Genomic DNA, 72,089 nt, shown 5'->3' with positions numbered 1-72,089 from the left:
TTTGAGTTAAGTTTAGTACAAAGAACTCTCACAAAGTAGTTACCTTAACAGATGATAGACAAGAGGTTTTGACAACCTTTTTTTAGTACCTTCTGTGCTGCTTAATCAGAAACATGTAAAAAAAATAAATAAATAAAAAAAATAATAAGCCTGCATTTACAGTACATTAACCTTAACTCATCAGGGCACCAGACGGAACCTTTGCTATGTTTCCACACGGACGGTTAATAAGGTGATACCGGAGAAACTGTACGACTTCTAACTTTCTACGGATTACATAATCAGGGAATATTTGTACACTTAAAATTAGACGTTTTGAGCTTTCTATAAATACATTTATAAATACACTTAACTCACTTTGATAATTAGGTAATGAGCCTGTATTGTAAGAAGTAGAAAGTACAGATATTTGTGAAAAAAATTTAATGAGTAAAAGTAAAAAGTTGTCTGAAAAGTAAAATACTGATACCAGAAAAATCTATTTAAATACCGATACTTTGTTACTTCCCACCTCTGTCTCTGGCACACTGTGGTTTTAGATCATGCAGTAGAGGTAGTAGGAAGAGAAACTGCTTGAGTTTCTGTAGATACAGGAACAAATTCACAGGGATGCAGGATGAAAGAAAACCTCTCAGTTTTTTGAACATCTGAACAATTCTAACATGAGCTGCGTTTCCATATTTATTCTGTTCACTTCAAGTAAGTACATTTTTCATGCACTTTCCTATATTACATTCATATGCAGAATAAACCAATGAGGACTCAAAAGCCAAAAATACTGAACTAATGTTTTAAAAATCAGTAATTTATTGTATTATTAAATAGTTTATTGTCACTGAGTAACAGTAGTGTTTTTCTGTTCTGATTGCAGATGTTGTCATTTCTCAGTCAGCATCCAGAAAGTTAAGTCTTCAAACTGGAGCATCTGTTACCATCCCATGTCCTTATGATAGGAAATATATACATAATAAAAAATACTGGTGCTATGATGCTGCTTCAGCATACAATTTCTGCAAAATTCAGGCGTATGCCAACGAGACACAGGGAAAAGTGACATTAATTGATAATCCATCTGAGAGTCTCTTTACTGTGACTATGAAAGATCTCCAGACAGGAAACACTGGAGCATACTGGTGTGTTGTAGAGATCGCAGGAATAACACATGATGTTACAGAACAACTTTCTATTAAAGTAAAAGCAGGTATTAAGTTACAATCTACAAATAATTAGTGATTTTAGCAGTAATCTTATATTGTTAAAAATAATTATTATAATTGACTATATATTTGTGTTCAGATCCTGATCTGTCTGTGAGGGAGAGCAGAGTGAGTGGTGATGAAGGAGGCAGCGTCACAGTTCAGTGTCTCTACAGCGCTGCGTATCAGAACACACAGAAGAAGTGGTGCAGATTCAGAGACAGAAGCTGCAACTCAGTGACGAGGACTGACACATCCCAGAATTCAGCAGTGAACATCAGTGATGATGGGAAAAGTTCATTCAGTGTGCAGATGAGTGGACTGAAGAAGAGTGATGGTGGCTGGTACTGGTGCAGTGCAGGAGATCTGGAGGTTCCTGTTTACATCAGTGTCCGTGATCCACCTCCAGGTATCCTCACAAACACTGATTCCTACTTTAATATGAAAAACACACTAATTATTTGTATTTATTTATGTTTTTTTTTCACCACACCTACAGTGATAACAACCACTCATCATCTCACTGTGTACATGTAAGTAGGAAAGTTCCATTTTATTTATACATGTTTGCCTCTCCCAGGCTGAGACAAGCTAGCTAACTTCGGGGTTGGACGATCTCTTCTCATGATGTCTAGCTTTTCTTGAAAATGAATTTTTTTGTATGTCCAAGATCAAATCAAATTCTCTTCCTCCATAGGCATACTTTTTTTTTTATCTTAGATGTATTAATATGTGCAGAGCCACACATGGGATTTGCCAGTCGAACTTGGCTGTAACAGTTTCCCTCTGACTCACAAACTGCATCTGTATCAAACTGCACAAGCTCAAATATATACGTTTCACAATGATAATATACCATAATGATATATATAATTTCACAATGGCTGATAGAGGAGAAGAAATTGATTTGGTCACAGATACACTTACAAGGACATTTACAACACTGACTTGCGAAACAGCTGGACATCTTGAGAAAAGGAGACTTGTTGAATTGTGTTAATTTGGTTTTTTGCTTTGATAATACCATTTATTATGCAGTAAACTTTTTAAAAAACTGTCTATAATTTAATTGAATAAATGAATTAAAATACATGGCCCACCACTGGTGCTAACATATGTGTGTCTATAGTGAGAAGGTTGAGACCCTGATCCACTGGTACCTGGCAGCCTTTCTTTTGCTACTGGTGATACTGGTCATCATCAGCTGCCTGCTAAGAAAGAAATGCAGTAAGTGTCCCTGGTGTGTCATTTGTTTAGCCTTTTTTGCGTGTGCAGCAGCAGGATTGTGTTAGTTGGTGTTCGACTGTATTATGTAAAATGGACAGGACACAGGGTCAAACACAATACAGCACAGTGTTTCTAAAATCAGAGAACAGATCCAAAAAGTAATCAGATAAATTAGAAAAAAGCCATACAGATAATCAGATAAGCAACACCAATATCTAATATCAAAAAGAAAAAGAAGAAAACAGACAAAAATGTAAAGGGTCAGATATGATGAGCAATTACACTATAACAGAATATCACTTTGGGTGATTTTGCCCCTGTGGCAAAAAGGTTTTGTTATTATTATTATTAGTAGTAGTAGTAGTAGTAGTAGTAGTAGTAGCTTTAGTAGTAGTTTTTTAATTTGAAATATAATTGATTTTATTTGACTTAGAGTCAATTTATTAATTTGTTCTTTTGAACTTTCAGAAGCAGAAAATCAAATCAAGACCAGAGAGGGGAGCAGTGACACCACTATTCGCACAGTTAGTACAGCATTCAATGTGTGGTGTAATGCAAAATACCAAATAATTTCACCATTTAATAACTTTTAGTATTTTTAAATGACCTCCCATTATCATCATCATCATCATCTTCATCATCATCATCATCATCGTCATCATCATCATCATCATCATACTCAGTTACATATCAGTGCAGTAGCTTAACTGGAAATGAAAATCTTTTCAGGCAGAGACAGAGGGTACAGCTCAGTTGTTACAGTAAGCACAGTAGTATATTAGCAATTTTCCTTTTAAACAGAATATTGTATTAAATGAAGAGCATAAAATATGTACTTAACTTACGGCATAAATAGTCATATCATATAGAAGTGTGTGTGTGTGTGTGTGTGTGTGTGTGTGTGTGTGTGTGTGTGTGTGTGTAACACAACAATTGATTTTTTTAATTCAACATCAATTTCTCATCATTATCATTTTGTTATTATTATATAAATTATTATGAATAAAAAGTATTAAAGATCACTGTAGATTTAATTAAGCATTTTCTTACATCCACAGTCTTCAGCAGTGAAAGATAATGAGGACGTGACCTACAGCTCTGTAAAAATGACTTCCCAGGATAAAACTGTGAGTAAATTCCTTTAAATGAAGTTGATTCCGGTAGAATGCCAGCTATAAATCTACATTTATAAATCCATAACAAACACTTTTCTCACTAATCTGCCAGGGACTGGTTTAATATTGAGACTCTTATCAGTGTTTATTCATATCCTGTTCTAGGGGTCTCCAATAGTCGTTGAAGGTGAGACCATCTACAGCAGTGTAGTTTGCCAGTAACAGGTGTGTGATAAATAAATAATATATGTATATAATCTTAACCCACTCAAATACAGTATGTTGAGTAAAAATTACAAAACGTTCACTCTGCAACTTTTTTTATCTTCTGTAGTGACTGATGTACTGTTTGGCTGAAAGGAAACTGTGGGTGATGCCTCAGGGATCTCTACTGGGTTTATGTTCATTATGCATCAAAGTCACATGACCCTCAGTCTATCTGAAAAGTCAAAACAGTTCCATCTACACCATCTGTCATCATGTTGAGCTACACAGTATTACAACAAGCCCTTAAATACAACCAGGAACCTACACAACACGACGAATATAAATATAAGGAAAAATCTGTTGATGTTTGTATAAATGCAAGGACCAACATTTACATTATAATGAATATTTGAAGTTTCTGTCATTAATGTTTTACTTATAACAATAATTTATCACTTTTTATTGTGGCAGTGTTTTAGCGGTGTGTATTTGCCACTTATTTACTAATCAGCAGAACTATTCCATTTATTATTTATTCTGGTATAATTTGAAGTTATTTTTTCATAATTTCTAAACGTAATAGATGTGAACTGTTGCATAAATAAAGATCACACCACACCAGCGTTAATTTATTTAATCTGATGAAGTCATCTCAGGGCTGATCCACAACATCGGAAGGAAGTAATGTGGAATAAATAAGTAATTATTTTGTTGTTGATGCATTTTCTGTTTGTGTCATTGTATCACTTAAAAATGTTTCCTTGATTATTACCTCAATTAAAACTAATTTATTAAAATCCTGCACTAAAGACCCACTTAGATTAAGATGGTTATTTCTTTTTTTTTTTTGTTTATTAATTTTTCTTTTTTTTTACATTTTTTTGGTAATGTGTGCAATTAAAACTATAGTCTCTTAGTCAATCGAGAGTCTCAGTCAAACAGCACAAGTGCAATATCATATATGAACATAGGACAAAGGAATATGACATTGTATTGCTGATTACAATATAATCGATGTTGTGTTTCTACTTTTCTCTGACCTGCTGAATGACTGTATGACTCACAGGCAGGCAGATGCACGTGCAGCTAAACAGTAAAATCCACCAACAGAGGAAACTGATAAATGTGGTTAGCAGAAAGACAGACTAGACAGGATATGCTCAATTGTATGGGTGACAAACAGAAAGAGAGAAAGATAAATACAATTTTCATAATACTTTATTAGCGTAATTGTTTGCATACAATATTGCCAGAGCATCAATATAATAATGGAGGCAAAAAATATAATTAGACAAAATGTAAATAAATAAAATAAAATAGATCACTAAAAATATAAATAAAGATTAAAAAAACAAGATTACAAGAAAAAACAAGATTAAGAAACATCACTGACTGGCACGCTTGTGGTTTTAGATCATACAGTAGGTGCAGGAAGAGGAACTGCTAAAGCTTTTACAGAACATGTTCGGAAACAGAACGCAAGAAAACCTTTTTTTTCAACATCAAAATAATTCTCACATGAGCTACATTTTTATTTGTATATTTTTCATTTCAAGTAAGTACATTTCTCATGCACTCTTCTATTATATTTTATATTCATAGACTGTAAAAAGTAATAATTTGAGTTTACGTAGAAAACCAGTGGAAACCGATTGCCTCAAATATTTGAGTTGCTATAGAATATTTGACTTGCTATAGAAACTTGTGTATTTGTACAGGTTACCAGAAAACTTGAGTACTTTCAACTCACTTTAACAAGTTCAGCCAACTTACAAATTTGAGTTAAGCTTAGTACAAAGAACTCTCAAAAAGTAGTTACCTTAACAGAACTTCTTGTTCATATTACTAGAAAAAATGTGTGGAAACTGATTGACTTCTATTTCTCAAGTTGCACACAAAACTTGAACGTATTAATTCAAAGACAGATAACAGATTCTTAAATCTTATTGTTGTTTATTTATTTTACAATGTGAAGGAAAATAGTTTAATAACCTACATTTTTTAAAAAGATGTAACGATTTTAAAACCACAGCAGCAGTATAAACTGTTAGTCCAATACACTAGATGGTCTTAAGTACTGTTTAATTAAAATGTTTGTTTAACTACTGCATTTACCTAAAGATTAACACAACACATCTTAATTAAGTAAAATGAACAAATTTGCCATATTATTCATATTTACAATCTTTTTGTAAGTAGATTCAGTGATTACGTTTTACAGTCTACACAGAATAAATTATTGGTACTCAAAAGACTAAAGTACTGAAGAAATGTATCAGTAATATCTTGTATTATTAAATAGTTTATTGTCACTGAGTAACAGTAGTGTTTTTCTGTTCTGATTGCAGATGTTGTCATTTCTCAGTCAGCATACAGACAGTTAAGTCTTCAAACTGGAGCATCTGTTACCATCCCATGTTCTTATGATAGGAAATATTTACATCATAAGAAATACTGGTGCTATCATGCTGTTTCCGCATACAATTACTGCACAATTCAGGCGTATGCCAATAAGACACAGGGGAAAGTGACAGTAACTGATAATCCAGCTGAGAGTCTCTTTACTGTGACTATGAAAAATCTCCAGACAGGAAACACTGGAGGCTACTGGTGTGTTGTAGAGATAGAAGGACCTGCATATGATGTTACAGAATACCTTTATATCACAGTAAAAGCAGGTATTAAGTTACAATCTGCAAATAATTAGTTAATTTAGAAGTATCATATTGTTAAGATTATTAAGACTAATAGAATATTTAATTTATGGTCAGCTCCTGATCTGTCTGTGAGGGAGAGCAGAGTGAGTGGTGATGAAGGAGGCAGCGTCACAGTTCAGTGTCTCTACAGCGCTGTGTATCAGAACACACAGAAGAAGTGGTGCAGATTCAGAGACAGACGCTGCAACTCAGTGAGGAGGACTGACACATCCCAGAATTCAGCAATAATCATCAGTGATGATGGGAAAAGTTCATTCAGTGTACAGATGAGTGGACTGAAGAAGAGTGATGGTGGCTGGTACTGGTGCAGTGCAGGAGATCTGGAGGTTCCTGTTCACATCAGTGTCCGTGATCCACCTCCAGGTATCATCACAAACACTGATCTCTACTTTAACTAATGATGAGATCAAAATTACAGTGATAATTTTTTGTTTCTTAGTTGTGACTACAGTGGTGACTACAATCACTCACCATGTCACTACACACACGTAAGTAGGAAAGATCTATTTTATTTGTATAAATAATATAACTTATTCAAAGAAGAATTTGTGCTTGATTTGCAATAAATCTACAGGTATTTAATCTCCTGATCAGTTTTTGAAATATTATCTTTCAAATTGTAATTTATTAAGAGCTTACTGACCACTTTATTAGGAATACATGGACACCTGCTTATTGCCAAAAAAAAGCAGGAAAAAATATTACAATCTCGATTATCTCATGTTTAATAAAGAAGTAAAACTTTGTATTATTAAAGCATTCAAATATTTAAGCTTCAATTTCTGCCTTTATCTTTTATGTTTTTAACAGATCTGTCACGAATCACACTTCAGGTAGAATCAGATGTACATACTTTAAAAAAATTTGTGCAACTGTTCCTCTTAACACGTTTCTAAATGTAATTATTTCTCACTTGCAGTAGCTTCTGAGACTACAATTTCTAGCAGTAATAAAACCAAGTGAGTTTCTGAAGATCATGATATATTTAATTAGTGATTAAGTGAATGAATGAATAATTTGCACTGTAATTAATTCAGCCAGTTTGTGTTAACAAATGTTTGTCTATAGTGAGAAGGTTGAGTCCCTGGTTCACTGGTACCTGGTGGCCTTTCTTTTGCAAATATTGATCCTGGTCATCATCATCTTCCTGCTAAGAAAAAAATGCAGTAAGTGTCACTGGTGTGTCATTTGTTTTGCATTATATTTGCATTTGCAGCAGCAAGATCATGTTAGTAGATGTTCTACTATATTATTTAAAATGGACAGGATACAGGATCAAACACACTACAGTGTTTCCAAAATTAAAATTAGAAGTCAAACATGATAATCAACACTATATCCAAAGAGAAAAAATGGAAACATGAAACAACAAAACAGAAAAGAATATCAAGGCTTAGATGATGATCAGCAAATACATATAACATATATATATGTGATATGTAGAGAGAACATGAAAGAAACAACTAAAAAGTCTCTAAACATAGATTGTTTCTCTTTTATTTCAGAAAATCAAAGCAGGATCAGAGAGGGGTGCAATGGCACCACTGTTCACACAGTTAGTGCTGCATCCAATGTGTGGCCCAACGCAATTCAAAATCAGGTAAATATTGTGTTCCAGTTTCATGTAACATTTTAACCCCCCGCCATCATCATGATCATGATCATCATCATCATCATCATCATCATCATCATCATCATCATCACAGCTTAACAGGAAATTTAATTCTTTTCAGGCAGAGAGTGAGGAAACATACAACTCAATTGTTAAGTCAAGAAAGATGAAACCAGGAGAAAGGAGCCTGGAGCAGGTCCAGCTTCACTGTAAAGAGCATGTACGTAGCACAATTGATTGTGTAGTATAATCTTCTAAGGTGTGCATGAGGAATATATTTTCACATGCCTGTGTGAAGGCATATGGTATGTGTGAGGATATATATATATATAAACCTCACAAACTTGACTGAAGCTGAAGACCACTTTCTATACAGCACTGTGACTGATCCGAAGATCACATCAATCCACTTGTCCAATTTAACCCATTTTCTCACTTCCACAGTCTTCAACATTGAAAGATAATGATGACGTGACCTACAGTTCTGTAAAAATCGCTTCCAAAAATAAAACAGTGAGTAAATTACTTTAAATAAAGTTGATTCCAGTAGAATCCCAGCTATAAATCTAAATGTAATAATCCATAATAAACACTTTCATTACTAATCTGCCAGGGAATGGTTTGATATTGAGACTATAATAAGTCTTTATTTATATCCTGTTCTAGGTGACTCCAAATGTTGTTGAAGCTGAGATCATCTACAGCAGCATAACTTACCAGTAAGAGGTCTTTGATAAATTAATAATATACGTATTTAATCTTAACCCACTCAAATACAGTATGTAGGGTAGAATTACAAAATTTTCACACAGCAACTGTATTTATTCTCTTTAGAGACTGATGTACTGTTTGGCTGGAAGGAATCTCTGGGTGGTGCCTCAGGGATCTCTACTGGGTTCATGATCATCATACATCATAGTCACATGACTAACTTCAAAAGATATTGCAAAAATACACCAGAAATACTTTATTTATGGACACATTTGTACTTTTTTTGATATTATTTTAAGTTATTTTGTATGAAATTGTATATTATTTTCTATGAGTTTTGTTAATTAATTAAAGTGGAAACAGACAGGGACAAGTACAGACAAGGACACATTTCCTCGGACCTTTCCGCTGCACTACACTGACTCTTATACTCTCATTTTATGTGTTTGGGTGTTTTCAGTATTTCCCTTTTTTCCCCCTTCCACATTAGAATCTGCTTCCTTTTTCACCATTACATGACACATCGACTGATACTTGTTCATGTTATAGCAGCTAATAAAAACTTGACCTTATCATCAGCTTCTCTTTTTCACTCAACTGAAATGATTAAGAGAAAAAAAACAGTCACTAACTTAAAGCACACCGTGGTTTTAGACCATATATTGATTTTCTACAGGCACACCAACAACACACAAGATTTAAAAATGGTTTTAACATTAAAACAATTCTAACATGAGATACTTTTTTATCCTTATTCTGTCCATTTTAAGTAAGTACATTTCTCATGCAATCTTCTATCCTATTTTATATTTATTTACAGAATAAACCACTGATTTATCAAAAGCCAAAAAGAACTGAAGTCATGTATCAGAGATCAGCAATTTAATAAATTAATAAATATTTTATTGTCACTGAGTAAAAGTGGTGATAGGAAATATATGCAACATAGGAAATACTGGTTCTATCATGTTGATTTAACATAGTTATTTTATAATTCAGGCTGATAATCCAGCTGAGAGTCTCTTTACTGTGACTATGAAAGATCTCCAGACAGGAAACTGGATGGTACCGGTGTTCTGTATAGATGGAAAGAAAAACAGCACAGTGAAAGCAGGTTAAATTACAATCTGCAAAAAATTAGTGAATTTAGCTGTGCAGTGGTGTTCATGATTAATTATATATAATTGTCTATAAATTTATGTTACCTGACATTAATTTGCTTGTACACCTAGGAACACCTGCTTATTGATTCAGTTACAACTCCATCCAAATGACTAGGGATCATCATCCTGATCTTATGTATATATATGAAAGAAAACATTCTTTTTTTATTAGTTTTAAACAGATCTGTCTTGAAGCACAATTCAGGCAGCACCAGATGTACAAATTTAAGAATATTTGTGCAAACTGTGGTTTTTAACACGTTTCGAACTGAAATTCTTTCTCAAGCACCACAGCATCTGAGACTTCGGTGTCCAGCAGTGATGAAACTTATTCTCGCTTTTTTGCTTAACATGCAAACCAGACACTGCACTATAAAAGCAAGAAGTGACCATGTGACCATTTCACAAGATTGGCAAAACCTTTCGCATGTCACAAGGGCTTATGTACATTTACATGAAATCAATGTGAACCACATTTACATGAAAGGGAAAGTTTTATTTGTATTGTATATTGTTCTTCATTATAATATTGAAGAGAAATTGAACGTTACGAACAACACGTACTCTGGTTACAGAAGTTGAATACATGGGTAATGGAACATTGGTTATAATTATATAAATGTATTTATTTACTTTCTTTGTGAAGGATATTTACTTAAGGATTATTTAAATTTAAAATAAAATATTCAAAAAAATTTTTCAACTTTGAAAAATTCACAAAAAATTAAATACAAAGAACATAATCAGGTGCGACGTGTTCTTATGAACCTGTTTAGATTTTTCATCAGTTTAGCTGGTCAGTCACTAAATCATTGTGTATTGTGGTGTCAAACAACACTGAAAGTAAAAAGAGGAATTAACTGACCTTCTACAGACACAGGAACCACTTCACATTGCTCGTTACACTGGCAGACACAGCAAACCAACATGAGCAAACCAACATGAGCAAACCAACACCAGCAAACCAACTGATTGCACAAAACAAAAAAGAAGTCAAGTTTTTGTCTGACTTTAATGCATGTATTAGATGTGTTTGCTAATTATACAGTAATCACTATGCTAACTGTTAACGCTAACTCAATATAATTCCTTTTACACTGAATCTCACAGTTTCTAATTACATAAAACATAACATACGTCATAACACATGGCAGAATCCACATAACTAGATAAGAGGTTTTTTTTAAATAATAACAAACAGATTTATTATTTAAAAATGTCTAGAAAAAGCTATTGTTAATTATGAGGGTTGGCCTGGGAAAACCTTTTTCTTTTTTTTTTTCTTTCAGGGAAAGGATTTTAAGCAAAAGCTGTCTTTTCCTTTTTTTTCTTTCTTTCTTTCTTTCTTTCTTTCTTTCTTTCTTTCTTTCTTTCTTTCTTTCTTTTTTTCTTTCTTTATTTATTTAAGTTATTTTTTATGGGTTTTGTTAATTATTTAATTGGAAACAGACAGGGACACATTTCCTTGGACCTTTTAGGTTTTGGTTTGTTGTTACTTTTTTTATTGTTTTGTGTTTGGCTTCATTTGATCTGTGTTTGGGTGTTTTCATTATTTCCTTTTTTTATCCTTCCACATTAGAATCTGCTTTCTTTCTTTCTTTGTCTGTCTGCCTGTCTGTCTGTCTGTCTGCCACAGTGGCATCCAATGTGTTTGCCCCAGAATGCCCCATACAGTATACAGTGTGACTCTGGAGTTTTAGGTTTTTTAACTCCTTACTTTTTTATTTTAATTTAAATAAGAAATAAAAAAAACAGACCTACACAAGTACAGGAGGTTAGACAGACCACAACGGGCAAATGTATGTATGAGTAAAAATGAGTAATAGTTCCCTCTGTTGGTCTAAAGGGAATAGTCTTATAAGAATAAAATAATTTTTTCAGCATTATTACAGAATATTTATAACAGGTGAGGGGGGAAATGTACTACACTGATGACATCATAATACAATTAGATTTTATTTGAAAAAAATATGAAAAACTAAGATATATATATATATATATATATATATATATATATATATATATATATATATATATATATATATATATATATATATATTTGTCTGTATAAAACTAAACGAATAAAAAAATATATGTCCACCATATCTAATATATATACATAATTTATTTTTATTTATTTACTTAATTTATTACTTTTTCACAAATTCCCTGAGTTATAGAATCTAAATTGTCATTTTAATAAAACTTATTAAACAGGCAGTAATAAAGTCTAAGGTCTCCATGGCCTTCTCTCAATTACAGTGGAATAGGACTGGTGATCCAAAGCTTCTCAATATACATGCCCAATGGCACTGGCTGCTTCAGAAGTGCAGATGATTCCTGCATAAGGCACAGGCTCTTCATGTGACCTGTGTGCACTCTATTAAAACTTTAATGGGTTTGTACATCTATTTTAACTTTAATGGATTACACAGAATGGGACGTCAGTACAATTGCATTCAATGCATAGTTAATAAAATGTGAGTCACATAATAATATTTTTGCATCATGATATATTGTTACACATCTAACTGAACTTTTAAACTCTTGTCAGCTATTTTTAATTATCTGCAGTTTCACATCCTAAAAAAACTTCTCTATTATAGTCAAATAGGAAAATATGATACTGACTTTGTATCTTTCTGGAATAAAAATGTAGCTTTGTTTTTGTTTGAACAAAATATACACAATATATACACATCTGATCATTACATTTGAATGCGATTTTTGAACATCCTTTTCTATGTTAATGCTTCATTTAGATGAATAACCTGCACTCTTCTGAGAAGATGCTCCACTAGATTTTGGACCATGCTTGTGAAGATTTTTGGCATATTTTCATGGAGCTGTGCACATTATTGCATGCTGGAAAAGGTCTGGGTCTCCTAGTTGAAGTAAAGAAAAATGTAATTCGACTTCATTTAAAGACGTCCTATACAATTGCGTAATTCCAACATTGTTTTAAAAGTTTGTGGAAGATCTATATATATGGCTGGAAGTCAGGTGTCCCAATACTTTTTGACATTTATTTATATATATATATATATATATATATATATATATATATATATATATATATATATATATATATATATATATATATTTATTTCTCTGTTGTTTATTTGTGTGCATATGTCTATATGTATTCATTATGCTAATTAAAGACTAAGGAAATTCCACATGCATGTCAGCACTTTCCTCTTGTCACTGCTGTTTAGATAAGAGCATCTGAGCCAAAAATGTGTTCCATCCTTGTCTATGCATTTACTAAAGATGTGTAACGAAATGCCAAGATGCAAAAAATATAATGACACGTTTCATGGAAGTGTGCAAAAAAAAAAAAAAAAGGAACTGAACTAATACAAAGTTACTTCACATATAAACAAGGAAGAGCATTTGTCATACTGGTCTTTTAGAGAAACATGAGCCTTTACTCACTGCACGTTACTCAAAGTGGTTTTGTAACTCTCTTTGGGTTGTTCCTCTGTGTATCAGGTAAGACTAAAACTCTCACATTCTTGTATAACGTGTGTATCCTTCATTTCTTAATAAACTCTTGCTGACTATTTTCATTATGTAATGGCTGTTAAAATATTTTATTTTTTCTAGACTACATTTGTCTCAGTGGCCACAGTGATTCCTGATAATCCTGATCATCTGATCATGAATCAGTGTCTGAGTAAAACTTATTCTGTTTCCTAATGTGGCTTGTTGCAGATGTAGAGAGTATGAGAACACTGACAAATGTAGCAGTCAACTATGGAGGATCTGTGACTATTCCATGTCTTTATGACCAGCAATACAAAGCAAACCCTAAATACTGGTGCCAAGGGAGACATTGGATTACTTGCACGATAGTAGCCTATGCAAACACATATGGAAGTACATCAGTGATCGACCATCCAGCTCATAATATGTTCACTGTGGAACTGAACCCTGTCTTTGATTCTGGAAAGTATTGGTGTGCTGCAGAAATTGGTGGACCAGGGACCAAGGATGATCGTGTATATTTATACCTGAAAGTTAGTCAGAGTAAGTAACTTTAAAGAAATATGAATTATTTGTAATAGAGTCCCTTATACCATTTATTTGCTGCCTCTTTATTTAGATCCTGATCTGTCTGTGAGGGAGAGCAGAGTGAGAGGTGAGGAAGGAGGCAGCATCACAGTAGAGTGTCTCTACAGCTCTGCATATCAGAATGAAAACAAACAGTGGTGCAGATTCCCTGGTATGAGCTGCAACTCAGTGGAGAGAACTGAAACATCCCAGAATTCAGCAGTGGTCATCAGTGATGATGGGAAACGTTCCTTCACTGTGAAGATGAGTGGACTGAAGAAGAGTGATGCTGGCTGGTACTGGTGCAGTGCAGGAGATCTGCAGGTTCCTGTGCATATCAGTGTTGGTGCTGAAGCTCCAGGTATTACATTATAAAAAATGGATAGACATTATTTATTCTTATGTACAGTCTTCTTCCCATTAGGGGTCACCACAGAAGATCATCCGCCTCCATACTACTCTGTCCTCTACATCTGCCTCAGTAATTATAGTAATTACACTTATGATGTCTTTAAACTGAAGAATCATGGAGTTATGGTTAGATGGTTAGATATATATATATAAAAAATAATATCTCCCTCGATATTTGGAATTGTCAGGATTTGCTCCTTTTAAGAGAAATATTCGAAGCTGGACATAAAACGATAAGCACTAGACTGTCATAAAAATGGAAGTGGCAACCATTATGCACCCATGGCAACCATCAACCTTATATGATAATATGAGTTTCACAATGCACTACAAATCGTATGTATTTTGGCAAACTACAAATTGTATGTCCGGTATATACACACACACACACACACACACACACACACACACACACACCAACAGTAATTGTATGGTTATTCTGCATACAATTACTGAGAAATTCAGGAGTTTGCCGAACGAGATGTGCTGTAGAAGGAATAATGTTTGATTATACCCAATATATGTTTCTGATTTTAATGATTTTTTTACCTACAGCAATATCTGACTTGTCTAGCAGTAATGAAACCATGTGAGTACAATCACACACATTTTCTTGAAAAAAAAAAATTTAGTGTGCAAACCAAACACTGTGCTATTTAATCAGAAGTGAACATGTGGCTATTACACAAGATGCTGGTAAAAACTTGTTCATGGATCAAGGGATTGTGTAAATACATATGAACTCCATTATATGTACAGGTAAAAGATGTTAAGTACATAAATTATATTGTTATTCATAATTGTGGCCACTGGAATAATAACAAGTCCAACAAATAACTTGGGAGTCATTTTATTGCGATTAAGAATCGCTTGTTCCACTTGTGGAAGGAGTGTCAGTAAACGCAACCCCAACTCTAACTAACCTCTTTAGTTGGAAAATGTTCCTCCAGCTGTTCATTTTCAATAACGATTAGTTTTCTAGCCTTTCGTTGACCTGTTCCAACCTTTCTAAGATGTGTTGCTGCCAACATAAAGAGTTAACTGCACAATTAAGGTTCTTATCGTCCTTTAAAAGGTTTCCATGGAACCCTTTCTGATAGAGAAACTGCCCAGTATCATGAAGTGTATGAAAGTCTGACCAAATGCTAAAGGAATATTCACTGTGATTGATCTTTGCTGTGTTTCTGTTTCAGAAATTTAGTGCAGTTCTGCATTGCACACAACTGAAGGATGTGATCTTGGTGGTTCTGAGAACTTAAGAAGCTGGCACTTCCAACTTGTTCAATTATTTTCCTTTAAAAAGCACAATGTCGTGTGTTCTCACATATCAGTTGGAGCACAGTATCCCAATGTCCTCTATCTATCTATCTATCTATCTATCTATCTATCTATCTATCTATCTATCTATCTATCTATCTATCTATCTATCTATCTATCTATCTATCTATCTATCTATCTATCTATCTATCTATCTATCTATCTATCTATCTATCTGAAATATCACATGTACATAAGAATTCAGGCTTTTCACAACAACGTTCGAAAATGAATTCAGGTGCCTCCTTTTTCTCGTAATCTGCACCATGATTGTTGTCCACCTGTGAAAATGTTTATTGACATTGACATGATTTGAAAAGACCTCACAGCTGGCAATGTATATCAGAGCAAGCAATGAGCCATGAGGTCAAAGGAACTGCCTGCAAAGCTCAGAGACAGGATTGTTGCACAGATCTGCGGAGGGATACAAAACAAATGCTGCTGTACTGAACTTCTCTAAGAGCTCAAATATAAGAACTGTGCCACAACCAGGACTCTTCCAAGACCTGCATGCTTGTACAAACTGAGCAATTGAGGGGGAAATGGGCTTTAGAAGGAAAGGTGATCAAGAACCCAGTGGTCACTCTGACTGAGCTCCAGCGATCCGGTGTGGAGATGGAACAAAGTTCCAGAAGGACATCCATCACTGCAGCCCTCCACCAGTCTGGGTTTTATGGCTAACCAGAAGCCCCTCTTCGGTGCAAAAGCCATGGAAGCCTGAAAAATCTCGGACTGTGTGGAACAAGATTCTCTGGTCCGATGAAACCAAGATTAAACTGTTTGTCCTCAATCATGCTAAGAGGGTGTTTTTCTGCAGCAGTGGCTTGGCAGCTGGTCAGGGTTGAGGAACTGCTGAATAGAGCAAAGTATAGAGTTATCCTCACGTGTTCTAAAGTGCTCACAACATCAGTCTGGGCCCGAAGGTTTAACTTCCTACAAGACAACAACCCTAAACACACAGCAAACAACGTAGGAGTGGTTTACAAACAACTCTGTGAATTTCCCAGAGTGGCTCAGCCAGAGGACTTGAATCCTATTGAACATCTCGGAAGAGACTTTAAAATGGCCGTCCACCTACAGTCCCCATCCAACCTGACCCATCCTGAGAGGATTTCGCCTAATCCTGGTGTGCAAAGCTGTTGCTTCATACCTAAAAAGACTATATAACCAATTTAGAGAAATAAACAATGACATTGATTTTACACTGCAAATTCACAGTCACTTAATAAATAATGTTGTCAAATGCCAAGTGTTCTATTGGTCCTGGTGTCGGTTAATCAGATTTTTTTTTTAGTTTATCTGGTCAGTCACTAAATCTCTGTGCATTGTGGTGACAAACAACATTGAAAGCAAGAAGAGGAAGTATTTGACCTGCTAAAGACAAACTTGTTGCCTTAACAGATACAGCAAACCAACATGAGTAAACACACTGATTGCACAAAAACCAAAGGACACTGGCTTAAGTTTTTTGCTTGACTTGAAGATTTTTGTTTTTTTTCAATTTCAGATGTGTTTGCTATTTATACACTGAATAAACCATAATTATAACTGTAAAAGCGAACTCAATATAATTCTTTTTCACCATTTCTAATTACATAAATATACAATATAACACATGACAGAATCTACAAAACTACATGAGATGTTTTTTTTAATCAATAGCAAACAGATGTATTGTTATAAAGGTCCAGTGAAAGCCATTGTTAAATATAAGTGGTGGCATCGGAAAACCCCTGCTTCTGTAGCATTTTAAATGTGTCTATAAATAGATTGACTTTCTGATCAAAATTTGAGTGATAGTGCCCTCTCGTGGTATAAAAGGGGAATTGTCCTATGAGAATCCGATAATATTTAGTTAGCAGAATTACAGTTTATTTATTCTAGGTGAGGGGTGTAAAAATTCATTTATATTAATTATACTGACTTCATAATACAATAGTACGATTCTTATAAATATATTTTAAAAAAACTTTTGAATAGAGATTGTACACAATAATAATAATAATAACAAATATATATATATATATATATATATATATATATATATATATATATATATATATATATATATTATTTTTATTTCAAATTTTTATTTACAGCATTGCCATTGAGCACCCCATTTAAACAAACTAGCATGATCCTAATGAGGTTAATTGACAAAGGTCAGTAAGATGATTGGCACTTCACCATTCTGTGAAAGACTGTGTCTACAAACTGTGGAACAATTTCAGAATAATGTTCTTCAACATAAAATTGCAAAACAGTTAAATATCCCATCGTTCAAAGTACATAATATAACAAAAAATTTCATAGAATCTGTAGAAATATCTGTTAACAAGGGACAAAGGGCCGGAGCTCTTTTAAAATGTACTGCAACAAAGTGGAAAACTGTTCTGGGGTCAGATGAATCAAAATATACATTTCTGTTTGGAAACCTAGGACACCACATCCTCCAGACTAAAGAGGAGAAGGACCATTTGACTTGTTATCAGCGCTCAGTTCAAAAAGCCACATTTCTGATATTATGGAACTGCATTAGTGCCTGTGGAATGCTTGCACATTTGGAAAGGTCTGCATCAATGCTAAATGGAAAATACAGGTTTTAGAGCAACAAATGCATCCATCCAGAAATCGTCTTTTTAGGTAATACCTTGCATATTTGAGCAAGACAATGTTAACTGCATGCTGCAACTATTACAATAGAATGACTTTGCAGTAAACAAGTCTGGGTGCTGAACTTGCCTTCCTGCAGTAGACCATTTGAAAACATTTGGTGCCTCAGAAAAAGGAAAAATCCTACAAGGAAACCCCGAACTGTCTGGCAGATAAAATCCTGTATCAGACACATATGGGACAACGTTCCTTTCCCAAAACTTCAGCAACGTGACTTCTCAGTTCCCAGATGTATACGGACAGAAGGCGTAATGCGACACAGTGGTAAACATAACCCTGTCCCAACTATATTGAGATCTGCTGCAGCCATCAAATTCGAAAGAACCTTATTTTTTTCTGTAAAATAATACATATTCTCAGTTTAAACATTTGATTTGTATTTTTGTTTTATCGTGAATAGAATATGGATTTATCATTGCATTTATTTACAATTTGGTTGTATACGTACGTGGTTCATGGAAGTGTGCAAAAAAAAAAAAGGAGAACTAAACTAATACAAAGTTGCTTCACAAAGAAGAAGGAAGAGCATTTGTTTTACCTGTCTTTAAGAGAAACATGAGCCTTTACTCACTGCACGTTTCTCAAAGTGGTTTTGTAACTCTCTTTGGATTGTTCCTCTGTGCATCAGGTAAGACTAAAACTCTCACATTCCTATATATTGTGTATATCCTTCATTTTCTAAACTCTTGTTTATTCTCCGTTCATGAAGCAAAGGTTGTTAAAATCTTATACCATTTCTAGACTACATTTGTCTCAGTTTCCTGAGTTAGTCCCAATCTTTTCATCTTTTTTCTTCATGAATCAGTGTCTGATTAAAGCTAATCCTGTTTTTTTTATGTGGTTTGTTGCAGATGTAGAGAGTATGAGAACACTGAAAAATATAGCAGTCAAACATGGAGGATCTGTGACTATTCCATGTCTTTATGACCAACAATACAAAGCAAACTTAAAATATTGGTGCCAAGGGTATTATTGGGCTACTTGCAGCATAGTAGCCTATGCAAACACACATGGAAGGATATCAGTGATCGATCATCAAGCACAAAATATATTCACTGTGGAACTGAACCCTGTCTTTGATTCTGGATGGTTTTGGTGTGCTGCAGAAATTGGGAATTCATGGATCATGGATGATCGTGATTATTTGTACATGACAGTTAGTAAAGGTAAGAAACCTTGAAGGAATATGAAGATTTGTAATAAAGTCACTTATATCACTCATTTGATGCCTCTTTTTTTCAGATCCAGGTTTGTCTGTGAGGGAGAGCAGAGTGAGAGGTGAGGAAGGAGGCAGCATCACAGTAGAGTGTTTCTACAGCTCTGCATATCAGAATGAAAACAAGAAGTGGTGCAGATTCAAAGATCGGAGGTGCACCTCAGTGGGGAGAACTGAAACATCCCAGAAGTCAGCAGTGGTCATCAGCGATGATGGGAAACGTTCCTTTAGCGTGCAGATGAGTGGACTGAAGAAGAGTGATTCTGGCTGGTACTGGTGCAGTGCAGGAGATCTGCAGGTTCCTGTGCATCTCAGTGTTGGTGCTGAAGCTCCAGGTATTACATTTATTTAAAAAATATTGATAGAATGTACAGATAGAAATTGTTCGTATATAAAACATTTATTTGTTTATGTATTATTGATAGAAAACATCTGACAAAACAGTGTTATCATGCATATTCTGCATACGATTACTGATAAATTCTGGCGTATACCAATGAGACACTGGGGAAAGTTCAAGAGTCTCTGTACGGGAACTAGAAAAGATCGAAAGACACAAAACATTAGTGTGTTTCGTGCTTTTAGAGATTAATGTTAGATGATATTGAGTACATTTTTCTGATTGTTCACCTACAGCATTATTTAAGACTGCAGGGTCTGGCAGTTCTAAAACCATGTGAGTACAAACACACACTTTTTTCTGGATAAACATCTGCTTAGTGTGCAAAACAAATTCTGTGGTATTTAATCAAAAGTGTACATGTGGCTATTACACAAGATAATTTTATGCTAGTAAAATCTTCCTCATGGGTCAAGGGATTGTGTATATATATATATATATATATATATATATATATATATATATATATATATATATATATATATATATATATATATATAATCAATCAGTTTCATATACACAGGAAAGAGAAATTTAGTAAAAATCATATTGAAATTCATAATTGTGGCTACTGGTATAATACACAAAAGACCAACAAATAACATTGATTGTATTGATTGTTCCACTGTATATAGAAGGATAATCAGTAAATTCCACCTCTGATTTTATAAATTCATATTTTATCCACAATAGAACATAAAAATTATAGCAAATGTTGAAATTATGAAAATGTCAAATTTTAAGGAAAAAATAGGTAGTTTTGAATTTGATGGCTGCAACACTTCTCAAAAAAGTTGGTACAGGGCCATGTTTACCACTGTGTAGCATTCCTTCACCTTTTAACAACAGTTTGTATATGTCCTGGGACTGAGAAGACCAGGTGCTGGAATTTTTGAGGAGGAATATTGTCCCACTCGTGTCTGATACAGTGCTGGGTCTTCTTTGTCATCTTTTTAATTTCATGATGCACCAAACATGATTTTGCAGTTTAGTATTGTCTTGCTGAAATATTCAAAGCTTTTCCTGAAAATAAAGTGGAAAATCTGGATGGAAACATTCATCTAAAAACTGTACACAATGTTCAGCATTGATGGAGCCTTTTCAGAGCTGCCCTTAAAAGATCTATAGGTATTTTTCCCCATACCATCAGAAATGCAAGCTTTTGAACTGAGCACTGAGAACAAGCCAGATGTTCCCTCTCCTCTTGAGTCTAGAGAATGTAGTGTGTGTGTGTGTGTGTGTGTGTGTGTGTGTGTGTGTGTGTGTGTGTGTGTGTCCTTAAGAAAAAATGTGAAGTGAATGCAAGTCTAAGCACATACTAATGTCATATGCACAGTGATTGATTTCTGACTTGTTTATGTTTCAGAAATTTAGAGCAGTTCTGCATTGCACACAACTGAAGGATGATCTTGGTAGAATTGAACTTCAAAAAAATTTCTGAAAATAGTAAAGTGTGCTATTTCGTAAATATCAGATCGAGCTAGTATCCCAATGTCAGTAAAGTTATCTATCTATCTATCTATCTATCTATCTATCTATCTATCTATCTATCTATCTATCTATCTATCTATCTATCTATCTATCTATTACATAATTTACATTCTCAGTTAGCGGTGATTGTCTATCATATAGCAAATTAGCATTCTTTCTCTAAATCATGAATGAACATATACTGACGTTACGTGTGTATATTGTTGTGTTGTTATACTATTAAAAATAAATTATAATAAAGCCTGTGTTGGTCTCCTACATGTTTCTGGACCTACAACTTTCCCACAGAATATCTATGAGAGATTTTAAGGTGTGAGTGAATTACAGGATTTGTGTGTAAACAACTTTCTTGAACAATAAGTACAGTTAAGAAAAGAATAAAACACACCAGGGTGCACTTTTGCAGAACTGTTATAAACATAAAGTACCCAGAATATATGTTTTTCTGAAGTACCATATACTTTCATGCTTTTGTTGAGATCCATGGGTGTGGAAAAAAAACCAAAACAAAATTATTTTATAGATCAGCAGTTCATAAAACTGAATTACACACCTTAGAGTTTTTTTTGCTTGACTTGATTATTTTTGTGAATGCTTCTATTTCGGATGTGTTTGCTAATTATACAGTGAAGGAATCGCTATTGTAACAGTTAAAGCTATCTCAATACAGTTTCTTTTACACTGACTCTCATAGTTCTTTGATTACTAAAATATAGAACGTACTGTAACACACTGCAGAATCTACAAAACTACTGTAGATTAGTAGAATAGAAAATAGATCAGTAATTAAACAATTATATTGCTAAATATAAGTGGTGGCCTGGGAAATTCCTACTTCTAAAAAAATTAAAAAAAAACTCAATGAAATCATTTTCATTTTTTTCCCCCCTTGTTTTTGTCTATCTATAAATAGATTGAAAGACTTTCCCACATACTGAAAGCAAAATACAGTACACAGGATGACTCTGGAGTTTCTGTTCCACATTCTTCCATATTATTTTAAATTTTTTTTTTATAGAGATATTTTGTCATAGAGATATAGAGATTTATAGATATTTTTATAGAGAGACTTTTTATTTTTTTTGTATAGAGAAGGTCAGAAGGAGTTGCATTGTGTGCTTGTGGATTTAGAGAAAGCGTACGACAAGGTGGAGAGAGGAGTTGTGGTATTGTATGAGAAAGTCAGGTGTGTCAGAAAAGTAAGTAAGGGTGGTGCAGGACATGTATGAGGACAGTGTGACAGCAGTGAAGTGTGCAGTAGGAACGACAGACTGGTTTAAGGTGAAGGTTGGACTGAATCAAGGATCGGCTCTGAGCCCTTTCCTGTTTGCAGTGGTGATGGACAGGTTGACAGATAAGGTCAGACAGGAGTCTGATGATGTTTGCGGATGATATTGTGATTTGTGTTGAGAGTAGGGAGCAGGTTGAGAAGAGCCTGGAAAGGTGGAGGTACATGCTGGAGAGAAGGGGAATGAAAGTCAGTAGGAGTAAGACAGAGTACATGTGTGTGAATGAGAGGGAGGGCAGTGGAGGGGTGCGGTTGCAGGGAGAAGAGGTGGTGAAGGTGGAGGAGTTCGGGTACCTGGGGTCAACAGTGCAAAGTAATGGAGAGTGTGTTAGAGAAGTGAAGAAAAGAGTGCAGGCAGGGTGGAGTGGGTGAAGAAGAGTGATAGCAGGAGGGATTTGTGATAGAAGAGTATCTGTGAGAGTGAAAGGGAAAGTTTATAGCACTGTGGTGAGACCTGCGATGTTGTATGGTTTAGAGACATTGGCATTGAGTAAAAGACAGGAGGTGGAGCTGGAGGTAGCAGAGCTGAAGATTTGAAGGTTTTCGCTGATAGTGACGAGGATGGACAGGATTAGAAATAAGTTTATTAGAAAGACAGCGTATGTAGGATGTTTTGGAGACAAGGTGAGGGAGGCAAGATTGAGATGGTTTGGACATGTGCAGAGGAGGGACATGGGGTATATCAGTAGAAGAATGCTGAGGATGGAGCCACCAGAAAGAAGGAAAAAAGGAAGACCAAAAAGGAGGTTTATGGATGTGGTGAGGGAAGACATGCACGTAGTTGGTGTGACAGAGGCAGATGTAGAGGACAGGGGGGGGGTGGAGACGGATGATCCGCTGTGAAGACTCCTAATGGGAGAAGCCGAAAGAAGAAGAAGAAGAAGAAGAAAAAGAAGTTTTATTTTGTCCTTCCTACATCACCAACTAAGCAGGTAAAATACAAACTTAAATAATTGGTGGAAAAAACAGGTCTGCACAAGTACAGGAAGCGAGACAGACCACAACGGGCTAAATGAAAAAAAAAAAAAAAAAAAAAAAAAAAAAAGTAATGGTGCCCTCTAGTGGACCAAAAGGGGAATAATTGTCCAACAAGAATCTGTTAATATCTGGTATATTTTATATTCAAAAGTACAACTTATTTATTCCAGGTCAGGGGTGTAAAGATCCACTCCGTCCATGATTCATTTAAATTTATTATAAAGTAAAAATAAGACCAAAAATATTTTATAAATATCCCCTAAAAAAAACAAAACAATTAATTTTATTTTTCCAATTTATATTATATTTATATACCTGTATTTACCAATTATAATGTAGTTGTTTAACTATTAATTATATACTGCATATAATAATGTAATCCAATGATATTAGCTGCTTCATAAGGGCAGATGATTTCTGCTTAAGGCACAAACTCTTCTTCAAAGAATGGGATCATGTGACCAGCATGCACTCTATCTATTTTAAATCTAATGTGTTACACAGAATGTGACATAAGTGCAAACGCATTACATGCATAATAAATAAAATGCAGTGGTGGGCCGTGTCAATCCACCTCTCAATACCATCCTTATGACACCACCGCTGTAGAAACCATTATTATAGAGAAACACGGTATAATAGAGCGCTGCATTACAGACAGGAAAGAAAACACTAAGAATGAATGTGAATACTAAAGCAAGAAACCCAATAAAAACAATTCAACAAGTCTCCTTTCACATTCATCTCTAGCAGAAGCATCAATATTAACCTTATAAAATAACCCCAGGTTTTCTGTGCAATTGTGTGCAGTTTTTTCTATGGATTAAGTTTTTTTCCTGGGGATTTGAAATGAAAAAAAAAAATTGCATGTTTTTGTGCAAATATGAAAAAATCCAGTGTAAATGATAAAAAAGCTTAACAGTTTTAAACTTTTTCAGCTGACCTTTATTACAATGTTCAGCTTTTCTTGAAAAGTCCATCTTGAAAATGTCCTTGTAAATGTACCTAAACCAAATCCCTTTCTCCTCTTTCAGCTGAATGGAAAAAAAAACAGCTATTAAATCCATAAATAAGAACTGTATATGGTTTGATAGTTCTGACTGGTGCACTTTCTGCCCATCCAATCCAAGGACATGAGAATGCCGACGTGATTAAACACCTGTGAAGAGGGTCTCGGAGTGACCAATTCTCAGTCTGATTGGTTACAGCAATAGCTTCAGGCAACAAAGAACATATGGTAAAAAAGCCTGCAGTGCTCATTGTGTAGGACTTATGGCAATACGTGATGTGGCGGCTGAAATCTGTTCGGATAGAAACTCTAATATATACCAAAAGACTATGGAATAAAGAGAATAGCCTACTGGAAATAATTCAATACATATTCATGGACAAAATTATATTAAAGCATAAGTCAGTGATCCTGATAAAGTTTAGGGCAGCAGAGATGGCCTTGCTGGCCAGGTTGCATATCATTATATATTTTTATGACATGTTGTTACACACCGAATTTCAGATAGATGATGAAACTCAAATGGTTTACATTGTCCTTTTTTAAATCATTTGCAGTTTCACATCTCAGGAAATAGAAAGCATCAGGATCTTTATTATGGCATTGTGATAAGTTTAGGAATCGACTGAATTACACCGCAGTGTTGAATGATCTATTCTGATAAGTCTGAAATTGTAAAGTGGAACAGTAACGCTTTGTAATGTCACCGTTCTGCTCATCTAAAAGGGAATAAGTGCCTTTTGTGTTTAGTTCCTTTTAAAGTAAGTTTCCCAGACAGTTTTTTTTCCCTTGCCACTGCTGCCCCTGGCTTCTTAATGAGACCTTTGCAAATCTACATCTGGACTTCTGTAACACAGTCAAATCTCAAAAAGGCTAAAACACTGATGTTTTAGCTCTTCTGTAAATGTAATAAAAATGTATATGTATCTACACTATATGGCAGTTTGTGGTACCACAAGAATTGGTAACGTCCCATTTTACATTGAGTCCCCATTAGCTGTAATAGATGTTCCACTAGATTTTGAAATGTGTGGAGATTTGTGCTTTCTGTGCATTCTGGCACAAGGGTGTTGGTAAAGTCAGGTACTGATGTAGGCATTGAAGGGAAGTAATGAAGCACAAATACTTTGTTACTGTACTTAAGTAAATTTTTCTGGTATCAGTACTTTACTTCACTATTTTTAGGACAACTTTTAACTTTTACTCATTACATTTTTTACACAAATATCTGTAACTTTCTAACAGGCTCGTTACTTTAGTTTTAATCTATTTGGTCAAATGTTAATACACTTTCTCAGCCTATCAACCGATTTTCTGTCATTGTGCAGCTTTTTTCAACTGTCTGGTGTATCATTTCCTGGCTCTCACACACCACAAATGTAGGCTGGATTACGAAGCTCACAATAAGCACAGCAGAAGGCAATAAGAAGTATGTGGTTAACATGTCAAGTCAAGTCAAGTTTATTTCTATAGCACTTTTCACAACAGACATTGTCTCAAAGCAGCTTTACAGAAATCAACAGTCAAGGTGAATGGTGTGTGTTTATGCCTGATAAGCAAGCCTGTGGCAAGGAAAAACTTCCTTAGATGTTATGAGGAAGAAACCTTGAGAGGAACCAGACTCAAAAGGGGAACCCATCCTCATCTGGGTGACTTCAAGAGTTTGATCATAAATCTTTCAACAATACAGAACACTGGAAAGTGAGAACTAACATGAGTACTGGAGTATAAGATTATAAGTAAATGTTCTTTCTACAGTCTTTGGTATAAAAGTAGGAGCTACTGAGCTCAACATTTGTGATCATCACAGATCCAGCAACAGCTTCTCCAAGCCAGAGCCTTTAAACACTCCAGGAGGTCCAATGTTAAAACTCCACACATGTAGTGGAATCCAATTGGCACTGGTACGTCTCTAGATGGTTCAGGATGTTTGCGAGTTCGGCATCTACTTCTTTAAAGTCCATAATCTTCATGAGGTGGGACGTGACTGGAGCTGGCCAAACTTTAGGAAGCCTCGGGATGGGGAGAGAAAGAGAAGCAGTGGAGAGGAATTGGCGTAGCTGCTGTTCATGATATTAACAGCACAAGTTGATAATGTGCATGTGATCAGATGTTCTGGAGCACAAGGTTATGATGTGAGACATATGTTATGTGTAGGCTTTGCTAAAAAGATATGTTTTTAATCTACACTTAAACTGGGAGAGTGTGTCTGAGCCCCGAACACTGTCAGAAAGACTATTCCAGAGTTTAGGAGCTAAATGTGAAAATGCTCTACCACCTTTAGTGGACTTTGTTATTTTAGGAACTACTAGAAGCGCAGAGGTTTGAGATCTCAGGGAGCGTGACGGATTGTAGCGTGTTAAAAGACTGGAGAGATACATGGGAGCCAAACCATTTAGTGCTTTATAAGTGAGTAGCAGTAGTTTGTAGTCTATTCGAAACTCAACAGAACGCCAATGTGGGGATGATAAGATTGGGGTTATATGATCATATTTTAGATGTTCATTAGGGTTAAGGTTACATAGATGTTCATTAGGGTTGAGGTCAGAGCTTTATAGAAACTAATGTACAACCATTATTATCATGCTGGAACAGGTTTTGGTCTCCTAGTCCGAATAATGGAAAAGTTTAATGCTACCACATCCAAAAACATCCTATACTGTACAATTGTGGGCCTCCAAATTGGTTTGTGGACCAGTCTGTAGAAGAATCACATATGGCTGGAAAAGTCAGGCCTCCCAATACTTTTGTAGATATAGTTGTTTTTTAGTATGTATGTATGTATGTATGTTTGTATGTATGTATGTATGTATGTATGTGTTTATCTATTCATTTTTTATTTGTGTGAATGTATATCTGTATTCATTCATTATGCTAATAAAAGAACACGGAAATGCCACATGCATGTCAGCACTTTCTCACTTATTTGTTTTAGAGCATGTGAGAGTAAGAGACAAAAAAAGAAAAAGAAAAAGAAAAAGCGGAACTGAACTTATACAAAATAACCACACAGAAAAAGGAAGAGCATTTGTCATCTTGGTCTCTGAGAGAAACATGAGCCTTTACTCACTGCAGGTTGTAGCTCTCTTTGGGATATTCCTCTGTGTTTCAGGTAAGTCTAAAACTCTCATATTCATGTATAATGTGTGTATCCTTTTACTTTTAAAAAAAACTCCTGTTGAATAATTATTTTTATGATTCAATGGCTGTTAAAATATTTTCATTTTTCTAAACTAAATTTGTCTCTGTGTCACAGTGATTCCTGATTTTCCTGTCATCTTGTTCTTCTCGAATTAGTGTCTTATTAAAGCTAATGCTGTTTTGTAATGTGGCTTGTTACAGATGTAGAGAGTATGATGTCACTCACAAATGTAGCAGTCACACATGGAGGATCTGTGACTATTCCATGTTTTTATGAACAGAAATACAAAACAAACCCAAAATTCTGGTGCAAAGGGCAATGGTACCCTTTGCACCAGAATTCTGGGTTTGTTTTTGAGAGACTAAAACTCTCACATTCTTGTATAACGTGTATACTTCATTTCTTAATAAACTCTTGCTGACTATTTTCATTATGTAATGGCTGTTAAAATATTTTATTTTTTATAGAATACATTTGTCTCAGTGGCCACAGTGATTCCTGATAATCCTGATCATCTGATCATGAATCAGTGTCTGATTAAAGCTTATTCTGTTTCCTAATGTGGCTTGTTGCAGATGTAGAGAGTATGAGAACACTGACAAATGTAGCAGTCAACTATGGAGGATCTGTGACTATTCCATGTCTTTATGACCAGCAATACAAAGCAAACCCTAAATTCTGGTGCAAAGGGTACCATTGGGCTACCTGCAGCATAGTAGCCTATGCAAACACAAATGGAAGTACATCAGTGATCGACCATCCAGCTCATAATATGTTCACTGTGGACCTGAACCCTGTCTTTGAATCTGGATCGTATTGGTGTGCTGCAGAAATTGGTGGACCAGGGATCATGGATGATAGTGTTTATTTATACCTGACAGTTAGTCAGAGTAAGTAACTTAAGAAATATGAAATATTTGTAATAGAGTCCCTTATACCACTCATTTGCTGCTTCTTATATTCAGATCCTGATCTGTCTGTGAGGGAGAGCAGAGTGAGAGGTGAGGAAGGAGGCAGCATCACAGTAGAGTGTCTCTACAGCTCTGCATATCAGAATGAAAACAAACAGTGGTGCAGATTCCCTGGTATGAGCTGCAACTCAGTGGAGAGAACTGAAACATCCCAGAATTCAGCAGTGGTCATCAGTGATGATGGGAAACGTTCCTTCACTGTGAAGATGAGTGGACTGAAGAAGAGTGATGCTGGCTGGTACTGGTGCAGTGCAGGAGATCTGCAGGTTCCTGTGCATATCAGCGTTGGTGCTGAAGCTCCAGGTATTACATTTGATTTTCTGAAACAATGGAAGAAAACTATTCATGTTTATTTGCAGACACTAGCTATCTATCTCTCCCTGGGCGTCGCTTCCTTCCTAAAGCCCCTGCGTACTACGTTGGTGATGGTGGGGAAAGCTTATGCCTTGGCAGGTTAGGCCGCTGGTTGCCTGCATGCCATGGCAGTAATGCAGGCATACCAAGTTGACCTGCTGCAAGAGCTGGATGCGGGACACATCCTGGGCGGCCAGTTGCAAGAACTCCGGCATGCGGTGGACCTGGCTCTCAGAGCCACTAAAGAGACCACTAAGGACTTTGGCCGATCCATGGCCGCCCTAACCTCTGCTGAGAGGCGTGTATGGCTCACCTTGTCAGAAATCTCTGACAGGGATTGGGCTGTGCTGCTAGTCGCCCCCTCATCCCACAACCTGTTAGGAGCTAGGAATTCTATTCTCTTCCGTTTAAGGCCCCAGACCAGGAAAAGCTGAATCGGCTGTGTCCAGTGTGAGCACTGGACACTTACGTCCACAGGACGAGTCCCTGGAGGAAGTTGGAACAACTGCTGGTCTGCTGGAGGAAGTTGGAACAACTGCTGGTCTGCTACAGCCCTCCAAGGAAAGGCCTCCCTGTTAACAAGCAGACTCTCAGCAGGTGGATTATTGACGCTATCGCGTCCTCCTAGGAGTCTCCTTCCCTCAGGGAATTGAGGACGAGAGACGTTTTAGCTTGTCACCATCCTTGCCAATTGAAGTTAGCCTGGTTTGTTCTTGTTTTCATCTGTTTGGGGCACTTATCATCTGGTTTTATCCTGGTCAGACTGGGTGGACTGGTCAATTTGACCAGCCTGATTGTTCGAGTGATTCTACATGATTAACAGGTTCTAACTGGTCAGGTTTGAAGGTTTTAGTGGGGGTTTAGATATTTAACAGGCTGATTCTATCTGGTATGATATGGTGATTGTTAGAGAGGTTTTGTACAAGTACACTTTGATTACATAGTTTCTAGCTAGTCAAACAAGTTCTAGCTGATCAGTTTTACTTGTTTTGAAAGGTGTTTGAACACACAAACTATATCTATCTAATTTTAGTTGGCCAAGCTGGATCAGTTTGGTCAGGTATGATGATTTTAATTTTTTTTGTCAGTTTAAATACTTAACCAGTACCTAACTAAGTGTTTATTAGTTTGAAATGCAATTGAATCCAAAAACATTTTATGATATTTCTGCTTATTTTTCTTAACCCTAAAATCCCTTTAGAAAGCAATTTGACATGACTTTTGCACAAAGAAATGACCAGAAAATACAGCATTTTAACATTGTCCTTATTGTTAAAAATATATATATAATTTAATTATTGGAAATATATTTTAGTTATTATTTCTTGTCTTTTTTTATCCTCACTAACATGTTTCTCATCTGAATTTGTGTTATCAGGACTGCCTTCACATAGATTACAAAATAATGGATCACCAAGGTATTTTTTTTACCTTAAAACCAAATAGGTACAATGTTTTACTGCATAGAAAATTGGACATCTTAAACAAAAAGTACAAAAAGTAAAAATTTGTCATCACCCTGTCACACATTTTGACATTTCTACATTTTATGACAACCATTTGATGCCATGTCCTTTTTCGACACAGTGATTACACAATACTGGCACTTTGCATCAGCTCCGGGATTTTATTTGTTCTCATGGTGGTTGGCGCAATCGTCTGGAGGCTTCAAAAGAAACGAAGTCTGTAACCTTTGTACATGCATTCTCAAAAATGTGTATATAAATATGTATCTGATGAAATAGAGCCTACCATTTATTTTTCTTGTTTCTTTCTATGTAATGGTTAAACCATAATAACTGTGGTATGTATTGATTATATTTACAGAGTCTTACCTTTACTCATTTGATCTGAACTTACTGTCTATATTTATCACTGAAACAATACATACTTTGACTTCTTAACTATAGTGCTTGGTTCTATGAAAGTTTCACTATGTATATATTTATTTCCTAAAAGACCATTTATACCAAGTCAACAGAAGCTTTAACACTTTTTCTTTCTCTTTTGCAGCTGGAATATCAGTCACAGACAAAGGATGTGCCAAAAGTCTGGTAAGTGTTTTACAGTAGTAAGCCACATAGTCATCAAACCAGGTTTGAGTCTCTTTGTTTAAAACCTCAGAACCACCATCAGCAAGTTTCCCCACCAAATGTGTATAAAGAAAACAAAAATTCTGTATTAATCACAAAATTCTGATCCATTTCTGATTATGTAAATTGGGTTGTGTTTGTGTTTGTGTCTTCAAATGTAGAGTAAATAGAGAGACCGTAGACAACAATATAAATATCGTAGATCATAAATATACTCATGTCAAAAAGTTTACCTGTATTGTATCCGTACCTGTATCTTTGCACCAGTTACCTGGTTAGATTTTTGGTCATGTTGTCCAATCTTGTTAGTGCTGCTGGCTTTTTAAGTACAATTTGTTAAATTACAAATGAACAAATGTGTAAAAATTTCCTAATTTCTTAGAATTGCTTAAGTTTGAGTTAGCCAACATTCTGCACAAAAATTCTGCACCATTAATGATGTAAATAATGCTCCAAGTCACAGATAATATACAGGTATATGATATGATATGATCTATGACTCAGTAATATTAATATTTGCCCTTAACTTTTAATTTTTAATTCCTTATATGCTTAGTGCATTTATAATTTAAAAAAGCATTAATTCGGATATACACTACATGTAACATCACATTATTGGTCTTTAGTGCAATTGCATTAATGATCTAAAAAAGAAAATACTATGTTCCACAATGTGAGTCGCACATTTCTTTGCTGCACACACACACACACACACACACACACACAAACACACACACACGAAGAAGAAAACTCAATGGCTATTTTAGGTCATCTGCAGTGTCACATCTCTTGCTTTATTCTAGTATTTTGATACATTTACAGTAGGTATCGACAGAATTACAAAGCAGTGTTGAACGACCCATTTTGGTTAGTGAAAATGGTTTGTAATGTCATTGTCTGGTACCATTCAGAAAGAAAGACGCCTTTTGTGTTTAGTTTCCCTATTTTGGTTTGGTTCCTCTCAGGCAGTTTTTGTTTTCTTTGCCATTTCCTTGCCTCTGGTTTCTCAAAGAGACCTATGCAGATCTACTTCTACTTCTTTCTACTGCAATAATAATGTATTTGCATTAAAGTATGTTTGTATATATTTGTATAAGTATTTATGTGTATTATATATGGACAAACGTATTGGGACACCTGACTTTTCCAGCATTGTGTGGTTCTTTCTCAAACTGCTACCACAAAATAGTATGGCATGTCTTTGGATGTGGTACAATGCATTTTCCCTTCACTTCAATAGGACCATGTTTCATCTTGACAACACCCCTGTACACAAGCCAGCTCCATTAAGATATGGTTTATATTGGATGTAGTAAAATATCTTGAGTGACCTGCTATAGAGCTCTGACCTCAACCCTAGTGAACACCTTTGGGATGAATTGGAACGCTGACTGCACCCCAAGGCCTCCACATCAGTAACTCATTTTCCTAACACACTTGTGGCTGTAAGCACAAATCTCCACAAACACACTCCAAATATTTCAGTCAGTTGTCTGCAAACTTTTGTCTATATAATGTATGCTGTATGTTTTACTAAACAGTATTTACTGTAAAGTATATTGGTGGTCCTTATTAAAAAAGAGTTACAGTAAATGTGTATTCATGTGCAGGCTTCATCAGCTTCTGAGCCAGAAGTGACTTACACAGCAGTCAGACTCTCTCACCATCCAACAGGAGGAGAAGTAAGAATCAAAACTAAATAAAGGCTGAGGCACAAAAAAATGGTGTGACTCAGGTGTCAGTAAAACTGTTGAGCAAGAAACCAAATGCAGTAAATTTAAACTAAAATTAAAGGCCATACATATACATGTATATATGAATTAAATGTATTACTTTTATTTTTTTTTTTAGGTCTCTCCAGTTTCCTGTGACGACCCAGTCATCTACAGCTCAGTAACACAGTAGAAACAAGAGGTGAGTAAAATAATAACTTTAACCATTTACATGGCTATTCACATCGAGAGGGACATACTGCCACACTCAAGTGTAATATTATAGAAAAAATCATATAAAATTAATGAATCTTCTATAACAGCATATCCTGTAGTGTTTTGTTCTCCTATACCACAATAATTTGCCAACTGCACCTCATACATTAGAGAAACATGCTAGTTCTTATCATCCTGTGTTATAACCGCTTTAAATACAGTAGTCATTCTCTCACAGCCTCTCTTCTATCTCTGCCTTGAACCTAAAAAAGACTCGCTTGCCAAATTACAGAAAAAGTTGACATGAAGATATTCCTAGGGTAAAGAAAAATCTCTGGGAGGTACAAAGCAACCGGTACTAAAGTCTCCTTCCAAAATAAACATCTCACAGAAAACGTCTCCAGAACAACAAATGCACATGCTTTTGTGTGCAGAATCCACCGTACACATCTACATGTGTTACCATTGAAATGCTAACGTATTAGCAGGGGCTCATTGATATTAACATTAATCAACCCCTTCTGACCAATCAGGATAGTGAATTCAGCAGCTGGTTTAAGAGCAGGGTTAAGAATATTTGTTTAATCATCAAGCAAACAATAAAAAGTTGCAGATATAAACATAGACATAGAACAGGCAAGGATTAGGCACATTTTGCTGCTAAAACAGTTCTGACCCATCGAACATTAACAGCCAGCCTTCGCTCCCCACGTGCATCAATAAACCTTGGCTGCTCATGACCCTGTCTCTGGTTCACTACTGTTCCTTCATTGGACCACTTTTGATAAATACTGACCACTGCACAAGAGCTGCAGTTTTGGAGATGCTCTGACCCAGTTGTCTAGTAATCACAATTTGTCCCTCATCAAATTTGCTTACATCCTAACACACTGCCAATTTTCTTGCTTATAACATCAACTTTGAGGACAAAATTTTTACTTGCTGCCCAATATACCCCACCCACTAACAGGTGCCACGATGAAGAGATAATTTCTCAGTGTTTCACTTCAGGAACTCGAGCTGCGTCATAACACTTTTGGGGCGTTCCCAAAGCATTACGACGCAGCGTCTTGTTCCCTCTGGGAACTAGGGTTATGGTGAAGGAGACAGTATGCGAACACGAGGACAGAGATGGATGGAGACATTACATGAATGAAAACAGACACATACAGAACACGTGGTTTTGACAACAGAGAATGGAAAATGGAAATGCATTAATAACAGCACTCGGTGCAAAGGGGAAAATTCCTGACAAGTAGTGCTGTGGTGCTTTTTACTATTGTTCTCAGTATTGATGTTATAGCTTTAGAATTAATAAAAGGAAAACATTTTTAAAAGTACTTAAAATTAAAAAGAAAAATAAACTATAAATATGGCCAGAAAGGAATTTTGAAATTGATCTCAGTATGTAATGTTTTATAATATGATTTATTTGTAATTTTCCCCCACAGGCTACAGGAAAAAAACAACAAATCTGCACTGGAAAGACTCTGCAAGCAGTGGTGGTACTACACACCTTATTTCATGTTTCTCTATTCTATATCTGGAGTCATTCACTCTAAGAGAACATGAAGCCATGTGGAGTTTTGTCCTTTCTTTCGAAATCAAAAAAGATTTGCGTCAAAAAAACAGCAGGTCTCCGTGCTGGAGGAAGTTGATTTTGTAGTAGACAGGACATTATGACACTTTGCAGAAGTGTACATGTTGACGAACCACAAGCTTCAGTATGTAATGCTTTTCCCTCATCCCAAACATTTAATATATATATGTATGTATTTGTATATATAAAGGGTGTAATGGTACGTTCCCTAATTTTAGTACAGTCAGGGGGATGCAAAACATAAGTGCTTGCAATTTTTTATTAACGCATTATATTATAATTAAAAATACATTAAAATAAATTAAGAATAATTAAAAAATAATGTTGTGATCAACATTTAAACAGTTTCCATTTTACAACCTGCTTTGTTAAATAATATATCAAATAATATTTGATATTAATTTATAAAAAATGTAACAGAATAAATCAAATTAATGCAATGCACTTTTCCAAAAACAAAAGACGTTCTGTTATTAAAAAGGATTAAATCCAGTGCACATGCGTACCGAACCAAAAGCCTTGTACCAAAAAATGTTGGTAGGAATACGTGATATTTTTTATTTTTCTAAGGAATATACAGTATGTAAAAACAAAAAAAATGTGATATCGAACAATAAACAATGTTTTTAGTTTAAATGATTTACAATTGTATTTTCTAGAATTTGCTTCGGATGAAACGACATAAATACCCACATACATTTTAGAAAATATATGTAACAGTCATGTCACACTTACTCAAGACATGTGTACTTACCTATTAGAACATCAGTAGAGATAATGGAATACAACAAACCTGCGATACATCATAGATAAAACAATAGAAGCGACAGCGAACAGACGAGGAAACGAAAGCAGATGGAGGAAAAAGATTTAAACCACAGAATAATTAACTGATTTGTAGTTCAGAAATTGGTTTCAATTGTATGCAAAACTTTTTTATTGATCCTTCAGTGTAAATCTGATCTTTTGTAGCTTCAGAAAAAAATCATACCTTTCATGCAGACTGTTGCTGACAGAGGAATAGTGGATTTCCAGCTCAACAAAACTCTCCTGCAGGCCAGGAGAAAAGTGAAAGCAATAATGTCTCTCTGACTTGTAGTTAAAGTAACATTTGTTATGTCATCTGATGTTCCAAACATAGCTATTAAATATCTGGGCCTCAATACCACCCTGAGGGGATCAAGGATAGTTCTGAAAACCAAACTGCAGTTTTCATCCAGACAGTGGTAGGACTAAAACATATGTAAAAAGGTTAGCTGGAAAAAAATAGCATCTATCACATCAGCATTCAACCCGAGGTATATTCCAGCAAACCTACAGTAGCTTGGATGGACCCTGAGCAAGAGTGAATTGTACAATCACTAATCTAACAGAGGGTGATGACGTGGGGACCCTTTTAAGTGCCTTCCTCCAATCGGCCTCAGATAGCCTCACACCCGGTTCACCTTCTCATCTGGATTTGATATTATCCAGGCAGTGGCTTTCAAAAGAAAAAAGGTGAGAATACATTACACTTATACTAACCAAAATCACCTCCATGTTTCTTTTGCTAATTATCAGTACGTGAACGTGAATGAAGGCTGATATATTTCTATACTCTTATTTTGTACAACCGTCGCATACACTGATTGTTAGTGCCACCAAGTGGTGGAGCATCACTGAGCCATCATTTCATGTTGCAGTTGTTTGCATGCAGGCCCACGCTAGCACTGCATCTCAATATTTTGGCATGAGAACGGCATAATCATCAGTTTCTTGAACCACTTACCTGAAATTCAAACACAGCTTGTGATTGCACACAAATAAAACGGACTGATTCATTTTTTACAGAGCTGCTGTTTTAACAGGGCAAATCCCTGCAGGCAGATAGACAGAAGTTTCTAGTGTTTTGCACTTCCACAAATTTGGTACCATTTCACGTTTGGAACCAGTCAAATGGCAATTTATTGTGTCATCACTTTCTAATCTAATTAATTATATCTTACGTTTTTAATAGGGTTGAGATCTTTTTTTTTTTTTTTTTTTTTTGCACGTCTTGTTAAAATACAACTTAAGCTTAATTTCCTGTTTAACACCACCGCCTTCAAACATGGCCACAGACCACAATTCTGACACTCTTCAGTACTCTCATTCACCATCACACTGATTGAACACACAGTGTGAAAGGTTTACTTAAAGACAGTGTGAAGTATACGCTCATGTCTGCTCCTGTCGTAACCAATATATTTGATCAGTGTTTCCTTTCCTGTTGTATCCTGTTCTGATTCACTTGCTTTTCCCTGCATGTTCTAGTTTTCCTACTTACAAATAACATGAACTGTTCTAATTTGTCCTATTTACTGATCACATGACCTTTGCCTGTTGTAGTTTGTCCTACATGCAGATCAAATGACCTTTGTTTATTGTAGTTTGTCCTACTTGAAGATCACATGACTTTTGTCTGTTCTGATTTTGAACTTGAATTTGTTTCCCCATTTGGATTGGGTTAGTGAGGAATTCAATTCGATTCAGTTTTGCTTGTATAGCACTTTTAACAATGAGCATTGTCCAAAAGCAGCATTGGGAAATCACAATATCAATGAAATTAAAGGAAAAAATAATAACTTCATGTCCGTCTTTGTGGTCTGAGAAAATTTAAGTGCCGTAAGTTTGAACATGTGCCTAGTGAAATTGAGAAAATGTAGAGAAATTTGGCAAATACTTCGAAGAAAATAAAACAGTAATGCAGTTTTCATATGTTTCCATAAGAGCAAATACCTAAATGCTATGGTGAGAACACAATTATTGGTGCCTTTTTTCTTTTTCTTCTGCAAGATATGCCAGATTTGGTTTGACTGATTTCAGTTTTGTTTTTGGTTTATTTCTTACATGGCTTGTATTTGACATTTCAAAAATAGCCCTCATTTGCAAATACAGAGGTATCGTAATAAAACAGATTTCAAATCAATATTTCCAGAATTTTCCTCTGTGCTAAAAGGAACTATAAACATGGATATTTAGCAACAAGAACATTGGCAACAAGACCATGCACACTGAAGATTATAAAGATTATTAATGCGGATGTAGGTACCATATCTCTGCCCACAGACTAATCCGCACTTGGCATAACAAAAAGCTAGTTAACAACCCTCCCATCCCATCATTTCTCTTTTTAAAAGAAAAAAAATACACCGTTCATGTATATTTCACACAACTCATCTCCCGCAGGATCAGAATGTTAAACGACTAAACAGACAGCTGAACAAACCTTTAACCATGATAGGCATTATTAATGTATGGATAAGGTTTCCTATGAATCGACCTTGAGGCTATAAAGCTTCATTTCAAATTGATGTAGTAGAATAGAGAAAAAATTCCAGTAAAGCATCATGTAAGGAAATTGGATTCTCCTGTATTAAATGTAAAATTTGCAGATTCCATCAGGTTACAAGAATAGTGCATGTACTGCCATGCCCCGAGGGCCCGATGTGCTGCAGAACCTGTAGTTCGCATCGTTCTGCTGTGCTGTTGAGTTTTGCACCTATTAAGAAGTGGTAGCAGCATGGCCTTAGGGAAATCCTGAGCTCCATAACACTGCACTTTTCAATTTTCATTTGCTTGTAAAACTGCTGTGGATGTGTCATAACTGAACATCCTCTGAATTTGTGGAGCTTCTGTAGTGTCCACACCAAGATGTCAAAGAGATGGCAATACTAATAGATTTTTTTTTCTATAGCTAGTGATCCTCAAAACTTGAATCACACTGCATCATAATGGTGTGAATCACATTGCATGCTTCATATGTATCTTTAATGTATCGTACCGTTGGCTATGCATCAAGATGCTAATCGCATCAGCCTTGGTTACGGAGATGCGCATCTCTAAGATATATGGATAAGCATGGACTCTGTCTTCAAAAAAGCCAGAAAAAAACTTGGACCAAAAAACAGTTTTATTTCGATAAACATAAACATCACATTTTTTGGATATCTGACAAACAAAAATACATACTGTTCCAAATTACTGTACTGAGCTTAAGCTTAACACCTTCAGATGCTGTCAACAACTGTGATGCGTGTTTTTATACCCTGAAGTAATTACTAGCTTTTTTCTGCACAAACCTGGCAAGATTGATTTTCTTTCTTTCTTTCTTTCTTTCTTTTTTTTTTTTTTTTTTTAAAAAAAGCAAGAATACCTCTACACTCCAGAGAACAATATTATAATGTCATACAAAATGCCATCTGGAGACATACAGAGCACAATGCAATTAGAGAGATGTTGGTAATTGATCAGGAAATCTAGTGTCTAGAACGTTTATTTTCACAGTGTTACTTAAATAGAGGTCAAGAGGATGAGAGAGAGAGAGCAATCTAATTAAAGACATTGAATTCAATAGTTGGTTGGCTATCACTAACACGGACATTACTTCACTCTGTCTCTTTCTCAGTGAATCACTGGTCTTCTTACACACAAGAAACTGTGCATTAAAATCTGTAGGTACGAATGAAGTAAAGGTCTGTCAAAATAAAAAGAAATAATATGACTAGACAGTCAGAATAATTGACTACTCATATTGTCTGGCTGAAAGAATAGAACAATAAAATGTTAGACACACAATGAAAAAAAGACTTTCCCCTTTACAATAAAACAAATAAGTGCCTGTCATCATATAGCAGCTTATTCAAACATCCTTAAACTTTTCTATTTTGTGGATTATTAACAAAATATCCACTATGCTGGTTGTCTTTTCAGACAGTTCATCTGACTGATCAAGGTATTTAGGTGGCATTCAATCGTTTTATCTGTTTGATTGTTGTGGAGCGTATCCAAGGAAAGACTGGGCGTATGAAAGGAAAATCCCTCCAGTCTATCAGAAAAGCACCACTAACATATACATTCACACAGTCATTAACATGTAGGGGCCAATTTAGTGCAGCCAGTCCACCTACCAGCATGTTTCTGGAGGGTGGGAAGAAACCCATAAGGACGCATGAAGAACATGCACTTAAACTCTGCAATCCATGCTCAGGATCAAACCAAGGAACCTTTCAGCTGTGAGGCACTAAGACTACTGTGCCTTCCTTGTTTGTTTTCTGGAAGGTTGAATTTTAAAGCGTTATGTCAAGCAACATAAATGTCTGTATCCTTTTTTGTCCTGTGCAAGGTGTGCCTGTAATTGAATCCTTTTGCAAACAAACTCTGGTTTATCCCTTTTATCTAACATTAATCAAAAATAGAATAGAAATAGGTAAACCATTCAGAGATCCCACTGGGCTGACTTCGAGCCCAATAGACAAAGAGCTGTTCTTATGGACTGTCTTCTCTGATCGATCTGCTTCAAGTCTTCTTCAGCAGTGGATCTCATATGCGATCTGTGTGTCAAAAAGCAGACTCTGGTTTATAAATAGTCCCTCTGGGTCTGGTGGTGGACCCTCGATGCCCTCTGCAGGGGCTCTGCGTGGTCCAATGGTAGAAGTTAGAGTGCCTTGGCCTTGGAGTGCTTCTCGAGGCTGTGGTGCCCCATGCTGAATGGAGGTGGGTGGTGGAGGCAGGACAGGCTTGGCCCGGTTTAACACGTACATCTCATGGCCACGCTCATCCCGGTACTCCTCAAGTTGGGCAAATGTAGTGGGCCCGTCAGAGTAGTCATTGACATAGAGAATGCTTTCTTCCTTGCCAAAGGCACCATCCTCTTTTTGGCGCTGCCGGTGGCGGCTGTAGATCATGCACAGCAGCAGTAGGGCAGTCAGTGCAAGGAGCGAGATACCCACAGCGATGGCTGTTTGGGTGGCTGTGCCCAGGGCACTGAAGTCCATGCTCTCCAGTTCATACAGTGGCTCCTGGCTAACATCTCCCAAGGATGGGTGGTGGTGCGAAGAGGATGATGAGGATGAAGAGGGGTGCAGGTGAGGCCAGGATGATGACAACGATGAAGATGAAACATTGACAGCAAGATGGAAGGTCACACGTGCCACCCCTCCAGGATTCCAAGCCTCACACTCATAGCGTCCTGCGTGGGCCACTGTAACATTACTTAAAAACAGCATTCCACTGCCTGTGTCTTGATCAAAGCTCTCCCTGTCTTTTCCACCATCATCTGCTGGTCCACGGTTTCCCAAATTGACTCCATTACCGCCAGGCCTGGGTGTCACTTGCTTCCTGCTGTCTCCATCTGTCCCTTCTTCTTGCACAAGGCCACGGGGTGATAGCTGAGCTCTACCGTAGGACACCTTCCTCCAAGTGACCTGAGGCTGTGGGTAACCTGAGGCCTGGCAAGACACACGGATGCTTTCACCCAAACGTACGCTTAATTCCCTTGGCTCAAGCTGCACAGCAGGTGGGATGCACACCAGACTATTAGCTGGGACCTCTACCAGACTCAGATGCGAGAGGCGTGGCGGCTCAGAGCATGGTAGTCTCCGCTCAGCTGAGCTCAGCAAACGTTGGCCTTCAGTGTTTATCCAACTGCGAAGCCAGTGAAGAGCGCAGTCACAACGCCATGGATTATCTAACCGAAGAGAGGGATGGAGAGAAGAAAGAGAAGAGATAGAGGGTTTAGCAGATAAATCAAAAAAAGGAAACTGAAACATAGAAGGAGAAGGGGAAGGTTCCAGATTTAACGAGATTTAACAATTACTATAAGAAAACAAATCATCTGATGTAAAAGGTCATATGGGAGTGATTAAAAAAGCAGAAAACAGGTCAACTAGGTTAGAAAAAACCCTAAAAACTCTTGCCCTTAAATCCTATGCAACTTTATTTCAAACGCTGCACTTTTTGCTGGAGAGTCAGTTCTTGTTGGATACCGGTCTAATTCCCCTGTCTGCAAAATGTCTTTTCTTTCTTCCAAATAAAGATTTTTCCTCCCAAGATAATATGCTCATCATCTATACTTTTTTTATCTTAAACTTAATATTGCTCCTGTTTGTGATCTAAAAAAAAATCTTAATTTCTGGTTTAAACATCTTGACTTATTTCCCTTTTTGTGCAAGTCTGTGCATGTGTCTATAAAGGTACCTGTGATGCGCAGCACCTGCAGGCTGATGAGGGGTCTGAGAGTGACAGCACTTAGTGTGCGCAGGTTATTCTTGCTGAGGTCTAGCAGAGCCAGAGAAGACAAGCCCATCAGAGCCTGCTCATCTAACGCCTCCATCATGTTCTCCTGCAGGTGCAGTTCTTGCAGACGCTGGGGGGTAAAAAAAAAGATCTCATTATCCTCCTCCTCATCTTCAGTGTGATTATTCTTGTTACCTTAGACATCATGTTCATCATTGTCATCAGCCTAACCAACACTTTCATTAAAATTTCTGATGATCACAGTTTCTGCTTACATTTTGTTCCAGTCCGGTTAACAGCAGTGTTTACGGCCATCTGCATATTTATGCTGTCACATTTACTACACTCCAATTGACAGGGAAATTATTCGTCACAGTGTACAAATTTCAAATAGGGCTCAAATGTTCAGGAATAGAAACAACACACAAATACACACACCTGCAATCCACGGAATGTGTAATCGTCCAACCGGTTAATGTGATTCCCTGCCAGGTAGAGGATGCGCAGGTGCTCAAGACCACGAAAGGCATCGGCGGAAATCAGGTGGAGGCGGTTGCCATTGAGCGCAAGTTCTAGCAGTTGGCCTAGACTCATGAAGGCATTGGTCTCCAAAGCTGAGATGCTATTGTTCTGCATGTACAGATAGTGCAGGTGACCCAAACCAGACAGGTCCTCTGCCCGGATCTGACCAATGGCATTATCCTGGAGGAAGATAGTCTGTAAAAGGGTACAAAATCTAAATCAATATTCTTAGAAATATTGGCACTATTGTGAAGATGAGCAAAATTGTAAAGTTTAAAATAAAATACTCAGAATACCAGCAAAATCCAAACTTTTCAAAAGATTTCTTTTCAGGAGTCTCCATTTGTCTCCAACTCCACTGTCCTGAATTCAAATTGTGCTCTCTGTCTCATGTATTAAAATTTCTCCTTATGTCTGTGTGGGTTTCTTCCAGGTTCTCTGTTTTTCACACCACTCAGACATTGAGGTGTTAGCTAAGTCATGAGTTCAAATCCCAGCCATACCTAGCTGCCAATGCTGGGCCCCTGAGCAAGGCCCTTAACCACAAAGCTGCTCAGTTTATGAATGATAAATTCCTGTAGGTGAATTGCTTACTGTTTTGGTCCAGTATTTACAGAAGTGTAAATGAATGTGAAAATGTATATGGTGCCACAAAATTAACTGGCCTACTACACAGATCAATCATAACATTGAATCCACTTACTTAACATTTTCTAGGTCCCCGAAAATCTCTGACCAAATTCCCCAACAGTTCAGACCCGCCGAGGCATGGGTTTCAAAATACATACAAAGGTGTTATGGTATATGGCACAAGAATGTTGGCAGCAGATCCTTTTAGTTCTGCAAGCTGCAAGGTAGTGCCTCGATTGATTGGAATGGCTTGTTCTACAGTAGCTCTTCTGTGGGATCAGATCAAATGGGCTAGCCTTCTCTTTTCATGCACATTATGAGCCTTGAGCATCCATTACTATGTCAACGGTCTACCATTTGTCCTTCTTTAAAACACCATCAACCCAATAAGACCACCCATTTTGGAGATACTCTGACCCAGTAATCCACAAATCACAATTTGGCGCTTGTCATAATCGCTCACATCCTTATGCCTGCATATTTTGAGAACTTTGAGAACTGATGTTTTATGTGCTAATTAACATATCCCAACCCATGACATGACCACTACAATAAAGTAATATTTTTAATCACTTCAGCTTTTAGTGTTTTTTTGTTTGTTTGTTTTGATCTCTGCAGGCAGGACATATTCCTGCTTTGCATTCAGAAGGATTCCCAGGACAGACTCCAGATCCACCATGACCCTGGCCAGAATAAAGGGTTTACTAAAGATGAAAGAATGGATGCATTTTTGCTTCTTTTTGCCATTGTTGCCAACAATCCTCAAGGCCAATGTATCAATAGACTCATTAGAACAAAAAATACTTGTTCACTTGTTCTTATCAGTTTCGAGCCCTGGAGGCAAAATATATAAGAACATATAAAAAGATTTCTATTAATCTCCAAGTGGTGGTTCAGTGAGTGACACTTACACAATAAACAATATTCGCTAGAAGGTAGCTTATCATGAAGGCGCTTTCTTTCAGCGGGTGAGAATTGGATCAATGGGAAGCTTTAGGCAATGAATCGACTCTTTCATAAACGCTCTCCCCAGAGTCTCCACAGTGCGGGTACTTGTAAACAACTCAATTGGCAGAGGCAGCATTTGCATTAGAAAGTTTTTTTTTTTGAGTGTGTGTGTGTGTGTGTGTGTGTGTGTGTGTGTGTGTGTGTGTGTGTGAGAGAGTGTGTGTGTGTGAGAGAACAGTGGTGAGCACGTATGGGTCTTTCGCTTTGTCTATACCAATTTATCAACACTATATCAATTGCATTATTCATTATTTTAATTGATTGCTCATGCTCAAACTCTTTCTCTTTCTCATACTGTTTCTGTGGAAATGAACACAGGCGGCGCAACATCAGCTCATTTGTATGGCACTGGTTCCTCAGGTTATTTGAGTAACCTGTGTAAAGAAACTTATAAATATTTAAACGGTGTGTGGTGTTATAGTTGCAGTACAGGTTAATGTATCTATAATAATAAATATACAGTATATATGCTCACATAGAGGAGGAGAATTATATTTGTGTCATTGTTTGAGGCATCAGATAGAACCCATGCCATGGATTTGATATTTATCTTTCTTATGAGTTTGGCAGAATATTTTAATTAGTATTTAAAACAAACAGGAAAGAGCGAAGCACAGCTCCTGCATCATGGTCTGATTCCCAGATACTGCCAATGTAAATGATTGTTCTGATTCAAACCCAATATTTGTTCATTCCTTACTTTAATTTAAACCTAGCTTCCCGTTTCTACCCGAAGGATTTTGAGCAGTCCGTTTTTAATTTGCTCTCAATCCGCCCTATTGCTTTGTGCTGTCGTTTTATTTTGCTTTTATATTGTTCTCTTTTATTAGATTTCTGCTAGGCAGTTTATATGTCCAGTCTTTTTATTGTATATTGTGCTTTTGATGCATGTAATGAAGTTTACTTTTTATTTGACTTTTATTGTTGCAGTTTAGTCAACATCTGTTGTTCCATATATAAATTTGACTTAAAATCTAATAGCGTATGTCTGGGCCTAAACAGGAGATACTGCCACTGAATAGGGAATATAATCCTGCTATGTAGAAAACTATGCTGTTTGCAAACAATGACCTGTGTTCCACGAGCAATGCCCCGTGGTATCTCTTTGAGTCCAATGGAACCACACTCCACCGTCAGGCTGTAGCACCGGCAGCCAGATGGACATCCGATGCAGGGCATGGGCAATAGCACAAGAAGCACCACCAGAAATGAGAGCCAAAAGGGGAGAAATGCCATCTCAGAACACACAGCGCCTGGAGAGGGAAAGGAAAGACACAGGTGCAGAACGAGAGGTGAATAACTTTGTGAAAAGGAAATGGATTAGAAAGAGGTGACTATTGGAATAGGAATAGAATGAGAAAGACGTGAGAGAGTGAGAAATAAAACACTTCGGGACATGCTGTTATTGGAATGACCAACAATCCAGTGGTGTGATGTAGCCTGGTGTAAAGTTGATTCTTTTTTAATATCAGCGGGTCTTGAAGGGCTTTATTCCTCATAGTACACAACAATTTGTCATTGTGAAACAAGTTAGTTCCTGTTATCACTTTTGATATAGACTCTATAAACAGGTCAATTTTCTCTATTATTTCTATGTTGTCATGTTCGTAAGAAACCACCAACCAAAACTTTTTGTCCTGAACATTTTCCAGTGATAAGAAAACTGTAACTGAGCAGTATAAAGTATTCTTTTCATTCTTAATTATTCTCCTGAGCTCATGGCTAAATGGCCCTAGATAAAACATGGCCTTTAACTACCTGTGAATTGATAGTTACTATAGTAACAATAAAGTATTAGAATGAACACATTAATACAAATTTGATTTGAATTACAGCTGGCAACATTGTCTGAGCTGCTGATCGAAAATTAATCCGCAGCTTTCTGACCTTTTTTTTTTCTTCTCAAAATTCAATAGCGGCATGAAATAAGAAAAGAATGAAGACTGTGTGCACACCTTAGGAGCCTAATCAGATATCTAATGCATGAGCAAGTGTATGTGAAAATGGAATATCGTGGTGGAGAAAGTGAAAAGAGACCGTGTGATATTAACTGACAGAGAACTTCAAGCCAAACCGAAGCAGACTGAGACAGATTGAGAAACCATTCTTGCGTCACACAGCCCTATAGAACAGCCTCTGCAGAGAACGCTTCACAGTTTCTGTTTCGGGCTTTGGTTAATTAAAGATGTATGCAAGAGAGGTGCACATGGAGTCTTACGGAGTTCTTTTTCACTTCGCATCTCTCGCTCTGTCTCTTTTATGTTTTCTCGGATAAATAGACGAGGTGTAGTGTTTTTTTTTTCTTTGCCGCTCTGCTATTCCGTGGAGAAGCTTTCTTGCTGTAATCAAAATCTACTGCCTTTTATGTCACTCAGTCTTTCATTTCTTTGATGAAGACGTGGTTACAAAATCACACACCCATAACTTACAGCCTCTGGCACCGTTTTAAAAACAAGAGAGGATGTAAATCTAAGAATATCCAGACCCGAATTGCGTACTATAATGAGCCCAGATGGAGGACAGGCACTACAACATGCTGATCAGATTGTCAGCTCTGAGTCAGTCACATATTAGGCTGAAACAAAGTCACCATGCCAAATCGCTGCCAAAACATCCGTTACCTCAGACGTGTCTGGTGGTAGAGCATCGATATAAATTCAGAAAAAGTGGAATGCTGCATCAACAGAGAGGTGAGCCACTAATAAATAAATAAAGTTGGATAATATTAGATCTTGAGCAAAGATTTGGGCCGGGGCATAAAATTGGTGAGGAAGTAAAATGTAAATTAAACACTGAACAAAGTCGCTGAACAAAAGGCTAAAAGAGCACAGATTGAAAATGACTCTGGGAAAGAGCAAGGCTGAAATAATAAAGAAAAATATCTACCTAACAAGAAGAGCGACTAATTAGGCTTGGAAATAAAACAGACGAGAAGAAAGAGAAAACGGGACCATGTTGGCTTTCGAGCAACATTGTGTTTAATCTGTTTACAAAGAAAATCCTTGAAATATATTTAGAAAACTCGAATATTGTGCCTCATATAAGTGTGGCAAATAACACAGAAATTATTCAATTACAAAATACACAAATTGGCAATCCCAATCTTCCTGAAATTTCAACAAGTCTTCACAGTCCTTGTCCTGACCTTTTCACCCAACAATTATGACATGTATATCATTCATTTGCAAAGGACAAATAAAAAGAGACAAGACAGTGTTTAAAAAGTGTTGGGTGCATTGTGGATGCCAAAAGGCATTACATGAAACTGTAAAAAATGAGCTTCTGAGATCTCAGAAGATTGAAGAGGTAACGATAGAAAGCTTTGCATAGATCTAATTTTGCAGCAAACCTTTGAATTAGCTCTACTATAACAGGATTGAACTAGAGAGCAGGTTACAGGCTAGAACATTTTATTAATGTAGTTGCCAAACTGCAGACCTTGATCCTAGGATTTGATCATAGCCCAAAAAAAAGATCAGTTATATAAACTCAATTCTTACAATTCCTCCAGAATGAGTGAGTGTGTAGTGCCTGATTCTGATTCAGGGGGGAACATCAGCACTGGGAGCAGGTCTGCAAGTACATTCCTCAATTTTGAAAAAATCTGAAAAAAAACCTCAGAGAAATTTGTGTCTCTGGCAATTCAGCATGACTTCTATCCTGACACACAAAATCAAGAAGGACTATTTCTTGATAGTGTGACAGTCACAAACACAAATAATATCACAGCTTTGGGATTTTTCAGTGAGCTACAATTTTTTTATAAAGGACTTGTGTATAAACTACTACATCATGCAGTTCGGGTTTCTCATCAGCGGAGGTGGAAAGTAACGAAGTACAAATACGTATCATTACTGTACTTAAATAGATTTTGGTGGTTTCAGTACTTTACAATTTTTTTTTTTTCGGACAACATTTTACTTTCACATTTTTACACAAACATCTGTAATGTATACTCATTTGATTTTCAAACCAGGCTCGTTACATTAGTTTTAATCTATATGGTTACATGATCAATACTTTTTCTTTTTATTGCACACCATTTTCAGCCCATCAACCTTATTGCGCTTTTTTTTTAACCTACCAGTGGTGTGTCATTTAGTGGTTATCACACACCACAGATGAAGGCTAGCCTACGAAACTAACAATGAACAAGGTAGAAATAAACAACAATTATGGGGTTGATGTGGATGAGACAGAGGGAATCCGCAATGTAAACATGGCTGAAAACAAAGACATTCCTGATCACATGATCATCATCATCGTTGCTATGCTTGTGTTTTATATGGTGGATGTTCAGCCTGGATACATTCATTAGGTAACAACATTTGAAATAGATTTGTATTAATATATTAATATGATGTGAGGTCCAGTTCCCAACGTGACACTAAAACAGGTAGTTGCAATTGGCTATTTTTTACTTAAGTACATGTCAGAGCCCAAACTTCTTTACTTTAACTTTAGTGAAAAAGTGTAGTCAGAACTTCAACTTTTAGAACATAAGTTTTTAAAGGCATGAGAATCTGTACTTCAACTTGAGTGAAGGATGTGTGCACGTACATCTCTGTTTATCAGCACACCAGAAAGGTTGTTTTTTTTCCCCCATATATTCATAATAAAGTAAAGAGTGTGTTGTGAGAACTGACTTTGTTGAAGGTCCCGGGTTTGCATGCGCAAGCACAAAATAATTAATCCATACTCATGATAACAACCTGACAGATAAGAGTGAAATAGAAGACATTTACAGTATATTTGTAGCAACTTTGAGACTTGTGACTTAACCGTGACTCATTGGAATCCATTTGTATTTTGCAAGCAACTCTACTTCAAATATGAAAATAAAAATGCACTGATGTCCTTCTCTTCTTGATGTAATCTTTGCGTTTCTGAAAAACCTGGATATGTGTATATACACACTCTTTCACAACAGATTTTGCATGGCTTTTGATTAAGGTCAGTAGTAATTGGCAACAACAACAACCTTTGCACAAATCCTAAATCCAAAAGCTGAGAGAAACCAAACAGCATGTGGGAGACGTAGCCCTGGGCAGGAATAGTACACGAGAGGTTTTGTGTGTATCCAGTGCAATATAACCTCCAGCTTTCCTCGATGGACTCACTGTGTTAAGTGTGCTTGCCTTTTCTTTAATTTTTTTTTAGATTATATCTTTTAACATGGTTTCATAGCAAGTTGGAGCTTCTACTAGCTTCTGATTTCTTAGGCATATTTTTTGATTATATGATCTTACTAGAGAAGTCCAGCTTCAATTCACTTCATTTTTATTTTTTTACAGTGATAAAGTATGTATAAGTTATAAGAATGTATAAGATTGTTCCTAATAACTGTAAGTTTGTCCCTAATGAGTGAGTCAGTGGCGACTGTAAGAAATAGACGATTATATACGTAATAGATGATTAAATGCAACCTGTGACCAATGGTCCGGAGCCATTGTAGCAGATATTACAGTACTGATATTAATTACAGTACAAGATACCAAAGAAAATGCTGCAAAACGCAAAAATAACCTGTATATCCTGATAAAACCTAATAAATGTCTCTCACACAACAAGAAAGCAGTCTGTCATTTAATCAAAAAATAGTGTAACAACAGTTTAACAGTAATGGTTTGAAGGTGTGACAGGTTTCAAGCTGGATCTACATTTGGCAGAGTGACTAGCAATTATCTCATTTATACAACTGAGCAATCGAGTGTTAAGGGCCTTGCACAAGGGCCCAGGAGCGGCAGATTGACTGTGCTGGGATTCAAAGTCACAACCGTCCAGTGTAACAGTCATCTCCTCAACCACTAAGCTACTATGTTCCTACAATGCATAGGTTTATTATATGTTTTGTAAGCTAATTGCCATTTCAAAGTGTTTGTAATGTGTGTGTGTGTGTGTGTGTGTGTGTGTGTGTGTGTGTGTGTGTGTGTGTGTGTGTGTGCAATTGTGCCCTGAGTCCTCCAGGCTTTCAACAATAGGTCATTGTTTTAAAACAGCTTTAAGGAGATAACATTTTAGTGCCTATAATGTTATTCGTTATAATTGTAAGTTTGTCCCTAATGACATTACAGTTCCATCATTGTTGTTCTGTTCAGTAATGGGCGCTTAAATGCAAAACTGTTTATGCAATATTTGGTCTTGAGCCATTGTAGTAGACTGCTGATATTAATTACAGTCCAAATCCATCTTCAAAGTTAATTTGCTCAGTAACTTTATAAATCTTTAGGCTGTTGATATGGATCCATCCTTTCTCACTTTGAAAAAAAAAAACTCCATAAAGAGGTCGGTGTGTCAAGATGAATTAAACAGATCCGAAGAGAAGAACACTGGGCCATGCTTCCTATGACCATATGTAGGATAATCAGTATCGAATATTAATGGATGGTTGAATATATGAGATTTTGGATTTTTGTACAATGAAGCACCAACAGCACTAACAAAAAGGAAAGAAAATGCACAAGCCATTCAGGCAGCCAATCAGTGACAGGATGATTACACAGAATAAAACTCCCCTTAGATCTCCATATGGGCTGATATTTTTCAGCCTGCTTCTCTGACGCAATCACAACACCTCATCAGCAGTGATTGAGAAATCGCATGTGGAATACAGTCATCATGTTAATGAACAAGGACAAAGTGGATGATTTTCTGTCTGCCCCCCCCACCACCCAAAAAAAAAAAATTCCCCAAAGCATACTCTATCCAATCAAAGTGCTTGAAAGGACAGATGGCAGACGCATGAATTTAGATCTTGACTGTAAGGGTTACAATAGTTGCTTGGTATTTGGAGAAAGCATATCACCAACCTTAGAAAAGTTAGAAACCGTGAATGCAGCTACCTATCAGTGGTGGACAGAGTACGCAAACCATGTACTTGAGTTAAAGTAGAGATACACTCGGTAAAATATGACTCCAGTAAAAGTAAAAGTGCTTCCTTTAAACAAGTGCTAAGATTTATTATGGCTATAATGTTCCCAATATATCATTTTTGTCACAAGACTCAACTCAGTTTATGTGAAAAAAAAACTCTCATGCTACTCTTAGCACAGCAATCTATTATTAAAATGATATTAATTAGTCAAACACTGATTGGTATCTATTAAAATTATCATGAGCCCAAAACCTTCGTTTCAACTACTTAGAGTCACAGTTGCAAAGCGCCAATCAAAACAAGTTCACGCACGCTCGATCCTGATTGGTGGTTTGCTGCGTGCTTGACAAGTTATGTTTTTATCCAATCACAAATAAAAAGGAACGATCAATTCACCAAAAATGTAGTTAAGTAAAAAAAGTAAGATATATGACTTTAAAATGCAGTGATGTTAAAGTCTCCCCAAATGGAAATACCTCAGTAAAGTACATAAAAACACGGAAAAGCTTCTTTAGTATAGTAACAAAATTACGTTTACTTCATAACTGTCCACTACTGTATATCTATCTCAGTTTAAGTTGTTTTTATTATGCAATCGATGAGACCATGTGATATGAGGCATTATTCAAAACTGTTGACATTTTCACCGTCAATCCATCAGTGACTCAGACCCAATTTACAAGCAAAAAAAGAAAACCACAGGAAAGAAAATGACAAAAAAAAATTACCTATGGCCTATAGGTATTCCTCACTCGACAGAAAGCTCTGTTTACAAATACACTGCCAGCTTATATGGCTATACCACGGCTGTGAGACGACTTCTAATGAAACAGTGACTCGACCGGCTCCGAGTACACCATCAATATATCAGGTAGAAAGAGCACAATGCTGTCATTTCTCTCAGGGTTATTATTCCTGTCCTCGCTTTCATCCGCACCGATCTATGACAGGCATCTCGTTAGAAAAGATCAGCTGTGCAATCTGTCAGGTGGAGACACCGAGCGAGAGAGAGAGCTAGAGAAACAAGAAAAGGAAAGAGGAAGAAAAGAGGCCACAAATGATATATAAAAAAAAAAAACTCACACACGATTGAGTGCAACCACAACCAACAACAAACACATCCACTGAAGTAATATTAGAAGCTATTCCTTCTCCACACAGCCCAATAGAACTGTCCCTGGAGAGCAACCTATGGTTTTCTTTTGAACTACGGTTAATGAAAGACTTGGGCAAAAAGGCACGCCCTCATCTCTGCTCCTCTTGTTTTCGTTCTTGAGGATAAACAGATGAGGTGGTTCGCCCCTCGTGGCCTGGCACGTAGCTCACAGACTCTGCCGGGAGAGTTTTGTCACTGTAATCATCCAAATATCAAAATCTACTGCCTAGAAGGCTTTTCTGTCATTCCTTCTCACGCTCCTTTTTTTTATTTTGAGGCAACGAACACAAACCCTCAGGCATCAGATTTAAAGCATGGCTGCATAGAGATCCAGGAATACTCGGTCGAGATCAAAATCATGTTCCGTGATGAGCCCAGATGGTGGAAGGGAACAGCAGCATGCTGATCAGAATGCCAGCTCTGGGAAGGAAAGCTAAATTCAGGAGGAACCGTAAACAGAGATTATCTCCTAACAGTGTGATGTGGGGGGAAAAAATAGGTCATGTTAAAAAAAAAAAAAAAAAAGACATACCAAAGTCAAAAATATATAACAAGGAAACTCGGATCTGATCAAAGCGTTTGTTTGAACACGTATTATCTCGGTGTTTCTGAAGCAACTTCAGTGGAGTAAAAACTTCACATAAACAGAGCACTGAGGCGTGAACAAGGCGTTAATATTTCATGCAGCTGCCTAATTCAGCAAGTATTTAGAGGTTCTAGATTAATATAATGTGCCCTACATAAGCCATTTTATCTTTCCCAAGCATGAAATTGGAAAAAAAAGAAAAAGGGGGGGACTGATAAACATTGCCACAGAAACGACAAGCTATTTCCGTCAGCGCCGTACAGACATACTGTCCTTTACTCAGACGCTATTCTCTTCCTGCCAGGGAGAAATTGTGAGCAAAAAAGCGGCATTTTGCTTCCAAGGGTTTCGTTTGCTACGTGAACAGACTCCCAAACAATGGAGGAGATGAAACTGTGTACCTGGGAAGCTGTGAATAAACTGATGATGATCTTGAAGGTGTTCTGAATGAGAATCCAACTTTTTAACAGTGTAAATAGCTCAAAATGCAGGAAATAGAATTAGAACCACCCGCAATTTAACTTATTTTGAATTCGCTTCAATGCATTTCATGGTCTTCCTGAACCGAATCCCAACCTTGACTACCCAACACCATTATATATAAATGACCCTGTATGCTATACTGTATCTCTGACAGTAATAAAAAAAACATGATATAATTACAATTAGGGCTACAACAAATCGATAAAATCGATAATAATCGCTAAAAAAAACGTTGTCATCTAATGCCGATATTGCGAAATAAAGAGTACATCAACTGGAAGCAGGAAAAGAAAACAGTGTCACGGATGACAGCGAAACATCAGAAGCAAAACCTGTATAATCCTCATCATGTAAAATAGTATAGTTTAATAAAGTGCTATTGTGTAAACTGTTTGTTTGTTTGCTAACAATCACCTCGCTTGCAACATAGCGATAGATTCAATTACAACGGTGCAAACAAACACTGAATCTAAAATAACAGTAATAGTAAATAATTCCATGTTTAGTTACTGTTGTGTTTTTTTTGGTGAATGCTTATGGATTTGTACAGCAATGCATATTTTTTCTTTTCTTTTTCAACCTGTTAGTTTGCTGCGTTTCTCCGTTCCATTCTCTTTTATAGCATTTGCTGCTACAACAGTCAACTTATCTGTTTTCAAACGTGATTTACTGCAGCTTTACTACATTCAAATGTTTGTTTTCAATGTTTGTCTATTTAATGTATGCATATATAATTGAATTATTATACAAAATTAAATTGACTATATTCTTGATGCTTATATCTTCACAACTAATCAAAATGTCGGTGTATTTCTTTAAAGCGTGGTTGTCAGTTTGCCATCTGCAATTATCATTAAACGATACAAATCTTGATTTACACAATTTACACCTTGCATACTCAAAAGCCCTTTATTTTTATTTATTTATTATTTTTTCACAGAAAGAAACAATGCAGAATGAATGAATTTGTTCAAAGGAGAAATTGTTAAGTACACATTTATACATAAATAGGGTTCTATATAGTTATAATAAGCAAAACAGCTTATTGAATTTTTATATTTTTTTTTATAGATGAATCTGAAAAAAATAACCAATCCAATTAATTAATTATTGAAATAATCGTTAGTAGCAGCACTAATTCCAATAGCTGATTGGATGTAGATTATGGACAGGCAAAGATGCCACCCGTTTGATGCATTATCATTTGGCTTGTTTTTCTATGGTAAATGAAGGTGGTAAACAGGTTGTTCTGTGTTTTGTTGTATTCAATTAATATTAGTTTGTTCATATTTCTAATTTGTTCATTTGTAATATCCGATATGCATCACGTGAAAAGCGTTTGATTTGTTTAGAATATGGTTACACTGTTGTACAAATAATTTAATCATGAGTTCTTTATAATCGTAATGTTTAGGAATAGAACCAGTATATGTGAGCCGAATAGGAATAAATGCGTGATAGTTAAATACGAGAATGTCTTTGTTTAGCAAAAACAAAGGAAAGCCCAAGATAATTATTTTTTTGGTTTACAACAAAGTATTAAAATAATACATAATTGTATATGACAGTTTAAAAGGATTATTTGTCTTAGTTGCTTCAGTTTCTTTCTTTCTTTCTATTAAATCTAACGCTTGGCATCACAACCTTGAGAGCTTTTAGATTTGATCACGTTTTATTGGAAATTCTACCACAGCTGTTTGTTTGTCCATCCAAGATTTCTAATCCTTTTCCCCCAACAAGCAGTTGAAAACCAGCAGATGGTCTGATCTGAGTTTGGAATTGATCCAAGCAGGGTCAGGTTCACATCAAGGCCAAGTGTTTGAAATTGTTTCTTTCATGTTCGTCATATAAAGATGTTACTTATACCTTCATGTTCAAGAAATTAAGACCCAAACCATTGCTAGCTACAGTTTCTTTTTTTCGTCCATCTGTCTGTCCATCCGTCAGTGTGTTGGTTCGTCTAGCAAGAACGAGAGATTGAATTTTGGAAAAATGTATAAGGGCTTATCATTGGAACGAGCAGATGATTAGATTTTGGAATTGCCCAAACAGGGGCAAGGTCAGAACAAGGTCAAATATCTAAAATAGTTCTTCAATAGCTTTCTTTATATTTTAAATATATTTTCAGGAGAGCTCTGACATTAGCAACTATTTTATGTTTTTGTGTTGTTTTATTATAGAAACCATGGTTACTATGGTATTGTATATCGATGCCATGGTTTAAATAAAAATGCTTGATTTCTAAAAATGTATTTATAACATCTTACTTCCAATAACTGCAATTTGATGAGTGCAATTGTTTGATATTCTTCAGTAACAGTCTGAGAGTCTCTGAAGCACAAATGTGTGTAATTATAACAGGTGTTACAATTGTGCAGCAAAAGAATTAGCATTCACAAAGTCGACTTCTGTTTCTTTACTTTAATTACCTGGTACAAAATGGATTTCTTTTCCTTCAAATATTTTCAGCAAGTGAAGACAAATCTACTTTTTTTCTTTTAACAAAAAAAAAAAGGAAGTAGTGATGCACTTGTATATGGGCAGAATGAAGTCACAGTGTGCATTTACAGAAAACAAGTCTGCTTGAATTGGGTTTGCTTTCCCTCGCATCTGAATGTGCGCATAAGAAAGAGACTGAAAGATGACTACAGTTACCAAAACAGATGGCACCCTCACTCCGACATACAGTTGATTAAGGATTTTCCCTCATTTAAAATGAGCTGCCAGACTCATATTGCCTTCTGGGTTGGACGCACACTTTGCCTGCTAATATAGCAAGAGTAAAGCTGCACCAGCAGAACATTATCCTGTTGTCTCTATGCCAGCTGGATCACATCAATCTGTCAGTTTTATGCATAGTGGACAATTGCATGAAACCAGTTGAAATTTGTTGCCAGTCCTTAAAGCAGAAGACCAGGACAAAATAACCAACAGACAAACACATGTCAAGTCACATTGTTTGCCCAAAGATCTTTTGTTTAAATGCAATATTGAAGTTTGTATCTTGGTTTACTTGCAGTAATTATTATGGATTGATATCCAAGTAAATTGTGCACACTTGCACAATCATGTTTAAGGTCTAAGCAGCTGCTTTGTATGCTCGCTCAGTTGCCACTTACTAATCATCTGTCCACAGGCCAACATGGTTTGTTACAGCCCTTTGTAATCCTCTTCAGCATAATCATTCTAAATCTGTCACTTGATGCATCGTGGAATCATCATTTCATGCTGAACAAGTCCAATTTCTGCCAAAAAACAAGTAACTGCGCTGCCAAAAAAAAACAAAAAAAACACCAAGGGGCCTCAGCACTTTGTTCACCTTCAGATTCAGAGATGTGTGTGGAGCTGACAGGAGGTCTATTTTACTGCAATGCATTGATGTATAATGGTGTATTTATATAAATACTGTAAATATGCAGTTAAAATTAACTACAATGTTTCAGGTCCACAGGTTGCATGAACAGTTCTGCATTTAACTGTACACCTCAGTAGTGATGAAACTCTAATGAATGGACATTCGGTGCCACTCAGATGAGGATGAGTTCCCATTTGTGTCTGGTAACTCGCAAAGTTTCATCCTCATGCCATCTCAAGGAGTTTTCCTTTGCTACAGACGCCACTGGCGCAATCATTAAGGGATAAACTGATGGTTACTGTTAATTTACATACAATAACTAATATAGCAAAATATAAATGCAATGTGACATACTGGTAATGGAAAACAATAATCAGTGAAGGAATGGTAGGATGCAGGTACCAATGCACCATTTTTTTCCTTATAGCAACATTATTTATTTAGTAAAATTAAAAAAGAACACAATGTACGTTGAATCCAGTTCTAGCAACTTTTAACATTGTGGAAAATCTACAAAATAAGTTGTTATAGCAGATATAAACAGCTGTTCCCTCACCAGACTCGTTTTATTTCTCTCTACCAGATTGTCATTTTACTTACTTAAAAAAAATGTAAAATCTTCCATCCTGAAGACATTCGAATGAAAAAAACAAGTGCTGATGCTGTGGAACCTGTTCACACTTATATTAAAGCAGCTATAAACATACGTTCTTCCTCAATAGTGTTTTTTCTTTTTTAATAAGCTTATAACCAAAACTATAGTAAATCTTACATTTACTCCATTCTCACTGGAATCTAAAAGTGTTCAATGGACATTCCCTCACAGAAAACCCTTAACGTCTCAACAGTTACACATATTTTTTAATTGGATTATGTTGATTGCTAAATGATGGTGGGAAGCTGTATCTATACAAATGACTGTGTTTGAAGGAATGCATTGATATGAACCTGTGATTTTTAGACTAAACTAACCGGCATCTTGTGACTAATCCGATTGTCTCATTCAACAGGACTGTGGTAAAATATTGAATAACACGTTCAGCCCCATGACTCAGGCGCTGTCTGACCCGCACTGAACCCTAATCAATGCCCTAAAGCTTTCACCCATCAGAGCTCATTGTCTGTTGTTTCCATGACACCATGGCCTAGCCTAAAGGCCAATTCTCTTCTCTTCTCTTCTCTTCTCTTCTCTTCTCTTCTCTCTCTCTCTCTCTCTCTCTCTCTCTCTCTCTCTCTCTCTCTCTCTCTCTCTCTCTCTCTCTCTTTCTCTCTCTCTGCCCCCTTTCCTTCGGTGAATCTGACAGCCTTCAAGTGTCCCATTATGCTCAACGAGTGACTCAGTTGCTCTTATTATCTTGGTGACTGTGCAAAAGCGAGGACATTGATTAAATGCTCCTGTCCAAATGCGCTGTATTGATGAGACAGAATAATGCTAACGGTCAGAGCTTTTACCTTTTTGCCACAGCGGGCTGTTATCGGGGGAACGAGACGCACAAAGCCTGAAGATGCGGATCAGATGAATATGATTTAAGTCCTTGAACCAATGAACGCACACACACACACACACACACACACACACACACACACTAATCAACTGCTAGCGGACAGTTGATAAGCTCTGAAAAGCAACAGCGGCTGTCATCTGGCTTAAAAGACTGTTTTCAAAAATAAAATCGGTCTGAACATCTTCACCTTTGTCTGTTTTTTCAGGAAAATTTATACCTCTTAATAAATGTGTTGGTTTATTCATTAGTTAACAACAACCAAAGGAGCAAACCGGATCTAGTTATTAGCCAAATATAAAATAGACAAATCTACAAATAATATAGCATTCGACCCATATGACCTAGCAAATTCATATAACGTGACTCTGAAGCAAAGTTTAATCAGCAAACACCAAAACAATTGTGCTGTAATGAGCAGTACTCAATACATCAACCCTGTTTCCTCCACTAAACACCAAACTCCATGCTTCATCACACATCTGTCACATGACCCATTATTCCACACTCACACACTCTCAGCAGAACCATGGGGTTACGTTTGGCTTCTCGGCATCTCATTTGACATTGATTATGTTTCCATAAATAAAGGGTAGCGAGGAATGGCGTGAAATGTAGAGGCTTAAAATACTCTGATATGCTTGAGAAATTCACATTTATTGCATTGACACCCTTATCCAGAGGTACTTTCCTTATATATCATTAATACAACTGAACAACTATGGGGTTAAGGGGCCTTTTTCCGGGGCCCACGAGTGGTACCTTGGTGTGGCTGGGATTTTAACTCATGACCTTCAGATCCAAAGCTCTCCATACTTCCCATTGTTATCTAATAACTGCTTCACTACATATACACACCATTCACATCACAACCCACATTAGCAAGCTTTTGCCAGTGAGAATGCCATATTCATGTCTTGACCATGTTTGTTTACTCCGGCGAGTTGCTTTGCTTAGTCCAGTCGCTCTGTTGATCGGCTGAAACGTTGCTTGTTTATGGCTTCAAGTCTGCCTTTGCCCTTTGGATTTGTCTGCTTTGCCATTTGCGTCAATAAATCCTGTGTTGCATCCAAACCACTGTCAATGCCAAAGATAATCTGCCAGGACTTGTCCTTTCACGTTGTAATTAACTACGCATTTTGCACATAGATACAGGGTGCACCTTTTTTTTTTCCTAACATGGTTTAATCGAACAAACTCATTCTCATATGCTTTTAAATGGCGAAGAAATTACACGGGGGCTTGTTATGCTTGTTACCTTCGGATTTGTATGCGTTCTGCTTCACAAACAAAAGCAAAGGCCAGAAGATCATTGTGGAAACGGTGAAGTTTTTCAGCGACCAGACATTTAATTTAACAGTCTCAAGGGTCCTGACTCAGTGGTTAAGCTGTAACGTGTAAGTTTTCAGAAAGTCTTTGGATAGGAATGGAGGACTCTGAGGTTTCTCGGTTACACGACAAGCTGGAGTTTCTGCTTTATTAACTCAGACAGAGTGAGGAAATGGAGAAGGAGAGAGACCCTGGTGAGGGAACAGATGTTTACAGCTGCTGTAACCTAAATGATAACTAATGCTAACTTGTTTTTTGAGACTTTCCACCTCAATAAACGTAACTATAATTGGTTACAAAATTTCCATTCAATATTAAATAGCATTTTGTTGATCTTCTTGATGTAGGAAGAATAAAACACTGCAGCTTTTCGAAAAAAATAAACAACTGTATAATTCGTTTAGTGACGGTATAGTTTCGTATCACCTTGTCCTTGATTCATTTCAAATAACAGCATGCCCTGTCATGTTTTTGGTTACATATGGCATATCTGGCTTGGTCTGTGTGAATATATTTGGGTAGATGCAGATGAATGTGTATTTCTGGTCTAATGCCTGTGTTTTCCTTTTTTTTTTTCCCGCAGTGTGTCAGTGTAAATGCTGTTCTTAAGTGTATTTCTGTTTACCTATATATAAGAGGCAGTAACCGAACAGCAAAAAACACTCAATTATCCTCTCTCTGGCACTCCAGCTCCATCCTGTTGTGCCGTCTAATGTACAGCACCCTGCTAAGTGTTTTGTGCCATCAAGGTTGTACGTATTTACACTCTCATCACTTCTATTTCAGAGTTCTGTAACAACACCAGACAATCAATGCCCACTCTTAATGGAGCCCTGTGCATCAAACATTTATACAAAATAACGTACGATTCATATCAGCGCCATGCAAAACCAAACCAAAGCAGACCAGACCAGTGATCACAGTGATTGCGAGCTTGTGTTCGAGAGCCAAGCCTGCATCCTGCATCCTGCTCCTTGCTGCATCCATAGAGATTACATTTTAAACCCCAAAGACAATCGATATAGCCTGGCTGATTTATTTATTTATTTATTTATTTTTGCTGACACAGGTTGTATTGAAACAGCGATTGAATACTGAGCTTACGTGTCAAGATCACTGTGTGTTTGCGTGGTCCTGGTCAACCGTGATTGCACAGCAGGATGCCAATGAAGGCAGAACAGCATGCAAACAAACAAACAAAAAAAAAAACTGAATATGCTGACAAAAGACTTTCTCTGGCAGGCTGTTATGCGAGTGTGCTTGTGAGGATATATTTGTCCTCTTTGTCTGGACAAAATGTTTTCTTGATGATACATGAAAAAAGAGCCCACAAAAAAGGCATTTTTATTTTGTGAAGGTAGTTATGATCGCTCCTCTGAAGATTGCGCTTTCGCAACGGGAGTCCTTGAAAAAAATGTCACTGGCGATGGAACTTCTTTAGGTTAAAAGCAATTCAGTAGTCAGGGCACTGATGTTTTAATCGCAAAACATCCTCTTCTCAGGAACTTTCCCACAATGCCTTGGATAAAAAAGGGTTAGGGTTAGAGTTGCTCACTGTGCTCCCTGAATGGAAATGTCAATTTTTCTGAATCTTCTCAGCTCAGAAAAAAACATGAACGGATGAATCCATGGACAACTTTGGATTCTCTCAGGGTAAAGGGGAGGTACACCACAAGATTCTTTTCAGGGCTGGCACCGAGGTGGTGGAATAAATTTCCCAAGATGTCTGAACAGCTGAGTGAGTGCATATCTTACATTTATGTTTACATTTATGCCATTTGGCAGATGCCCTTATCCAGAGCAACTTTCAATCTCATTCATACAACTGAGCAGTTGAGGGTTAAGGTTCTTGCTCAAGGGCCCAGCCATGGCAACTTAGTAGTGGTAGGATCTTTTTTTTTGCTAATATTGTGGGGTCTGATGTGTTTTACCACTCACCCTGAAGACTCCTTCCCTTACTGCTAAATAAGCTTGTTCTCACAAATAAACTTTACCTGCTAACAAGCTGAAAAGGACATGGAAAAAAACAAGGTATAAACCTCATGCCAGTCGTCTGCTACTCCAACCTGACCCGAGCTCAACCTCATGAATAGAGTCTGTACTAAATCTTAAACCCAAACTTGTCACCTGAAGCAGTTTTAATAGAGGGTTAAATAACTCTTTATTAGTGTACTTTTGAGGTTTTGGGGTTTAACACCACGCATATATTGATTTTTTGTGCTCTGGAAACTCCTAGAGTGAAAAAAAAAATGCTCCCATTAGAGAGCGGCGCACATAAATACAATACATCACAGGTCTATAAGCCTCTCAGCTTTGATCATTTGCAGTACAGTTTATACTTCAAAATAGGCTAAATGTGACCCAAAGCTAACATAATATACAGTGATTTTTTTACAATTCTCTCAAAACTTGGTTTAAGCTTTGAGTATGACTAATACTGTTACTTTCACAGTCAGTGTCAACACCTCAAAGCGGTCTAATGTATATTGGTTGGCTCATTTATCTGCAGAAAAATGTTTTTACCTGTGGTTCAGGAACAGTGTTTTTAAAGCACTGGGTACAAATCAGGCTGGCTGAGTGGATTCATGGATGGACAGGTGAATGGATGACAGGAAAATGGATAAATAGACAGATGGATGGATAGATGGATGGATGGATGGATGGATGGATGGATGGATGGATGGATGGATGACTGGCTGTGTGAATGGATGGATGGATGGATGGATGGATGGATGGATGGATGGATGGATGGATGGATGGATGGATGACTGGCTGTGTGAATGGATGGATGACAGGAAAGGTGGATAGCTGTATGGATAGATTGATAACTGAATGGTTGGATGGATGGATGGATGGATGGATGGATGGATGGATGGATGGATGGATGGATGGATGGATGGATTTATGGATGGATGGATGGATGGATGGATGGATGGATGGATGGATTTATGGATGGATAACTGGCTGGTTGAATAGATGGATGACTACAGATAAATAGCTGGATGGATAATGGATGGTAAGATTGATAGCTATATGGATATATATATATATTTATATATATTTGTTTAATTCCAGCTTGATGCTGAATAAACATTCAATGCTTTTCCACACATGTTAATAATTAATAGAAATATTTATTAAAAAGGCAGCTGGAATGAAATGGGTCCATCTCAATATATTATGATCTAATCGAAGACCTCATTTCCACATTAGTGTTTCCTGTAGTTCAACTAATTGAGATGAACATTTCCAATCCAAACATCGCAGCCGTTTATTACGATGTGCTGTACACTCTATTTGTGTGTTTTATGCTAAAATGTCCAGTAAATATGATTCCTGCCAAACTCGCAGAAGCTCATTGTCTCTGATGTGGTCCTGCAGCTCGAGTCCTGGCACTGTGAGTTCAGTTTTCACATCCTGATAAAAATGCATGCCTTTTAGTGGTGCTTTCTGTAAATCTGTTGGGGTTAGCAACTTGGCAAAGTTCTTCTGAATTAATCGGGCCTTTTTAAATCATATCTACTGGCCACGTTAGCAAAAATACAGCGGTGATTCGACTCTGGAGAATCGCTGTTTTGCAGCTAAAGTTATTTATTTTTTTATTGCTGGGGTTTTTTTTTTTTTTCCAACTGTTTTTAATCCCATTTACTTAAGTAACAAGTATCAAAATACACACACACTGGACCTGGCAATGTCGATCGATCTACACACACACACACACACACACGCACACACATACCAGATTGAAAGAACAGGTTAAGATTGATTTCATCCTACTGCATTCTCACAAGCAGCCCAAAAGGATTTGAATCTCCACTCCGGTCATGTGCTTTGCTAAACGGATCGATCGTCGCCTGCTTTATTCCTGGCACGTCCAACGGCTGTGACATGGCAGCTCTGTGCTTCCAGTGAAGCCGAACTCTTAGTCACCAGAGCAGCACTGAACCCACGAGACGCACAGCGCCTTTCCTCAGCGACCTGTGGATTCCATTTTGGCACGGTCGATACCCTTCGCCAGGAAAATCCATCCTGTCTTATACTTAACGGCATGCTTACTGCACAAGATCTCGAATCCGTGACTGACAGGTCATCAAGCTGACATTCGATATGTGGCCTGTGAAAAATGAGCTCGCTCAATTTGTCCAATATCTGCCTTGTGTTTTGGAACTGAGGCGGCTTGATTTGGAATCAGAGATGCACAACACATTTCATATTTCACAGTCAAAAGCACAAAGAGGATTATGGACACAAGTGATGCTCTCACTTATGTTCCTCCTAAACAGTCTAGCGTTGTTTTCATTCGGACTGGTCAGACGGTGGGGATTGATTTATTTATTTTTTATGACAATGGCTCAGAGAGGAGTTCTGGCTGAAAGACAAACCACAAACGTATATAACGCGCTTGGTATTAATACTTTATGGTTCCTATAGTAACGGCTTACAGAGGGACTCGGCTGCCAAACGCTTTGCATGCATAATAGATTTCTGGTGAAGTTTTGTGAAAAGAGATGTTTATTTAAGATTTATGAAATGAGTCTCCATTGTCAGTGCTTCTTCACTGTCAGTGGCAATACTCTATCTTTTATTTTTCCAGCTCAAGAAATTCAATTGGTTGAATGGATAAATAGATGAACAGGATGGATGGGGGGCTGGAGGGGTGGCCTTTTTAATCACAAATCTATTTTAATTCTATTGTGAATACCATTTTTTATTTTTATTCTACTTATGGACGGATGTATGGATAGATGAAATGATTAGATAGATAAATGACTGGAAAATGGATGAATAGATGAACAGATAGATGAACAGATAGATAGATAGATAGATAGATAGATAGATAGATAGATAGATAGATAGATAGATAGATAGATAGATAGATAGATAGATAGATAGATAGATAGATAGATAGATCTGATTGGACAGACACATGGATAGATGGATGGATGGATGGATGGATGGATGGATGGATGGATGGATGGATGGATGGATGGATGGATGAATTTAATTCTATTGTTTTTTCTATCCATTTTGTCTGTTTGTATATGTGACAAATACAATTTAAAATTGGTCCTACAATATTGTTTCTATAGTAACCGCTCATGCACACGGACTAGCATGGCAGATTAAGTACATAATACACAGATGTTTTCAGCATATGCACTGTTTAACAGCTTTGAAACAAACTCTGGTGCGCTTCTGTCTTTCGGCCTAGGTGAAAAACACAGCGGTCACACTCACGTGGGGATGACATAAAGTGGTTCGAGAGAGCCTCAGCAAGCCATTCTTGTTATGGTTCCAATTAAACTGTAGTGTGCTTCGGTTGCAGCATGAAAACGATTTAACCAGACTGCAGGAAGTGAACCAAACAACCTCTGCGTTCTGTTCGGTTACAAGTGAGATTTTTAAAAGTGAGCTGCAAGACGCAAAATCAGCCAAAGCACAAAGCTGTAGTGCTGAGGAAATGTTCAGATGATTTGGACCAATAAATAGTTGATGTGATTTAGATAGTAATTTTACATAATTAAATCATAATATTTTAAACACAGATCTTTGTTCTCCATGCTCAAATGAATGCTATGTGCACTTGGTAAAAAACACTGTTTTCTTTTTTCCATTAAAGTACAATATAAGGACTAAAGTATTGGGACACAGTTTCCAAACTTTTACCACAAACTCTGAGGCACATCATTTTATTTAATGTCTTTAAATGGCTTCATGTGAACTAGGAGATCCAAACATGTGCAGGACTTCCCAAATCACTAACCTGATTTTACTTACACCCTTGTCACTGAATGAGCACAAATGTCCACAAGCACCTTCCAAAATCCAGTGGAACATCTTCTCAGAGGAGTGGAGGTTCTTATACCAGCAAATTGGGACTAACCGAGGAATGGGATGTTCAATAAACACATACCAATCATATGGTCAGGTGTCCACAAGCTTTTGTCCATATATTGTACTTCTGATCAATGAATGAATGAATTTCTGTTTCAGCACTAGATTTTGATAGATAGATAGATAGATAGATAGATAGATAGATAGATAGATAGATAGATAGATAGATAGATAGATAGATAGATAGATAGATGGATGGATGGATGGATGGATGGATGGATGGATGGATGACTGACTAGGTGACAATGGACAGCGAGACTAAAAAATGGATGATTGGACAGACACAGGGATGGATGAATGGATGGATGGATGGAAGGACGGACGGATGAATGGATAAATGATTGGAATCTATGAAAGGAATCTATTCCTTTGTTCATCTATTTATCCATTTTCCAGTCATTTATCTACCTGTCCAGCCATTTCTCTATCCAGCCAATATTGTGAACATTGTGAAGAAGGAGTGTGAAGGTCGGGTGTCTGTATACTTTTGGCCTGTGTACAGTATAGTGGTGTATTCGTTCCTGGTGCTGCTTCACAGACTGTATTGATAGGATGGTGTATTATGTTTTAGCTTCTCTGCTGTCGACATGTAATCAGTTTTATCTTCTCACTTCCTCTTCCAGTCTGATGAGACGAACGGCAAAGCGTTTCACCTCTTCACTTCCTGTCACCAGTCATCCATCTACATGAGCGGCTCAACAAATCACTGATAACCCGAACCTTTTTGCCCCCAGTACTATTTCAGTGCATTCTCACTTGTCCATTCCTCCCTTACTCTGTCTTTCCCTCATTCTTTTTTGTTCTTTCACTCTGCTTATTTCCTCGCTTTATCTCTGAGAGTGAAGTCATTTGCTTGCTCTTCCACTGTCTCTCCTTTTCCTCCGTTCTTTTCCCACTTTCAAGACATTCTTCTCTCTTCTTCAAGTCCTTGGCTTCTTTTCTTCCTCCCACTTCATTCAATACTCCAGCATCTACTCTTTTCCCCCCACTTTTCCTTCACTCTGTCTTTTCTTCCTATATTTGTTTTTTTTTTTCTTCTGCCCCTGCCTCATCCCACTCTCTTTCCTTGTCATTATATTCACTCCTTATGTTTTTCTATTCCTCGTTGCACTACTTTATCATCCCATTATTCTTGTGTTTACATAAATATCCTCTTTCACATTTCACATTCTCTTGCTCTCTTCCCTCCTGTTTTGTTTCCTGTACTCTCCTCTCTTTTTTACTCTATTTTCATCCGATTCATCACTTTTCATCTATTTCTGCTTCATTACTTACTCATTCATCTCCTCTCTTGTCTTCTCCTCTTTTCACTTTCTTCTCGTAATTCTTTATATTTTCTTAACTTCTCAGTCAGTCTTTCCATTTATCATTTGTTCCTCTCATCCAATTTCAGTTTCTCATCTTTTTCCTTTTCTTTCATATCGTCATCCTTCTCTTTACTCTTCTATATTCTTCCATTATCTCTTCTATCATTTATTACACGTTTTTATGCACTCTTTTGTCTTCATGTTCTTTCCTCTTCTTTCACTTCTTTCCTTTTTATCTCTCCTCCATTCTTTTTGTTTTCACATTATTTTACATTATTATTCTCCCATTTTTTTCCTTTCCCTGTTTTTTTTTTTACTTTTCCTTTCACTCATCCTTCCTTCATTTGACCTCTTCTCATTTTCACATCGCTCTCTTCTATTCATTCCTATTTTCTTTCTTCTTTCTTTCATATTTTAATCTTTCTCCACCTTCACGCTGTTTTATTCCTTCCTCTCATATTTTCTGCCTTTCAAGACACTCTCTTCCAACCTCTTTTTTCTATTTCCTCAGTCTTTCTTCATCCACATCTATTTTATTCTTCCATTTGGTCCTCCACCAGTTTTCCCACTGCATCTTGTTGCTCTCTCTCTCTCTCTCTTTCCATCTCTCTTTCTTTTTTTACTTCCTCTGGCAGAACTCCATACTGCTGTGTACTGGTTGTGGATGTTCTCTTCGGGCAGATGTACTGTACTCTGTTTGCCAACATCTGCATTTCGAATGCCTGCACCTACAGCCATACATTTATTTATGGGTAAATAAATAATAATAAATAAATGGAGGGGGACAAACTCATTATACATTCACTACACAAAAAGATGAGTGGATTAAACCCTGATCAGCTCACACTTTCAGTCTCAATCCTGCTTCTTCCAACAGGATGTGATGCAAACGTGAGGAGCAATGAATGCCGATGCCCGTGCATGAAAAATAATAATCACACATGAGCAGATGAGTGAAAGAAAACCGACCTGGTTGTCAGGCGGGTCGTGCTGAGTGCTGGTTGTGTCGCTTTGTCGCGGAATCCGTTCTTTACAGGGTATCGGAGGATTTAGGCTGGACGTCTGGGCATCTCAGAGCTGGAAAATCAAGCCGATTGTTATCTGGAGCCTAAAGGCCAGAGGTCTGTCGCCTTCTGATGATCAGCCGCTCGGATCAGCCATAAAAGCGCGCTCCGGTCGGTGCGCGTCCACGTCTCAGAAACCCAGAACGAACATTAGTCACTTTGTCGCTGTTCGGATCAAATCCGTGTCCACTCTCACACTCACTCACACACTCTTACACACACACACACGCGCGCACACACACACACACACACACACACTCCGCTCACTCTCACTCTATCACACTCTTGTCCCCTCTGCTCGCGAGACATCCGGCGTCCTCCTCGGCGGTGACCGCGGATTTCACACCTCGTTTGCCTTTCTCGCGCTCTCACCCTCCCTTCCGTTTCCCCCTCTCTCCTTTGTCAAACAGCCCCCGCCCCTTTTACCCCCCTCCACCCTCCACCTCCCTCATCCTCTCCCCCCGCACCCCACAGCCGCCTGCTCACGCGCGCGTAAAAAAGGAACGTAAAAAAAGGCTCGTGCCAAAACTGGCGGCGCGTGTCGGCAGCGCGTTTTTAAACTTACACCGAATCGGTGTGTGTGTGTGTGTGTGTGTGTGTGTGTGTGTGTGTGTGTGTGTGTGTGTGTGTGTGTGTGTGTATGCACGCGCAATTCATTTATTTAAACATGGATAAAAGGGATATTAATATAAGCAGGTATAACATCGACACGCACACACCTGAATTAATATACATCATTAATAACACACACACACACATACACGAATACACATCAATCAATCAATCAATCAATCTATCTATCTATCTATCTATCTATCTATCTATCTATCTATCTATCTATCTATCTATCTATCTATCTATCTATCTATATAAGGGGAGTGGTAGCTCAGGTGCTGGGTTACTGATCGGAAGGCCGGGGGTTCAAGCTTAGCCACTCTTGGCCCTTGAGCAAGGCCCTTAACCCTCTGTGCTCTATCTATCTATCTATCTATCTATCTATCTATCTATCTATCTATCTATCTATCTATCTATCTGTCCGTCCGTCCGTCCGTCCGTCCGTCTTTCTGCTTACATGACTACCTGTGAATTCTGACCCCTGTATCCTGCTCTAGGTTTTATGTAGTACAAGGAAAAATATAAAAGGAAAAAAAAAACTCTATTTACCTGTAAGTTGTATCCAGTTAATTAAAAGTATAAACAAACAAACAAACAAACAAACAAACAAATAAATAAATAAATAAATAAGTGTAAAAGTTGAAGAAATAATTGGGTTAAATCCGACCTCTAACAGCTTGCAGTGATTAATTCCTTAAAATAGCTCACTTACACAGAGTGCAGAAATGAGCGCCGGGGAAGTTCAGCACTACGGACAGCGACACGGGACCGCGCCTGAAAGTGAACGCGACCGAACGTGAAAACGAGCGTGAAGGGCAGGAGAGCTGCGGAGTGTTCAATAAGTAGCTTACAACAGCCACTTAAAGTGTACAAGCACCGACCTCTGCAAATTACTTCAACTCCATAAGCGACAGCCGTGAATGCTAACCACGCAGAATGAATCTCCAGAGTTCACACAAACACAGACAGTGTTTAAACATGCATGTCTGGTCAAATGAAAATGTCTGGACACTGTGTTTATACACAGTGCAGCAAATAGAACAGATAGAACCCCTTCTCTTCCAAGAATAAATGTATGATTTTAAATGTGTGTTTGTTACATGGTAGTAAAGAGTAATCTTAATGTGAACCTGAAGCCATTTTATCAGCAGTAAGCTTTGTCAACCCTATATATTTAGTTACATTTCATTTTAATTGTATAAAGCTTTTTTAAAAAAAAAAAAAAAAAACAATAGACATGGTTTAAAAAATACACAATTTCAAACTAATACATTTATTTCAGAGACTGGGCGAGATGCTTTTCATCATCATATGTTGTAAAGCATGGACATTAGACACTAGACATTACATTATGTAAACAAAGACAAGGAGATGGTCACATCACACATGGCAATATAGCATGATGAATACGTTACTATATACAGCTAATGCCCTGTATGTAAAAAAATCAAAAAAGAAGAAGAAAAAAAGAAAAAAAATGACACAATGAGAAAGGTATTCCATCACAGCACCTCAGTGCGTTTTAAATGACTCAGTCTACACATTTCCTCTGTTATTCACAGGTAGAATAAATGTATTCCACCACAGTGACAAGTCATGTATCAGTCATTCATCTTCAGAAAGCACTTTATCCTAGTCAGGGTCGCAGTGGATCCTGAGAACACTGGGTGTGAGGTGGGAATACAAGCTAAATGGCATGGCAGTGTGTTGATATAGGGCACCTGATACACATTAGAAATGATCCAGCCCTTGTTTTGGGAAGGTTTGAGGAAACTGGAGGACCCAGAGGAATCCCAGGTAAACAAAAGCGATGGAGGAGAATGTGAGATTCCACACTGAGAGTAAGCTGAGCTCAGGTCATGTATCATGAAAACTGTTAGAATGTGCGAAAAATGTGAATAATTCCTAAATTGAAAATGATACTTATTAATTCCTTACTTCATCTTTAGTGAGCTCTTTATCTTGGTCTGGTTTGTGGAAGAGCCTAGGAACAGAGGATATGAAGCAGGAATATGCCCTTTATTGAACATTGTGGATTCTGAATTTCTTTTTGGTGATGTTTCACAAAATATGAATGTCACTTGCATATATATATATATATATATATATATATGACTCACTGAAGAGTGAGAACTAACATGAGTACTGGAGTGTGTGATTATAAGTAATGTTCTACTTTATAGTGTAATAGAGTAACTGGTGCTTTTCTGACCGCAAGTTACCGTGTCTGAGATTTCATCAGTGGACAGTGGGTTAGAACAAAGAAACTGGGCAAGTCCACCACAGAGATGTATGACATGGCGTACGTTTGACATACAGTGATGCTGCAGTGGGTCGTTCGAGGTGTTTTGAGTGGCACACAAGCTTCAAGAGCGGAAGAACATCAATGGAAGACGGCGCGAAGACACAGGAAGATCTTCAACGAGCACAACACCCAAAAATGTGAAACCTGTTCAGTAACTTGTGCATGGTGATCGTCAGAGAACAATTCACATGATCTTACTTCGGCCTCCACCCTACTCGCCACATTTGGCTTCTCTTCCCAAAGATGAAGATCCAGCTCAAAGGTTGCCATTTTGACATCATTGAGGAGATCGGGCACGAATCGCAGAAGACTTCCAGCACGCATTCCAGAAGTGGCAGGAACACTAGGGGCGCTGTATTGCAGTGCAAGGGGACTGTTTTGCAGGTGACAGTGTGTAAACATAGATAAATAAAGTCAGAGCTCGTCTCCAAAAATCTTTGATACCACCTTTTATATACAAGGGTGAGAAGTAAGTTGTAAGTTATTAGTGAAGTGACAGTCATGTGTTGGTGCAGTGGCTGATGGGAATTGTAGTCCAAGGCCTTAATTAACAAATAAATTAGATTTTTTTAGTCTTTTATTTTTAAGGCTTGTTTTTTTTACTTATTTACACTTGGCAGACGCCCTTTTACAGATTGACTTACAACTGAGCAGTTAAGGGTTAAGGGCCTTGCTCAAGGGCCCAGCAGTGGCAGCTTGGTGGTACTTAGTATTGAACTCATGACGATCCAAAAGTTTAATGCCTTAACCACTGAACTCCCACGTTCTCCCTTAAAGTCCTGGTTAAACACAGACTTATTGTGTTTCACTGATAAGCAACACTGCATTTCAGAGATCCACTGATTATCTGGTAAAAAGAGAATGAAGTCGTTGTCATGGTTACTCATTTTTTTTAATGGTATTGTACAGCTTTTGCGAGTCTGCTTTTAGATGACCTCTCTGTTTCCCAGCTTTATGTGCATGCTTTTGTGGAACTGCCTCGATGATCATGATGATGGTTCTCACAGAGGAAGCTCTGTGAGGAAGAACAGATACGCTTCACCTTCATTGTTCTTAAGCAGGCGTATTTTTGGCGCATCCATGTTGCTAATTAAAGCTATGCCTGAAACAAAAACAGACTGCAAGTGATCGACATCCGGACGTCTCCCTCAAGGCCAGTGAAGGGTGAGGGGGTGGGGGGTTTGGGGGGGAGAACAGAGCTTCTGTTTTTATACAGGTCACAACCGAGCGCCACTTTTTTGTTAATCAATGAGGAAAGGTGAAGGACTGACAGTTGAAAAATGGCTTTCTGGAGACCACACTAACAGGAAGTCTGGGTATCCATGGTGATGTGATCCTGGCCTTTTATTGCAGCACATTTAATTTCATTGTCATTACACATTGTGAAGATGTAAATGCCAATGGTGTAACTTCAACATTACAGCGCTACAATAGAGAGTTCAGCCCTGGAGGTGGGTTTTTTAATATTTTTTTGTGGTAACACAAAATGGAGCATGGATTAAAAGAAAAGTCAAGGTAGAAAGAAAGGATTTTTGTTTGTAGGTGGTG

General features: G+C 37.1%; 3 protein-coding genes across 11 annotated transcripts in view; 2 read left to right on the top strand and 1 right to left on the bottom strand.

The window, feature by feature from the left end:
• Positions 1-9,485, top strand: part of LOC124402843 (polymeric immunoglobulin receptor-like) — a 9,921-nt gene extending 436 nt beyond the window's left edge. The window contains exons 2-14 of one of the 5 annotated variants that reach the window (XM_046876144.1): positions 540-699; positions 872-1,102; positions 6,094-6,423; positions 6,517-6,825; positions 6,902-6,950; positions 7,273-7,295; positions 7,382-7,421; positions 7,531-7,628; positions 7,968-8,062; positions 8,196-8,294; positions 8,519-8,587; positions 8,741-8,793; positions 8,909-9,484. In XM_046876144.1, the coding sequence (XP_046732100.1) occupies positions 663-699; positions 872-1,102; positions 6,094-6,423; positions 6,517-6,825; positions 6,902-6,950; positions 7,273-7,295; positions 7,382-7,421; positions 7,531-7,628; positions 7,968-8,062; positions 8,196-8,294; positions 8,519-8,587; positions 8,741-8,793; positions 8,909-8,915 (1,440 nt within the window). In that variant the 5' untranslated portion in view covers positions 540-662 and the 3' untranslated portion in view covers positions 8,916-9,484. Of the gene's footprint in view, positions 700-871; positions 1,103-5,088; positions 5,301-6,093; positions 6,424-6,516; positions 6,826-6,901; positions 6,951-7,272; positions 7,296-7,381; positions 7,422-7,530; positions 7,629-7,967; positions 8,063-8,195; positions 8,295-8,518; positions 8,588-8,740; positions 8,794-8,908 lie in introns of those variants that run through there. The other 4 variants (XM_046876143.1, XM_046876142.1, XM_046876141.1 and 1 more) reach the window with 4 other exon arrangements.
• A 3,867-nt stretch (positions 9,486-13,352) lies between these two features.
• Positions 13,353-35,488, top strand: LOC124403376 (polymeric immunoglobulin receptor-like). The gene is made up of 19 exons (XM_046877095.1): positions 13,353-13,443; positions 13,666-13,980; positions 14,057-14,365; positions 14,971-15,004; positions 16,740-16,858; positions 18,920-19,033; positions 19,257-19,571; positions 19,648-19,956; positions 20,258-20,297; positions 25,854-25,870; positions 27,801-27,899; positions 28,505-28,819; positions 28,895-29,203; positions 30,633-30,672; positions 30,842-30,936; positions 31,268-31,308; positions 32,958-33,029; positions 33,199-33,261; positions 34,727-35,488. The coding sequence occupies exons 1-18, from the start codon at positions 13,371-13,373 to the stop codon at positions 33,250-33,252; spliced, it is 2,670 nt and encodes an 889-aa protein (XP_046733051.1). The 5' UTR covers positions 13,353-13,370; the 3' UTR covers positions 33,253-33,261; positions 34,727-35,488.
• A 3,307-nt stretch (positions 35,489-38,795) lies between these two features.
• lrrc24 (leucine rich repeat containing 24) lies at positions 38,796-69,052 on the bottom strand. Of its 5 annotated transcripts, none has more exons than XM_046875875.1 (6): positions 68,949-69,041; positions 68,702-68,785; positions 45,142-45,323; positions 42,349-42,627; positions 41,872-42,040; positions 38,796-41,362 (listed from the first exon to the last, which is right to left on the bottom strand). In XM_046875875.1, the coding sequence occupies exons 3-6, from the start codon at positions 45,304-45,306 to the stop codon at positions 40,203-40,205; spliced, it is 1,773 nt and encodes a 590-aa protein (XP_046731831.1). In that variant the 5' UTR covers positions 45,307-45,323; positions 68,702-68,785; positions 68,949-69,041; the 3' UTR covers positions 38,796-40,202. The 5 variants fall into 5 exon arrangements, with proteins under 5 accessions (XP_046731831.1, XP_046731834.1, XP_046731833.1 ...); XM_046875878.1 differs by lacking the exons at positions 68,702-68,785; positions 68,949-69,041 and adding exons at positions 60,460-60,489; positions 67,527-68,016; XM_046875877.1 differs by lacking the exon at positions 68,702-68,785 and having other exon boundaries at positions 68,949-69,052.
• Positions 69,053-72,089: the final 3,037 nt, after the last annotated feature.

This window comes from Silurus meridionalis, chromosome 20, assembly GCF_014805685.1.
Source record: "Silurus meridionalis isolate SWU-2019-XX chromosome 20, ASM1480568v1, whole genome shotgun sequence".
NCBI classification, from domain to species: domain Eukaryota; kingdom Metazoa; phylum Chordata; class Actinopteri; order Siluriformes; family Siluridae; genus Silurus; species Silurus meridionalis.
This window is presented reverse-complemented; position numbering and strand designations above follow the sequence as displayed.

Bases quoted from the DNA above. Each gene is read 5' to 3' on its own strand.
- LOC124403376 (XM_046877095.1), top strand. From the start codon at position 13,371: ATGAGCCTTTACTCACTGCACGTTACTCAAAGTGGTTTTGTAACTCTC. The intron at 13,444-13,665 runs GTAAGACTAAAA...GGCTTGTTGCAG, and splicing joins GTTGTTCCTCTGTGTATCAG to ATGTAGAGAGTATGAGAACA. The intron at 19,572-19,647 runs GTAAGAAACCTT...TCTTTTTTTCAG, and splicing joins GTACATGACAGTTAGTAAAG to ATCCAGGTTTGTCTGTGAGG.
- lrrc24 (XM_046875877.1), bottom strand. From the start codon at position 45,306: ATGGCATTTCTCCCCTTTTGGCTCTCATTTCTGGTGGTGCTTCTTGTG. The intron at 42,628-45,141 runs GTCATTGTTTGC...ACCCTTTTACAG, and splicing joins GCATTGCTCGTGGAACACAG to ACTATCTTCCTCCAGGATAA. The intron at 41,363-41,871 runs GTACCTTTATAG...CTCTTCGGTTAG, and splicing joins GCAGGTGCTGCGCATCACAG to ATAATCCATGGCGTTGTGAC.